Here is a 71,606-nt window from a genome sequence, read left to right as displayed (position 1 = left end):
TGAGTTCTTCCAGGTAACTCTGTTTTTGTTTTGAATTTCCAGCATCTGCAGTTTTTTGTTTTTATTTAAGAGAGCTCGAGCCCCGGGTTTGCTCGGAGTTGCGGGAGAAAGGCCTGAGTTCACGGCCGTCATCTTTATAGTGGCAATGTCGTCATGAGCGCATGCGTGACCGCCATCTTTATTGGGGTAATGTCATGATGGGCGCATGCGCGGCCGCCATCTTTGTAGAGGCAATGTCGTGATGGGTCCATGCGCGACCTCTATCGCTTTTGGAGTAACAGAGAGAAGGAAGGAGGGGAACACTGGGAGGTTTGGACACAAGGTTAACATCTGCTATTCTGTAAGGTCGGTCAGCGGGTTTCAGGTTAATGAAGTGGATGGTCAACCATATTGTTATCTCCAGTTGTACAAATTTGTTAAAAATATCCGGAAAAAATTGCACAAAACTCTGTTTGGATTTCAGCACAGGGAGGAGGGAGTGTGGGATGGGGATTTGCAGCTTTGTTGGAACAAGAGAGTAAGAAATGTTCCAGAGAAACTAGGATTATTTATTCTGAATTTCTACCCTGTACGGACCGTACTGACTTTTGTAAACTCCTTTTACAGGGTATTGGAAGGGGAGGACTTGCAGACGGGGAACTTAAACCAAACATCACATCAAGGTCTGACTCACTCGATTCATCAGGACCTGAATATCATCGGCCTTTGAATGTGGAAGGAGAAATGTTTTTTAGTTCTGTCTGTGGGAAAAGATTTCAACCATCAGAGTGACTAGGAAAGCACCGAGACACACACACGCACACCTGAATGAGAGTTTTCCAGTGCACTAACTGTGGAAAGGGCTTTAACCAGTTACACAGCCTGCAATAACATTGCACCATTCACAGCGGGGAGAAATTGTACACATGTTCTCTGTGTGGACTAGGCTTCAACTGATCATCCAATCTGGAGAGACACAGGGATACCCACACCATGGAGAAACCGTGGAAATGTGAGAATGGATTAAATTACCCAACTCAGCTACAAAAGCATCAATGCTGTCACACTGGGGAGAGGCCGTTCACCTGCTCCAAGTGTGGTAAGGGTTTCACTCAGCCAACCTACGAGCACACCCGTGTATTCACACAGGAGAGAGACCATTCACCTGCTCTGAATGTGGGACGGGATTCACTAAGTCATTTGACCAGCTGAGACACTGGCGGGTTCACACTGAAGAGAGGCCATTCACCTGCTTTGAGTGTGGGAAGGGTTTCACTCAGTCATCTGACCTGCTGAGACACCAGCGAGTGCACAGTGGGGAGAGGCCGTTCACTTGCTCGGTGTGGGAAGGGATTCACTCAGTTATCCCACCTGCTGGTGCACCAGCTTTGTCACACTGGAGAGAGGCCATTCACCTGCTCAGAGTGTGGGAAGGGATTCACTCAGTCATCCCATCTGCGAACACACCAAAAATTCACACTGGGGAGAGGCTGTTCACCTGCTCCAAGTGTGGGAAGGGATTCACTCAGTCATCCGACCTATGGAGACACCAGCGAGTTCACACTGGGGAGATGCCGTTCACTTGCTCCGAGTGTGGGAAGGGATTCACTCAGTCATCTGACCTGCTGATACACCAGCAGATTCACACTGGGGAGACCGTTCACCTGTCCTGTATGTGGGAAAGCATTCACTGTGTCCTCTGCACTGCTGAAGCACCAGCAAATTCACACTGAGGAGAGGCCATTCAGCTGTACTTCCTGTGGAAAGAGATTCAGGTCTTCAGCCCAGCTCAAAGCACACCAGCGAGTTCACACTGGGGAGAGGCCGTTCACCTGCTCTAAGTGTGGGAAAAAATTCACTCACTCATCCCAACTGCAGAGACACAAGCGAGTTCATAGGTGACTGTAGGGGTTGGATTCTGCTGTTATTGCTGCTGTTAATCACATCCAGGACTGAACCATCTTCATTCTGATAGTTGGGGTTTGTTTCTGCTGATGTTAATAATCCCTGTAACTGGGTTGAAATTTAATATTCTGGATCTATTGCTGATTGTGTTTTCAGGGCTAATTTCCCCATCCTCAATGATGGAGGAGCCCAGCACATCAGCATGAATCATTCGCAGCAATAATCAGCCAGAAATACCTGGTCGATGATCCATCTCGGCCTCATCCAGTGGTCCCCAGGATCACAGATGCCACTTTTCAACTCGATTCGATTCACTCCACGTGATATCGAAAATCAATTGAAGGCACTAGATACTGCAAAGGCCAAGGACCCTGACAATATTCTGCAATTGTACTGAAGATTTGTGCTCCATGCCATGCCCCTAGCCAAGCTGCTCCAGCACAGCTACAACACAGGCATCTACTCATCAATGTGGAAAATTGCCCAGCTATGTGCTGCACACAAAAGCAGGGTAAGTCCAACCAGGCCAATTACCATCCCATCAATCTACTCTCGATCATTAGTAAAGTGATGGAAGGGGTCATCAACAGTGCTATCAAGTGACACTTGCTTAGCAATAACCTGCACATTGATGCCCAGTTGGGTTTTACCAGGGCCACTCAGCTCCTGACATCATTAATGCCTTGATTCAAATATGGACAAAAGAGCTGAATTCCCGTGGTGAGGTGAGAGTGACGGCCCTTAACATCAAGGCAGCATTTGATCAAGTGCGGCATCAAGGAGCCCTAGCAAAACTGGAGTCAATGGGAATCGGGTGGGGGGGGGGTGCAAAACTCTCTGCTGGTTGCAGTCATACCGAGCACAAAGCAAGATGATTGTGGTTGTTGGAAGTCAATCATCTCAGCTCCATGACAACACTGCAGGAGTTCCTCAGGGTAGTGTCCTAGGCCCAACCATCTTCAGCTGCTTCATCGTAAGGCCAGAAGTGGGGATGTTCACTGATGATTTGCACAATGTTCAGCACCATTCGCAACTCCTCAGATACTCAAGCAGTCCATGTCCAAATGCAGGAAGACATGGACAATATCCAGTCTCGGGCTGACAAGTGGCAAATAATATTTGTGCCACACAAGTGCCAGACAATGACAAATTCCATCAAGAGAGAACCTAACTACCGTCCCTTAACATTCAATGGCATCTCCAAATCCTGCACTATCAACTTTCTTGGGGGTTACCATTGACTGGAAACTGAACTGGACTAGCCATATAAATACTGTGGCTACAAGAGCTGGTCAGAGCCTAGTAATCCTGCAATGAGTACTCACCTCCTGACTCCACAAAGTCTGTCCACCATCTACAAAGTACAAATCAGGAGTGTGATGGAATACTCTCCACTTAGCTGGATGAGTGCAGCTCCAACAACACTCAAGAAGCTTGACACCATCCAGGACAAAGCAGCCAGCTTGATTGGCACCTCTTCCACAAACGGTCACTCCCTCTACCACCGACGAACAGTGGCATCAGTATGTACCATCTGCAAGATGCACTGAAGAAACTCAGCAAGGCTCCTTAGCAGCACCTTCCAAACCCATGATGACTACCATCTAGACAGACAAGGGCAGCAGATAGATGGGAACACCACCACCTGGAAGTTCCCCTCCAAGCCACTCACCATCTTGACTTGGAAATATATCGTTGTTCCTTCACTGTCACTGGGTCAAAATCCTGGAGCTCCCCCCACCCCAACAGACTGTGGGTGTACCTACACCACAGGAACTGAAGCGGTTCATGAAGGCAGCTCACTCAAGGGCATTTAGGGATAAGCAGTAAGTGCTAGCCTGGGCAGCGACACCCACATCCTGTAAATAAATTCATATATACATATATAATATATACACACCGAAAGTGACAGAGGCCTAAGGAGAGACAAATACCAGAATGAAATAATATCACCAACTTGGCTCAGTTTTTATTCCATTTCCGACTGGAAATTTGCGGAAGGCTGAGAAATGAACGGAAATAAGAGAACACGGATGTGTTTGGATGGCTTTCCCTCTATTTAAACGATAATTAGTTCCATCAGCCCTCGGTTAAAATTAGAAACAACGAGAATCTTAGTTGGCTGAATTCAAACCTACTTGGGGAGATCCCAATGGATTTCTAATCCATCGCCTTAACCACTTGGCCACAACTACAGACCTTGCGAGTATATTAATATTATTTGCATGAAATCATAGAATGGTCACAGCAGGGAAAGAGGGCCGTCTGCCCTTTCTGTCCCTGACATTATCCAACCTTTTCCCCTGTCACTGAAATTTATACTGTCTCTCCTCATTCTTCCTCCCAAACGAGGAATGAGGGAGTGGGAATGAAAGAGGAAGAGAAGTGACGGGTTTTGTAGATCCCAGGGGAAAGAGACTCCAGGATCAGTTCATTGTGACAGTTCACACAGCAACAAGGAAACAACATTCCCTGATGAGGGCCAAACCTGGGTGGCAGGAGTGGGAGCGCCGAATAATAGCATGTTTAGTTCAAACACAGAAGACTTGTTCAGCCAATAACAGCATCGAGTGTGTTAGACATGAACATGAAGTGAATGGTGAGGTGAAATAGTGCCACAAGCTGCGGATGTACAACTTTCAATTTCCAAAACCCACCAACCTCATCAATACGGCTCCTCTGAAACTTTCAAGGCAAATTTTGACCGTTTATAAGGTGCTGCTCCCAAAAATATACCCAGTCTTCAGTGTGATCCAACCAGGGCTTTGGATCGCTGGAGCAAACCTCTCCCTCTTTTTAATAACGTCAATCCACTCATGTAGTCCACGTCCAAATTCAGCAGACCTGGACAACATCCAGGATTGGGCTGACAAGTGCAAAGTAACTTTCGTGCCAAACAAGTGTCAGGAAATGACCATCTCTGACAAGATAGAATCTAACTATTGCCCCTTGATATTCAATGGTATTACCATCATTGAATCCCCCAAAATCAACATCCTGGGGGTCACCATTGACCAGAAACTGAAGTGGACTAGCCAAATACTGTGCCTGCAAGAGCAGGTCAGACGTTAGGAATCACGAAGTGAGTAACTCACCCCCTGTCCAAAGCCTATCCATCATCTACAAGGCACAACTCAGGAGTGTCATGGAATACTCCCCACTTGCCTGGATGAGTGCAGCTCCAACAACACTCAAGAAGCTTCACACCATCAAGGACAAAGTATCCCGCTTGATTGGAGCCCCATCCACAAACATTCACTCAGACCACCACTTATGAACAGTAGCAGCAGTGTGTACCGTCTACTTGATGCACTGCAGGAACTCACCAGGGGTCCTCAGACAGCACCTTCCAAACCCATGGCCTCTACCATCTAGAAAGACAAGGACAGCAGATATATGGGAACACCACCACCTGCAAGTTCCCCTCCAAGCCACTCACTATTGTGACTTGGAAATATCTCTCCATTCCTTCACTGTTGCTGGGTCAAAATTCTGGAACTCTCTCCCTAACAGCACTGTGGGTGCACCTACACCACAGGGACTCTAGCGGTTCAAGAAGACACATCACCACCACCTTTTTACTGGCAATTAAGGATGGACAATAAATGCTGGCCTTGCTAGCGATGCCCACATTCTATGAATGAATTTTTAAAGGCCTCTGTAACAGTTTATAAAGCAAGGGTAATTAGATTGTATACATCAAGTGAGACAAATGAGGAGATACTTGATCAAAATAAAATTCTTCTGAAAATTCAATTTGAAATCAATAGTTTAGTACATAGTTTCTTTGTTTAAAATGGTATATGATTCACCAGCCGAACTCTTCATGTGATTGGGTCCGGAAAACTTTGCTAATTTTCACACACGTTCATGGACACTACAGAAATTCCTGCACCTCTTTCAATATTGTTTTTCTTAACTCGAGTTTTCAAAAGGGAATTTGACAATGATTTGAGAAGGAGAAAAGCAGTGTTTTGGGGAAAGAGAAGGAAACAAGGATGAATTGGAAAGATCGTTGTAAAAAGCTGAAGCATAGACACGATGAGTGGATGGCCTTCTTACTGTGCTGTGCCATTTGATGATGACATTGTTGATCAGTCTGTCTCCAGCATTCCTAATGAGAACAGCCGAATTCCATTTCTTCAAAACAAAGACCCAAAATGCTGCTGCAGGACATCACAGTTTAACATTCTAGCCAGGTGCCTTTGCAGTATGGAGGATGCAAGAAACATCCCAGAAATAGCGGTAAATGAGGAAATGGAAGGGAGGGAGGAACTCAAGAAAATTGCAATCACCAGGGAAGTGGTACTGAGAAAATTATAGGAGCTGCAGACTGACAAGTCCCTGGTTTCCTGATGGACTTCATCCTTGGGCCTTAACAGAAGTGATTAGTGAGATAGTTGGTGCATTGGTTTAATTTTCCAAAATTCCCTAGATTCAGGGAAGGTTCCATTAGATTGCAAAATAGTGAATGTAACTCCCTTAATTCAAAAAGATGTGGGGGTGGGAGAAAATGACAGAAAGCTACAGGGAAGGTGGCTAGAGGCTAGTTAGTTTAACATCTGTCACAAAAGTTAGATGCTCTTATTAATGAGGCTATAGTAAGGCACTTAGCAAAAGTAAAGGTAATCAGTCAGAGTCAACATGGCTTTATGAAAGGGAAATCATGTTTAACCAAATCATTAGAGTTCTTTGAAGAAGTAACATGTGCCATGGATGAAGGAGAACTGGTAGATGTACTGTACTTAGATTTGTCAAAGACATTTGATAAGGTGTCACATCACAGGTTATTGTGGAAAATAAAAGCTCTTGGTGTAGGGGGTACCTTAATGACATGGATAGAAGATTGGCTAGCTAACAGGAAACAATGAACAGGTATAAGTTGGTCATTCTCTGGTTGACAAGATGTGACAAATGTTGTGCCACAGGAATCAGTTTTTGCCGCCTCAACATTTTTTACAATTTGTATAACTGACTTAAATTGCAAGTGGATTTGAATAGAAAAGTAGGGAGGTTATGCTTCACTTGTAAAGGGCATCGGTGAGACTACATCAGGAGTACTGTGCATAGTATTGGGTCTCCTTATTTAAGGAAGGATGTAAATGTTTGGAAGCAGCTCAGAGAAAGTTTATCAGATGAATACCTGGAATGGGTGTGTTGTCTAACGAGGAAACGTTAGACAGGCTAGGCTTGTATCCGCTGGAGTTTAGAAGAGTAAGGGGAGACTTGGTTGAAACATATAAGGTCCTGAGGGGTCTTGACAGGGTGGATGTGAAGAGGATGTTTCCTCTTGTGGGAGAATCTAGAACTAGGGGTCATGGTTTAAAAATAAGGGGCCACCTATTCAAGACAGAGATGACAAGATTTTCTTTTCTTTCAGAGGGTAATGAGTCTTTGGAACTTTCTTCCTCAAAAGGCAGTGGAAGCAGAGTCTATGAAGATTTTTATGGCGGTGGTAGTGAGATTCTTGGTTAACAAAGGAGTGAAAGGTTATCGGGTAGGCAGGAAAGTGGGGTTGAAGTTACAATCGGATCAGATATGATCTTATTGAATGGAAAAGCAGGCTCGAAGGGGTGAGTGGCCTTTTCCTGCTCCTAATTCGCATGTAACTTGTGTTGGAAATGTTAAAAGACACCGTGTGTTTAACAAGAAGCTAATTTATTTCACTCTCATCACAATATCAACCCCTATAACTGGGCTGGAGTTTAGTCACATCAGCAGGAACAGATCCCAATGTAAGTGGTTGTGTCCTGGATGTGATTAACACTAATCCAATCAGTCTGGTTACTTGACCTTTGTCAGCAGCTGGGACAAATGAGTGAATTTCTTCCCACACTTGAATCAGGTAATGGTCTCCCCCCCAGTGTGAACTGTTCGGTGCGTCAGCAGTTTGGATGAACTAATGAATCCCTTCCCACACTCGGAGCAGGTGAATGGTCTCTCCCAGTGTGAGTGTGCTGATGTTTAGTGAGGTCAGATGATTGCCTGAACCCAGTCCCACAGTGAGAGCACCTGAACAGTCTCTCTTCCATGTGAATTTTTTGATGGGACCTGAGGTTCCCAGAGCTTTTAAAACACTTCCCACAGTTTGGACATTTAAAAGGTCTCTCCCCAGTGTGAACTCGCTGGTGTCTCAGCAAGGTGGATGAATCAGTGAATCCCTTCCCACATTCAGAGCAGGTGAACGGCCTCTCCCCAGTATGAATTCGCTGGTGTTTAGTGAGGTCAGATGACCACCTGAATCCAGTCCCACAGTGAGAGCATCTGAACGGTTTCTCGTCAGTGTGAATACGTTGATGCACCATCAGACTCTCGGAACTTTTATAGCACTTTCCGCAGTCTGGACATTGAAAAAGCCTCTCCTCGGTATGTACTTGCTGATGTCTCAGCAGGTGGAATGAGGTAGTGAATTCCTTCCCACACTCGGAGCAGGTGAATGGCCTCTCCCCAGTGTGAATTTGCTGGTGTATCACCAGGGTGCATGACTGAGTGAATCCCTTCCCACACATGGAGCAGGTGAACGGTCTCTCGCCAGTGTGACAGCGACGATGTCTCTCCAGGTCCGATGGATAATTGAATCCTTTCCCACAATCACCACATTTCCATGGTTTCTCCACATTGTAACTGCATTTATGTTCTGACAGGGCAGATGATTGGCTGAAGTCTTGTCCATACGCATGACACGTGTACGGTTTCTCCCCACTGTGAACGGTGCTTTTTCTTTCCATGTTCAAAATCCGATGATATTCAGGTTTCGATAAATTAGGCAACTCTGTCAGATCCTGATGTGGTTTGGTTTCACTCAAATACTCCCCTTCTGATACCCTGTGGAATTGATTTAAAACAGATAAAAGGGAGTGAAAGAGAACTCATAAAAACACAAAGGCAGGTTGTGAAATTGAGCTGAATGAATCTGGGAATTTGTGGGGCCGGCACGAGGAAAAAGTGACCATGAAAACTGCTGGATTGTCATAAACACTCAACTGGTTCACTTCCTTCAGGGAAGGGAACCTGCCGCCCAGTCTGGGCCTATATAAGACTCTGGTCTCGCGAGGAAGAGAGGACAGGAGAAGTAGAAATAGATGGTAGGAGAGGCAACGGATGAAGGGCAAGGATTTTATATGCCTTAAACCTGACCAGACCTTTGACAGAATCTCCAAAATTGTCAAACTCCAACTCCTAGAAGGACCAGGGTAGCAGGTGTATGTGAACACCATCACCTCCAAGTTCCCCTCCAAGTCACTCACCGTCCTGACTTGTCTGACATCCAGCACTGAATGAACAGAAATTTCCTCCATTGTCTTTAAACCCCTGCTACAAACCCCATTCCCTAGTCACTGATGTTGATATTGGAATCCTGTCACAATGAAGGGCAGGACCTAGTTGTAAGTGAGAGCAGCTGTTACAGACAAACAATTGAAGATAAAAATTCGAAACAGGAAGTAGGTGACTCGGCCCCTCAAGCCTGCTCCGCCATTCAATAAAATCATGGCTGATCTGATTGAAATATTAGCTCCACAATCCCAACTACCTCTGACAACGTTACTAATTGGGGAATAGTAAGGGCATCATTCTAAAGTATATAAGAATCGGTTTCCAACTGTGAAGGGATTCTGTGCCTGTGTTCTCTAAGTGATTTGAATTAACCTATGTGAAGGAAAAACTGGCTCCAGATTTCTCCTTTACTCAGTAAACGAGCAGCAAATTATAATAGCAACTCCATTCCTCTCCCTGATAAAGGTCTGATACTGAATCAGACTGTTGACAACCATGGTGAAATATTTGACCCCAAGATGAGCTTCCAACCACATATCCACATCATCATCAAGACCACCTATTTCCACCTCAGTAACATCGCCTGACTCCACTCCAGTCTCAACTCATCTGCTGCTGAAACTCTCATCCATTCCTTTGTTCCCTCTGGACTTAACTATCCTAACGCACTCCTGGCCGGCCTCCCACATCCAACCTCCCTGTAATCCTCAGGTCAACCAAAACTCTGCTGTGTGCTGACTCGCACCAAGTCTTGTTCACCCATCACCCCTGTGCTCACCGACGAATTAAAGTTCCCGATTAAGAAGCACCCAATTTTTAAAATTCTCATCCTTGTTTTTCTCCATGGTTGTGATCATCTCTATCTCTGCAATCTCCTCCAGCCACATACCCCTCTGAGATCTCTGCACTCATCTAATTCCAGCCTTTTGAGCATTCCTGATTTTAATCACTCCACCATTGGTGACCGTTCTTTCATCTGCGTAGGCCACAAGCTCTGGAATTTTCTCTTTAAACCTTTCCACTCACTTTCCTCCTTTAAGATTCTCCTTAATACCTACCTCTTTGACCAAGCTTTTGGTCACCTGCCTGAATATCTCCTTATGTGACTCAGTATCAAGTGTTACTTTGTGACATTACTGTGAAATGACTTGCAAAGTTTTATTATGTTAGAGGCACAAGATAAATACAAATTATTGTCACTGACTTGGACATATGTCGCTGTTCTGCCTCATCAAGAAGACATTGTAACTCAAAACGTGAAGCAGTTTGATGGACAAGTTGTTCCCATTGTGGCATCATTGAAAAGATTCCAAAGACATTGCCCCCTACAAAGATGGCGGCCACGCATGCGCCCCGCTGCACATTGCCCTCAATAAAGATGGCGGCCGTTAACCTGTGTCTGTAACTGCGAGAAATCTGCGGCCTCGCTTGGTGCAAACGGGGGGACGGTCCCCTGGGTTTGCGGTTTGCACAACTTGTTTACGTAGCCTCTCCGAATCCATCGCTTCGTCCGCCCCGCCATTGACACACTCACCGATTGAGCCTCAGAGAAAGATCCATCTCTCCATCGCCATTACTCACACTGCGCATGCTTCACTCCCAGCTCGGTCCCGCCCCTCATTCTCTCCGATTGGTTGGAGGACCAGCCGTTCCCACTCGGTCCTCCGGGCACGTCCCCTCTTTTTATTGGTCCAGAGCTGCCGTCAATCAGCCGGGCATTGTGACGGTTTCAGATGGTGAGAGCGGTCACAGACTGAGCCTGACTTGCTGATTCTTGGCAGCATTTTCTGTTTGGGAATTAGAGCTAGAGATGGATGGTCAGTTCCCCTCTGTCCGGGGGGGATTCACACTCATTTCCCTAGTGCACTGATTATCACTTTCACTTTACATGAGAAAGTCCCCGGTTCAATCCCGGCTGGAAACTTTGTGATAAAAGCAAAGAACTGCGGATGCTGGAAATCCAAAACAGAAACAATTACCTGGAAAAGCTCAGCAGGTCTGGCAGCATCGGCGGAGAAGAAAAGAGTTGACGTTTCGAGTTCTCATAACCCGAGTCTCATGTGACGACTCATGTCCTCATGGTCATGAGGACTCGAAACGTCAACTGGGTTCTTTTCCGCCGATGCTGCCGGACCTGCTGAGTTTTTCAGGTAATTCTGTTTTTGTTTTTGTTTTGGAAACTTTGTGTTTACAATTGTTACTGAGGAGGAATTAACAGTGAGTTTAATTTCAAGTCGAACAGGGGGACAGTTATTGTCTCATTCTGTAAAAGCTCCTTCTTCACCTGTAAACAGGGAACGGTAATTCAGCGAAAACTGATCCACTGTGAACCCAAAAATAAGATACTGCAGATGCTGGAAATCCGACCTCAAAACAGAAAATGTTGGAAACACTCAGCAGGTCAAACAGCTTCTGTGGAGAGGGAAACAGAGTGAATGTTTCAAGTTGGTGACCTCTTAACCAAACCGGAAGAATTTAGAGATTTAATAGTTTACAAACTAATACAGAGTCAGTAAAAACAGAGAGCGAGAAGGGGAAAGCACAAACGGTCTTGTGATAGGATGGAAGGCTGCTGCGATTAAATGACAAACGGGATGATGGTGCAAGACAACATTGGAGACAAGGAAATCGACTAATGGGACAAGAGGAGAAACAAAAAATAGGCCCAGAGGAAGTACAGCAGAACCATCACCAGCACCTACTGTATGAAAAAAATAGGAGTGGTAGTCATGATCTGAAATTGTTGAAATGAATGTTCAGTCTGGAAGGTTGTAAAGTGTCTAATCAAAGATGTGCTGCTTTTCCTCCAGCTTCCATTGATATTCATTGGAACTGTGCAGGAGGCCGAGGACAGAGAGGGAGTGAGTGGAGAATTAAACTGGTAAATGGCTCAAAGCTCAGGATCATGACTGCAACCCGAATGGTGATGATCCATAGAGCAGTCACCCATTCGGTATTTAGTCTCCTCAGTGTAGAGGAGATCACATCATGAGCAGCGAATACACATCACTAGATACCAAGGAGTACAAGAAAATCACTTTGCCACCCGGAAAGTGTGTTTGGGGACGTGGAATGTTGGAAGGGAGGAGGTAAAAGGGTGGGTGCTGAATTGGCTGTGCTTGAATGGAAATGATTCACAGTGTTGTTCAAAAGTACACAAGAAATAAAAGCAAGGGTAGACAGTACATCCCCTTGAGCCTGCTCCATCATTGATCACATCCTTCCTGTAATGTGCTGACTAGAACTGGACTCAGTATTCTAGCTGTGATCTAACTAGTGTTTCTTATAGCCCTTGGATAACCACACTCTCACCTTCCATTGATGTCAATGTGATGGAAACTGACAGCTGGAATCTGTCAGCATTTTAAAGATATTTATAAATGGTTGAAGGGTTCTTACAGTTGGGATCTTTCTCTGTTCTGTCCACTCAAGGTGTTAGATAACAGACTTCCTCCTGTGAATATCGATCTGGAGTTTTGGGCCATGATTTATTTCCTTGTTCATCTTGTTGACTCTAAATGGTGAATCTTGTGGATTCAGACACCAGATAATCAAGCTCACATTAACAGATTGTCTCACAATGACTTTATTAACAGCACCGCAATAATACAGAGAACATGGATAATGTTGGGATAGACTCCTCATTGTTCGTGTGTCCAAACTGTAAATGATTTAATCATTTTCTGTGGGTCCAATCCTTACTGAAGAGTTGGGTGCGGGATCAGCATGGACATCCACAGAACTGGCCATTCATATTGTTGTTAATGGTGGGGCTTGGGTTAACTTCTGCAGCTGTGCCACCTCTGACCTTCCTCTGGGCATGTCGGATGTTGAGTATGGTGTAAATGGTCCTGGAAACACGTTGAACCAAATTTCAGTGCTTGCCTCCACTTTTTGACTCATAGACGTTTAGAGCACAGAAGAAGGCCATTCAGCCCATTGTGTCCACACTGCTCGCAAAGATCTGACTACAATAATCCCACTTTCCAGCACTTGGCCCAAAGCCCTGGAGGCTAAGGCAATGCAAGTGAATATCTAAATACTTCTTAAACATTACAAGAGTTTCTGGCTCAACCACCCTTTCAGGCAGTGAGTTCCAGACTTTCACCACCCTCTGGGTGAAAAAAAAATCCCAACTCCCTTCTTAGCCTTCTACCTCTTACTTTAAATCTATGCCCCCTGGTTATTGACCTCCCTACTAATGGAAAAAGTGCCTTCTTATCCACCCTATCTACGCCTCTCATAATCTTATACACCTCTATCAGGTCCCCTTCGCTGCTCTAGGGAAAACAACCCCAGCCTATCCAATATTTCCTCATAGCTCAGACCCTCCAGCCCGGACAGTATCCTGGTAAATCTCCTCTGCACCCTCTCCAGTGCACTCACATCCTTCCTATAATGTAGTGACCAGAACTCGGCCGGCCGACTGCAGTGTTTTCCCAGGAGAGGTGGTCTGCAATGCAGGAGTTTGTGAGGCTCTTTTTTAGGGTGTCCTTGTATCGGCTGTACTGACCACCTTGATGCTGTTTGTCCTGAGACAGTTCCCCATGGAAGATCAGCTTGGGAATTCTGTGATTGTCCATGTGGGAAACCTGGCCTGGCCATCGGAGCTGAATTGTCTGGAGGGTGGTCTCCAAGCTGTCGAACCCAGCGTGATGGAGAACCTCGTTATTTGTGATCTTTGTCCTGCCACCTAATTCTCAGGATGGACCTCGGGTGTCTTTGCTGGAAGTGTTCCACAGCTTTAATGTGGCTGCAAGAGCAGACCCAGGATTCTGCTCCATACAGCAGGGTGCTCAGGACAATGGCCTGGTAAAGTTTGATTTTAGTTTTCAGTTTAATGCCATGCCGATTCCAGACAGAATTAATACCGCTGATTTAGAGCTAGATTACTTGGGGATATACATCACAGAATCAGGCCATTCAGCCCAGCTACTCCTGGTGTTTTTGCTCCACTCGAGCCTCCCCCCATCTTTTCACATCTAAATCTACCAATGTAACCATCTATTCCTTTCTTCCTCATAGATCTGTCTACTTTCCCCTGAAATGCATCTATTTTATTCACTTCCTGATGCGACTTTCATGCAATTCACTCCCGCCCCTCCCCAATTTCAGATTGGAAACAGGTTGAAAGTGGTGATCCACAAGGATCAGTGCTGGGTCCACTGTTAGCCATAATGTACATTAATGATTCGGACTTGGGAACAGGTTACTCAACATGAATTTTTAGCTGATAACAAACTGGAGGCTGTATATCTAACACTGAGGAAGGCTGAACATATTACAAAACAACATTAGAAAACCTGCAGACTGGGCAGTCGAGTGGTAAATAAACATTAACATGGATAATGTGCAATGATGTACTTTGGCATGAAAAGTACAAACATCTCCTACACCTTAGAGAAAAAGAAAGTGAATGGGGTAGAAAAGCAAGGCAATCTCAGGATATAGTGAACAAATAATTTTCAAAATGATGGCAAATCAACAATTCAGCTACAAATACTCAAAGGACTGGGATTTATTACAAGTACCGAATTCAGAAATAGTGAAATTATGTTCAATGTGTATAGGAGTCAGTGCGCAGCTCTGGACTCCCTATAATCACTGGCGAAAGAGCAATAAACTTTGCAATGATGATGTACATGATGCAAGGATACATAATAGACAAGGATGATATCAGAAATGAGAGATTACAGTTATTGAGAAAGATTGAATTGGTTGGGGCTTTTCTCTTTCGAAAAGAGAAGACTTAGAGGTGACACGATAGAGACCTTTTCAATGATGAATGGAATGGAAATGGTAGATGTGGAGTCAATGTTTCCACTTGTGGGGGATTCAAAAACTAGGGCCATAAGTACAGGATAGTTGCTACTAAATCCAAAAGGGAAACGAGGGGAAGTGACTTAACTCAGAGTAAATGTGAAATGCACTGCCACAGGAAGTGGGTGAGGTGAAATAGCTTCGATGTTTTCAAAATGAAACGAGATGAGTGAATGAGAGAAAAGGGATGAGGAAGAGAAGCTGAAAGGCTGGGAGGAGGCAGATGGAATGGAAGGAAACGTGTGTGAAATATAAACACCAGCACAAACTCGTTGAACAAAATGGTCTTATTCCGGACTTTCTATTCTCTCTAATTCAATGTAATCTTCTACTGGCTCCTGATCTTTATGTTCCACATCCACGAAAACCTATATCTTCCTTTTGTTTCTCTTGAATCTCCCTCCTGCCCTCTCAGGGCTCATCTTGTCCAAGAGACCCAACTCCTGCTCCATCCACCCTATTCCTACTCAACGCTGACCATCAAACTTTCCCATATCCGCTGAATTTGCTAAAAGAACCATCCCCCTATCTCAATGAAGAGTGGGGTCAAATGAGGCTGCATCATCGCACCAATCCTCTACTCCATTTTCCTCTCTGCAATCCTGCTCATCTCCCCACTGCACATGCTCAGAGGACAACCTGGTGCTGCACATGCTCACTGGGCTCCTGTGGTCATTGACAGGGCACATTCTGTCTCGTGGAAAATTATCATCATTGAAAGTCCAATTGGTGAACAGAAATTTTCATGAACACATTGAGATTGAATTGAATGGCTGTTTCTGTAATGTAATCCTTTACGGCAGAGGTGAATTTATGCTGAGGTCCATACAACTACAGTCAAGGAGATGGATTAATGCTCCAGCTCACAAATCTCCCCATCATAAACACTGTTTCTTTTATCACTGACTCCACCCCTCTCCCTGGCCACGGTCTGTGGCTAATCCAGACCAACTGCAACCTTAGTTTCCTATTTGACCCTAAACCGAGGGCTGAGTTGCTGACTACACATTCTCTCCATCAGGGAGATCACCTCTTTCCACCTCTGGAATATCAGTTCTCCCCAACACCCTTTCGTGCATTTCCTGCTGAAATCCTCATCCATGCCTCTCTTATCTCCAGAGCCAACTATTCCGATGCTCTTCTGGCTGGTTCCCTATCTTCCACCCTTCATAAACGTTCATAAAACATTCTCCTCACTGCTAGCAGTTTATTGGAAATAAGGTCAATAGAGCAGGAGTTGGGTCTCATGGACAAGGTGAGCACTGAGAAGACACGGGGTGTGATGGAGAAAAACCTAAAGGAAGGTGTGAGTTCATGGCGAGAGGGCAGAACTCTAGAGATGGTTTGTCCCGGTGGGTTAGTGGGAGGGAGAGAGGCAGCTGATCGGATTGTCTCAATCTTAGTGACAAAGAAGCTCCATGAGCTCCTCACACGTTGTTGGAGGTGAGGATGGTGGAGACAGGGGAAAGGGAGAGCCCTTCGAAGGAAACTAACTTGTATCAGGGATACTAAAAAGACTCAATATGCTGTTTAACACAAAATGCTTCAATAACATAAATTACCCCCTATAACTGGACTGGGGTTTATTAAGATCAACAGAAATTGACCTAATGAACATGGCTCAGTCCTGGATGTGATTAAGAGAAAAGCCCAATCACTATAGTTACTTGTGAACACGTTGGTGTCTCAGCACATTGGATGTCTGGGTGAATCCCTTCCCACACTTGTAGCAGGTGAACGGCTTCTCCCCAGTGTGAATTCGCTGGTGTTTAGTGAGGTCGGATGACCACCTGAACCCAGTCCCGCAGTGAGAGCACCTGAACGGTCTCTCGTCAGTGTGAACACGTTCATGGGACATCAGGTACCTGGAACATTTAAAGCACTTCCCACAATCTGGGCATCTAAAAGGTTTCTCCCCGGTGTGAACTCGCTGGTGCGTCAGCAGGTTGGATAATTGAGTGAATCCCTTCCCACACTTGGAGCAGGTGAACGGCCTTTCCCCAGTGTGAGTGTGTTGGTGTGTCAGCAGGTTAGATACACTAATGAATCCCTTCCCACACTCAGAGCAGTTGAATGGCCTCTCCCCAGTGTGAATTTGCTGATGTCTCAGGAGGTGGTGAATCTGAGTGAAGCCCTTTTCACACTTGGAGCAGGTGAATGGCCTCTCCCCCGTGTGAATTTGCTTATGTCTCAGGAGGTGGTGAAACTGGGTGAATCCCTTCCCACACTCTGAGCAGGTGAACGGTCTCTCTGCGGTGTGAACTCGCTCGTGTCTCAGGAGTTGGTGTAACTGAGTGAATCCCTTCCCACACTCAGAGCAGGTGAAAGGTCTCTCCCCAGTGTGAGTGCGTCGATGAGTTTCCAGGTGAGACGGGGATTCAAAACCCTTCCCACAGTCTCCACATTTCCACGGTTTCTCCCCGTTGTGACTGCATTTATGTTTTGACAGACCAGATGATCGGCTGAAGCTTCGTCCGCATACAGAACACGTGTATGGTTTCTCCCCACTGTGAACGGTGCTTTTTCCTTCCATGTTCAAAATCTGAAGATATTCAGTTTAAGATAAATTGAGTATCTCCACCAGATGATTGGTTTCAGTTTCAGATTTCAGTTTCCTGACTGCAAATCATCCCCTTCTCATGCCCTGTGAAATTGATTTAAAACAGATAAAAGAGAGTGAGAGAGAATCCACAAAAACACAAAGGCAAAGGCTGTGAAATTGAGCTGAATGAATCCTGTAATTTATGGGGCCGGCACTAGGATAGAGCGACCATGAAAACTGCTAGATTTTCATTAAAAAAAAACAAGTGGTTCATTAATGTCCTTCAGGAAAGGGAACCTGCCACCTGGTCTGGGCCTGCAGGAGACTCTGGACTCTATGGAGAGAGAGAGAGAAGTGGGGCGGGTGGGGTAGGGGGTGGGAAGTGCAGGAGACGAAGGAGGGGGATTATTTTCATTTAAAACTGAACCAGGACTTTGACAGAATCTGCCATGTTTTTGATTTTGAATTCAATAACAAAATCTGGAATTAAAAGTCTGATGATGACCATGAAACCATTGGAGATTGTTGCAAAAACCCATCTGGGTCACTAATGTCCTTTAGGGAGGGAAACCTGCTGTCCTTACCTGGGGATGGGTAATAAATGCTGCTCCAGGCAGCGCTGCCCACATCGCATGAATGAACAAATAAAAACACAAAATCAGAAATGGTTATTTGCGGCCTGAGGCCTGCAGTCGGTGTTTATGGAGCCTCCCCGCTCAATCCCCGGCTCCGATTCGCCCTCACCCACCCGCTGGCTGCATGCATTCCTCCCGCATCCGACACCGCAAGCATGATCCTCCCAGCACCGGAACTGCGCATGCTCCACTCAGAGCCCAGAGTGCGCATGCGCCCATTACAACAAGGCAGTACGCATGCGCCACCTACAGCTTGACACTGCGCCTGAGCGATGATCCCTCGTCATGAGGAGACAGTGTATTCTGCTTCTCACAACAAAAACAGAATTACCTGGAAAAACTCAGCAGGTCTGGCAGCATCGGCGGAGAAGAAAAGAGTTGACGTTTCGAGTCCTCATGACCCTTCAACAGAACTTGGTGAATCCAAGAAAGGGTTGAAATATAAGCTGGTTTAAGGTGTGGGGGGTGGGGGGTTGGGTGGGGGGGGGGGGAGTGGTTGTAGGGACAAGCAAGCAGTGATAGGAGCAGATCATCAAAAGATGTCACGGACAAAAGAACACAGAGGTGTTGAAGTTGATGATATTATCTAAACGAATGTGCTAATTAAGAATGGATGGTCGGGCACTCAAGGTACAGCTCTAGTGGGGGTGGGGGTGAAATAAGACTAAAAGGGCATACAAGGTATAGATTTAAAAATAATGGAAATAGGTGGGAAAAGAAAAATCTATATAAATTATTGGAATAAACAAAGGGGAGGGGGAAGAAACAGAAAGGGGGTGGGGGTGGAGGAGGGAGTTCAAGATCTAAAGTTGTTGAACTCAGTATTCAGTCCGGAAGGCTGTAAAGTGCCTAGTCGGAAGATGAGGTGCTGTTCCTCCAGTTTGGGTTGAGCTTCACTGGAACAATGCAGCAGGCCAAGGACAGACATGTGGGCATGAGAGCAGGGTGGAGTGTTAACATGGCAGGCGACAGGGAGGTCTGGGTCATTCTTGCAGACAGACCAAAGGTGTTCTACAAAGCGGTCGTCCAGTCTGCGTTTGGTCTCTCCAATGTAGAAGAGACTGCATTGGGAGCAACAAATACAGTAGACTGAGTTGGGGGAAATGCAAGTGAAATGCTACTTCACTTGAAAGGAGTGTTTGGGCCCTTGGATGGTGAGGAGAGAGAAAATGAGGGGGCAGATGTTGCATATTTTGCGTATGCATGGGGAGGTGCTGTAGGTGGGGGTTGAGTAGTAGTGGGTGATGGAGTGGACCAGGGTGTCACGGATGGAACGATCCCTACGGAATGCCACCGGGGGGGTGAAGGGAAGATGTGTTTGGTGGTGGCATCATGCTGGAGTTGGCGGAAATGGCGGAGGATGATCCTTTGAATGCGGAGGCTGGTGGGTTGATAAGTGAGGACAAAGGGGACCCTATCATGTTTCTGGGAGGGAGGAGAAGGCGTGAGGGCGGATGGGCCGGACATGGTTGAGGGCCCTGTCAACAACCATGGGTGGAAAAGCTTGGTTAAAGAAGAAGGAGAACATGTCAGAGGAACTGTTTCTGAAGGTAGCATCATCAGAACAGATGCAACGGAGGCGAAGGAACTGAGAGAATGGGATGGAGTCCTTACAGGAAGCCGGGTGTGAGGAGCTGCAGTCGAGGTAGCCTTGTGGGAGTCGGTAGCCTTGTAATGGATATTGTTGGACAGTCTATCACCAGAAATTGAGACAGAGAGGTCAAGGAAGGGAAGGGAAATGTCAGAGATGGACCATGTGAAAATGATGGAGGGGTGGAGATTGGAAGCAAAATTAATAACTTTTTCCATGTCCCGACGAGAGCATGAAGCAGCACCGAAGTAATCATTGATGTACCGGAGAAAGAGTTGTGGGAGGGGGCCGGAGTAGGACTGGAACAAGGAATGTTCCACATACCGCATAAAGAGACAGGCATAGCTAGGCCCCATGCGGGTAGCCATAGCCACACCTTTTATTTGGAGGAAGTGAGAGGAGTTAAAGGAGAAATTATTCAGTGTGAGAACAAGTTCAGCCAGACGGAGGAGAGTATTGGTGGATGGGGATTGTTCGGCCCTCTGTTCAAGGAAGAAGCTGAGAGCCCTCAGACCATCCTGGTGGGGGATGGAGGTGTAGAGGGATTGGCCGTCCATGCTGAAGAGGAGGCGATTGGGGCCAGGGAACTGGAGATTGTTAATGTGACGTAAGGTGTCAGAGGAATCACGGATGTGGGTGGGAAGGGACTGGACAAGGGGAGAGAGAAGGGAGTCAAGATAACGAGAAATGAGTTCCGTGGGGCAGGAGCAAGCTGAGACGATCGGTCTGCCGGGACAGTCCTGTTTGTGGATTTTGGGTAGGATGTAGAAACGGACCGTCCGAGGTTGGGTGACTATCAGGTTGGAAGCTGTGGGAGGAAGATTTCCAGAGGAGATGAGGTCAGTGACAGTCCTGGAAACAATGGCTTGATGTTCAGTGGTGGGGTCATGGTCCAGGGAGAGGTAGGAGGAAGTGTCTGCGAGTTGACGCTCAGCCTCTGCGAGGTAGAGGTCAGTGCGCCAGACAACAACAGCACCACCCTTGTCAGCGGGTTTGACGACAAGGTTAGGGTTGAACCTGAGAGAACGGAGTGCAGTAAGTTCAGAGAGAGACAGATTAGAATGGGTGAGAGGAGCAGAGAAATTGAGATGACTAATGTCACATCGACAGTTCTCAATGAAAAGATCAAAAGAAGGTAAGAATCCAGAGGGAGGGTCCAGATGGAGGGAGAATATTGGAGCTGGGTAAAAGGATCCGTTGAACGGGGAAAGGACTCCTGCCCAAAGAAGTGAGCCCGGAGACAAAGGCGGCGGAAGAAGAGTTCAGCATCGTGCCGAGCCCAAAATTCATTGAGATGAGGGTGTAAGGGTATGAAACTAAGTCCTTTGCTGAGCACTGAACGTTCAGCGTCGGAGAGGGGAAGGTCAGGGGGTATAGTGAATACACGGCCGGGGTTGGGATTGGAAGATGGGGTGGGGACAGAGGGACAGGCAGGGGTGGAGGGTCCTAGATGGGTGTTGGTGTCGATGAGTTGTTGTAGCTTGCGTTCCTTAGCACTTGAGAGAAAGAGAAAAAGTTTCTTGTTGAGGCGTTGGATGAGACGAAGAATAAAATGAAACTGGGGGCACGCGCAGCTTTGAAAAAGGGTACGGCGGTGCTGCTGGAGGGAGAGGTTGAGTGTGTTCATATGGCGGCGCATGGCACTGAGTGTGGTTCTCAGAATGTGACGAGAACAGCAGTCCGAGAAACGTTTTATGTCCCGGAGATACCTGTGAGGGGTGGAATTTCAGTTGAAATCCACGTGGGGTAAGTCGGAGACGGAGACATTCACTGAGAAAGGAGATAAGGCTATGAAAGCGGGTTTTAGTAAACACCTTGTCAAACACCAGGAGAGAAATGGAAAGCAATGAAGGTGAACAAGGCAAAAGAGAGATACGGAAATCCTGTCGGAGAGAAGAGCAATACTTCTTCAGGGAAGGCATTTCTTAAAGAGAAGTGGCAGTCAATTAAACACAGAGATAAAAACAAAAAACTGCGGATGCTGGAAATCCAAAACAAAAACAGAATTATCTGGAAAAACTCAACAGGTCTGGCAGCATCGGCGAAGAAGAACAAAGTTGACGTTTCGAGTCCCATCTTCCAATCCCAGCCCCGGCCGTGTATTCACTATACCCCCTGACCTTCCCCTCTCCGACGCTGAACGTTCAGTGCTCAGCAAAGGACTTAGTTTCATACCCTTACGCCCTCATCTCAATGAATTTCGGGCTCGGCACGATGCTGAACTCTTCTTCCGCCATCTTCGTTTCCAGGCTCACTTCTTTGGGCAGGAGTCCTCTCCCCGTTCAACGGATCCTTTTACCCATCTCCAATATTCTCCCTCCACCTGGACCCCTCCCTCTGGATTCTTACCTTCTCTTGATCTTTTCATTGAGAACTGTCAGCGTGACATTAGTCGTCTCAATTTCTCTGCTCCTCTCACCCATTCTAACCTGTCTCTCTCTGAACTTACTGCACTCCATTCTCTCAGGTCCAACCCTAACATTGTCATCAAACCCGCTGACAAAGGTGGTGCTGTTGTTGTCTGGCGCACTGACCTCTACCTCGCAGAGGCTGAGTGTCAACTCGCAGACACTTCCTCCTACCTCTCCCTCGACCATGACCCCACCACTGAACATCAAGCCATTTTTTCCAGGACTTTCACTGACCTCATCTCCTCTGGAGATCTTCCTCCCACAGCTTCCAACCTGATAGTCGCCCAACCTCGGACGGCCCGCTTCTACCTCCTACCCAAAATCCACAAACAGGACTGTCCCGGTAGACCGATCATGTCAGCCTGTTCCTGCCCCACGGAACTCATTTCTTGTTATTTTGACTCCCTTCTCTCTCCCCTTGTCCAGTCCCTTCCCACCTACATCCGTGATTCCTCTGACACCTTACGTCACATCAACAATCTCCAGTTCCCTGGCCCCAACAACCTCCTCTTCACCATGGACGTCCAATCCCTCTACACCTCCATCCCCCACCAGGATAGTCTGAGGGTTCTCAGCTTCTTCCTCGAACAGAGGCCCGAACAAGCCCCATCCACCACTACTCTCCTCCGAGTGGCTGAACATGTTCTCACACTGAACAATTTCTCCTTTAACTCCTCTCACTTCCTCCAAATAAAAGGTGTGGCTATGGGTACCCGCATGGGCCCCAACTATGCCTGTCTCTTTATGGGGTATGTGGAACATTCCTTGTTCCAGTCCTACTCCGGTCCCCGCCCACAACTCTTTCTCCGGTACATCGATGATTACTTCAGTGCTGCTTCATGCTCTCGTCGGGACCTGGAAAAAGTTATTAATTTTGCTTCCAATCTCCACCCCTCCATCATTTTCACATGGTCCATCTCTGACACTTCCCTTCCCTTCCTTGACCTCTCTGTCTCAATTTCTAGTGATAGACTGTCCAACAATATCCATTACAAGGCTACCGACTCCCACAGCTACCTCGACTACAGCTCTTCATAACCCGCTTCCTTTAGGGAATCCATCCCATTCTCTCAGTTCCTTCGCCTCCGTCGTATCTGTTCTGATGATGCTACCTTCAAAAACTGGTCCTCTGACATGTCCTCCTTCTTCCCTAACCGAGGTTTTCCACCCATGGTTGTTGACAGGGCCCTCAACCGTGTCCGGCCCATCTCCCACGCATCCGCCCTCACGCCTTCTCCCTCCCAGAAACATGATAGGGACCCCCTTGTCCTCACTTATCACCCCACCAGCCTCCGCATTCAAAGGATCATCCTCCGCCATTTCCGCCAACTCCAGCATGATGCCACCACCAAACACATCTTCCCTTCACACCCCCGGCGGCATTCTGTCGGGACCGTTCCCTCCGTGACACCCTGGTCCACTCCTCCATCACCCACTACTCCTCAACCCCCACCTACGGCACCTCCCCATGCATATGCAAAATATGCAACACCTGCCCCTTCACTTCCTCTCTCCTCACCGTCCAAGGGCCCAAACACTCCTTTCAAGTGAAGCAGCATTTCACTTGCATTTCCCCCAACTTAGTCTACTGCATTTGTTGCTCCCAATGCGGTCTGCTCTACATTGGAGAGACCAAATGCAGACTGGGCGACTGCTTTGCAGAACACCTTCGGTCTATCCGCAAGAATGACCCAGACCTCCCTGTCGCCTGCCAATTTAATACTCCACCCTGCTCTCTTGCCCACATGTCTGTCCTTGGCCTGCTGCATTGTTCCAGTGAAGCTCAACGCAAACTGGAGGAACAGCACCTCATCTTCAGACTAGGCACTTTACAGCCTTCCGGACTGAATATAGAGTTCAACAACTTTAGATCTTGAACTCCCATCTCCATCCCCACCCCTTTTTCCGTTTCTTCCCCCTCTCTTTTGTTTTTTCCAATAATTTATATAGATTTTACTTTTCCCACCTATTTCCATTATTTTTAAATCTATACCTTTTATGCCCTTTCACCCCATCCTCACTAGAGCTATTTGTACCTTGCGTGTCCTGCCATCCATTCTTAATTAGCACATTCGTTTAGATAATATCACCACCTTCAACACCTTTTTGTTCTTTTGTTTGTGACATCTTTTGATTATCTGCTCCTATCACTGCTTGCTTGTCCCTACAACCACCCCCCCACCTCACTTCTCCCCCCACCCCCCCACCTTAAACCAGCTCATAATTCACCCCTCTCCTATTTTTACTTAGTTCTGCTGAAGGGTCATGAGGACTCGAAACGTCAACTTTGTTCTTCTCCGCCGATGCTACCAGACCTGCTGAGTTTTTCCAGGTAATTCTGTTTTTGTTTTGGATTTCCAGCATCCGTAGTTTTTTGTTTTTACATTCTGCCTCTCACTGAATGCTGGGTAACCAGAGCGCCATTGAGGAGCGATAACGTTGAATACAAAATGACTTTCAAGCATCCGATTATGATTGGAGCCTAACGTATGATATTATCACGTCAATTGATACTGCCAGCAGGGGAACCTGCCATCTGGTCTCTGTCCCTACATGAGGAGAGAGAGAGAGAGGGAAATGGGACAGGGTGAAAATGAAGGATTTTACACATTAGCAAGAGAATCAAAATTCTGACAGTCTCCACTGAGATCGTAACACTTCAGCTTAGGGGTACAGGGCACAGAGTCAAAGTTTTCAGTTGGCTCCAAACTTTCTCTCCCTCTCTCTCTCTCTATCTGTCCCTTTCTTCTATCACTCTGTTCTTCCGTGGAAGCTGTGGATCTGCAATATGCCCACAGCTAACCAAGGGCTCTCTGTGACCAATTTTACTTCCTGTACAGACACACCCTGACCTGTCACCATTTCTTCCTCTCTGACAAGTCACATTGCTATTCAGTTACAGACCCTCCCAGGGAACTCATATTACTCTTCACTAACAGACCATCCTTGAACCGTCCCAATTCACCTCCATTTACAGATGCTCCCTGACCAGTTCCAATTTCTTCTCCATTTACAGCCATTCCATAATCAGTCAGAAATTTTCTTTGATGTTTGTGCATGAGTACAGTTTAATAGGAGTAGCAGGTCAGAACACTGAAGCAGCAGGTGATTCCAGCCTTAGTAGATCAGTCGGCCTGACAGTCCAGTGTCAGCAATTTAAATACCTTTTTCAGAAATACAAGCTAATCAGATTCTGTCCTCTACCGTATAGTCATTGAGTTTGACAGCACAGGAAGTGGCCCTTGGGTCATCGTGTCTGTGCCAGTCATCAAGCCCCTATCTACACTAATCCCATTTTCCAGCACTTGGCCCACAGCCTTGTTTGCTATGTCGTTTCAAGTGTTCATTTAAATACTTCTTAAATATTGTGTGTTCCCACCTCTACCTGCTTTTCAGGCAGTGAATTCCAGATAACCCTCACCCTCTGGAGAAAAAAAAATCTCAAATCCCCTCTGAGCCTCCTGCCCCTTTCCTTAAACGTATGCCCCCTGGTTATTGACCCCTCCACTATTGATGTGATGTGGGCTTCGCTGGGTAGCCCAGTATTTATTACCCTTCCCTAATTGCTCTTGAGAAGGTAACGGTGAGCAGGCTTCTTAAACCGCTGCAGTCCATTACCCACCATTGTTCTTGAATAATATACCAACAACCCACATTCACCAGAACATTCAGCCTGGAACTGGGGATGGGAAATCCAGGAAGAATGAGGAGAACCAATATAATCTAATACTCGCAACAACCTCCAATCCACCTCCATTCCAGGGATAGTAAGACAGAATTTAGAAACACTCACCAGCACAACCCCAGTGAAACATCCACGAGGAAAAGGGGGAGCAGTGACTGTGCCTCCACTGATATAGCCCCAGACCTGTCAGCTCAACCTACCAGCTTGCATATTCCTGCACCTTGACCCCGCCCTGCCCAGGTGTGGGATAGTCCAAGGTGAGTCGTTTGCATAACCAGGGGAGTGGGGGAGGGTTGACCTCCCGCCCTGTGCTGTGTCCCAAATAGTTCTATTCTCCCCTCCCCCAGAGCCCTCTAAACGCTGCATGAAGATGGCTGATGGGCCTTGAGGATACTCACTGACCTGCACAGGTACATTATCCTGCACCCCATCCCGATTCACTGTGTGAAGAAGTTGTTTTTCTTTTTGCTGTTACCCCTTCCCATAAACATCTTCTTTTATACAATTCTTAGTTAAGACTTGCTTAATCTTGCCACGCTGCTCCAACACTGCTACCACATCAGTGTTGCCATCTACAACACTGGCATCTACCTGTCTATGTGGAAAATTGACCGGGTATGTCCTGTACACAAAAAGCAGAGCAAGTACAACCTGGCCAATTGCTGCCCCATCAGTATACTCTAGATCATCAGAAAAGTAATGGAAGGGTTCATCAATAGTGCTATCGAGCTGCTCTTGCCTAGCAATAGCTCACTCACTGACACCTGTTTGGGTTCCGCCAGGGTCATTCAGCTCCTGACCTCATTACAGCCTTGGTTCAAACATAGACAAAAGAGTGGACCTCCTGAGGTGAGAGTGACTGCCCTTGACATCAAGGGCACTTATGACTGAGTGTACCATCAGGAAGCTGTAGCAAAACTGGAGCAAATGGGAAACGGGAGAAAACTCTCCATTTGTTTGGAGTCATACCTCGCACACAGGAATATGGTTATGGTTGTGGGAGGTCAGTCATCTCAACTCAAGGATATGACTGCAGGAGTTCCTCAGGGTGGTGTCCTCGGCCCAACCATCTTCAACTGCTTCATCAATGAACATCCTTCCATCATAATGACAGAAGTAGGGATGTTCGCTGATGATTGCACAATGTTCAGCATCATTCACAACTGCTCAGGTCCTGAAGCAGTCCATGTCTAAATGCAGCAAGACCCGGACAATATCTAGGCATTCCAGAGCTCTTACCCTTGTCCTGCTATTATCACATTCTGCTTTCTGACCTCAATGCCATCATCAGCACCTCCTTTAGCCAGTACTACTACCATTAACACTTCTTTGTCCTTTTGTTCATGACATCTTTGGCAATCTCTCTTCTGCCTCCACCTATCTCTGGTCTTCCATCCAGCTTCACCTGCTCCGCCCCCCTTAAACAGTATAAATGTAATCACATTTTTACTTCTATTTAGCTCTGAAGAAGAGTCACACAGACTTGAAACGTTTGCACTGTTTTTCTCTCCACAGATGCTGTTAGACCTGCTGAGTTTTTCCAGCATTTTCTGTTTTTGTTACAAATATCCACACTTGAGCTGACAAGTGGCAAATAACAATTGCGACACTCAATGGTCAGACAAGCACCATCTCCAACAAGAGAGAATCCAACCTTGGCCCCTTGATTTTCAATGGCATTATCATCGCTGAATTTCCCACCACCAACATCCTGGGGATTGCCATTGACCAGAAACTGAACTAGACTAGCCATATGCATACTTTGGCTACAACATCAGGTCAGGCTAGGAATTGTGCGACAAATAACTTGCTTCCTGCTTCCCCAAAGCCTGTCCACCACCTACAAGGCACAAGTCAGGAGTGAGATGGAATACTATCCACTTGCCTGGATGAGTGCAGCTCACACAACATTCAAGGAGCTTGACACCATCCAGGACAAAGCAGCGTGCTTAATTGGCACCCCTTCCGCAAACATTCACTCCCTCCATCATCGATACACAGCAACAGCAGTGTGTACCATTTACAAGATGTACTACAGGAATTAACCAAGTCTCTGTGGACAGCGCCTTTCAAATGCACGACCACTACCATCTAGAAAGATAAGGGCAGTGGATAGATGGGAACACTACCACCGGGATGTTACCCCCCAAATCACTCACCATACTGAATAGGAAATATATCTCCGTTCCTTCACTATTGCACAGTTAAAATCCTGGAATTCCCTCCCTAACAGCACTGTGGGTGTACTTGCACCACAGCAGTTCAATAAGGCAACTCACCACCACCTTCTCAAGGGCAATTAGAGATGGGTAATGAATGCTGGCCCAGCCAGCAAAGCCCACATCCTGTGAATGAATTTAAAAAAAAATGCAGGGCTACAGGACAAAGGCAGGGAGTGGCACTAGGTAAATTTTTCATTTGGGGGCCAACACAGACAGGATGGGCCGAATGGCCTTCTGTGCTGTAACCATTCTATGATTCTCAGATGTGTCTTTATCCGCAGCTCCATTCCCAGTGATTCCCTCCTTCTGCTTATTGTCACTGGCTCCCAAGTAATTCCTCCCCTTTCCCCTGCTCATCGTGTACTGTGTGCGTCAGTGTGTGTCAGACTTCCTCCAGACACCTCTCTCTGACCACCAGCCCGACCCCTTTATGCATCAGCAGCTTCCTGCTTGCCTGGTTTTAATTTAAATTTACAGAATTGCAGGATTTAGCTTCAAACTTACCTTCACTGACGCCATCAACGCCATCGCTCCTCAATGGCGCTCTGGTTACCCAGTATTCAATGAGAGGCAGAATGTGCTCTGTCCTCATTGCAAGAGATCATCACGCAGGCGCAGTGTCAAGCTGTAGGTGGAGCATGCACAGTGCCTAGCTGTAATTGGCGTATGTGCACTCTGGGCTCTGATGGAGCATGCGCAGTTCCGGTGCTGGGAGGATGGTCGCGGTGTCGGATGCGAGAGGAATGGAGCCAGCGGGTGGGTGAGGGCGAATCAGAGCCGGGGATTGAGCGGGGAGGCTCCATAAACACGGACTGCAGGCCTCAGGCCACGAATAACCATTTCTGATTTTGTGTTTTTATTTGTTCATTCATGGGATGTGGGCATCACTGCCTGGACCAGCATTTATTACCCATCCCCAGGTAAGGACGGCAGATTTCCTTCCCTAAAGGACAAATCATTGAAGATGGCAGGGCAGGTTGAAAAAGCAGTTAATAAAGCGTGTAGGATTCTGGGCTTTATAAAAGATGACATACATCAAGTACAAAATCAAGGATGTTACAATAAACCTGAATAAAACACTGGTTTGGTCCTAACTCCAGTATTGTGTCTGATTCTGAACACCTCACTTTTGAAAGAATGTGAGGCATCAGAGAGAGTGTAAAATAGATTCACGAGAATGGTTCCCGAGATAAGGAACTTCAATTTGGTGGTTAGATTTGTGAAGTTGGATTTGTTTTCCTTGGAAGGGGAACCTTTCTCTTGCATTTTTTTCTGGACCCTCTGATTTTCCTTCCTTCCGAAATTGTAGCCATTCAGTGGCGGGGGTGTTAACCAGCATTTCCGAGGAAAACCTTATCCCCGGCAAACAATTTATATCCTTAAAAAACATTCTGGCAAGAGTTTAATATTTTTCACTATTTTGGTTTCGTGGAGCTTCTATAATGAGTTTCAGACAGTTCCATGCCAAGTGGACGAGGTGCTAAAAGATAATTCGTTTCCCTCCTTTGCCTGTCGATGTTCGTTAAAGGCAGAGAGTGATTTCCCCCTCATTAAGTCTCTATTTATGGTACTTAAATAGATAATCCCCACTCCCCTTCTTTCTGGTGGATCATGGAGGGTCTGCACATTTAGGTTTGTGTATAATTTTATTGATTGGCCCACAGCCCTAATCTCCACATCATAGCATAAAAAAGATTATTTACTAACTGGACATACATCATATAATGGCGGAGCTTTTACCCAGCATTCCCCGTAGTTATGAATGTCCCCTATCCACACCTCTGGAGAGCTGCGCAGGCGCAGTGCCGGAATGATTGGAACATGCGCAGTGTAGGTGATGTTGACGGGTAGAGACGCTCTTCATTCACATCTGCAGCCGGTGAGGATGTGGAAACGCGGAGGGAGCGATGGAGCCGGTGGCTCTGCGGGGAGAGTTTCTAAGCACCTGGTGAAGACCTGAAACCCCGAATAAAAACTTGCAGGTCCCGCGTTTGCAGATCCGGGTCTTTTTTCCGGGACCAGGCCAGGTTAACGGCCGCCATCTTGTTTCAGCGGGGAGCAGGGCGAATGAGCGGACATCTTGGTGACGCAACCCAGACCCAGAGTGGGCGGGGTTTAAGCGTAACCATTCCCAACCGGGTCCTAGTGCGCGTGAGATGCATAAGCGAGGAACCGGTTTTTAAGCAGCTTCGCCCACTCCCAGCCCCTATGGGGCTGATCCTCAACCGCTGGTGACACTTCACTCCTAATCTTTGGCTTCGCAGTGTGGAGTAAGTCAGGGAGGGAATCTTCTCCTGTAACTGTTCACGGGCCTGGTTAAAACAGAAATTTGCAGATCCAGGTTGGGTGACACATATGGGGGTTTTCACAGTGGCTGCCAACCTCTTCTGTGATCTTGTCGGTGCCCAGCTGGTCCTGGAGAGGGAACATGCGGTGTCCACTGGTATACTTGATACCTCCCACAACCAGTAGGCATCTCAGGGTACAGAGTGCCTGATAGACACAGGAAACAACATTCTGGTTAGTTAGCAAGGTTCCCTTTGCTTTTTTGGAAAAACTCTGCTGAGTCCAAACAAAAAGCAAAATACTGAAGATGCTGGAAATCTAAAACAAAAATTGCTGGAAAAACTCTGCTGAGTTTTTCCAGCGATTTTTGTTTTTGTTTTAGATTTCCAGCATCTTTAGTATTTTGCTTTTATCCCTTTGCTTTTGTTTGGATTTTGTTGTTGATTTTGGCTTCCTTTAGTTTGATTGGACCAGATGTATGAGGAAACGAGAGGGGAAGAAATGTCCCACAGCAACTCGAATTGTCTGTTTTGAATTTCTCTCCTATACATACTGTGATGGTTTTTGTAAACTCCTTTTACAGGGTACAAGAAGGAAATGATTTACAGATGGGAAACTCAAACCAAACATCCCAACAAGATCTGACAGGTCGCTCGATTCATCAGGACTCGAATATCATTGATCTTTGAATGTGGAAGGAGATAAGATTTGAAACATCAGTGTGACTGGAAAAGCATTGAGACACACACCTGCACCCCCGAATGAGAGTGTTCCAGTGAACTGACTGGGAAGAGCTTTAACAGGTTACACAGTCTGAAAAATACATCACACCATTCAGAGTGAGGAGAGACTGTACACGTGTTCTCTGTGTGGATGAGGCTTCAGCTGATCATCAAACCTGGAGAGACACAGGGACACCTGCACCATGGAGAAACCGTGGAAATGTGAGGACTGTGGGAAGAGATTCAATTATCCAAACTTGCTGGAAAGGCATCGACACAGGCACACTGGGGAGAGACCATTCACCTGCTCTGTGTGTGGAAAAGGATTTGCTGGATCATCTACACTAGTATCACACCACCTAGTTCACACTGATGAGAGACCTTTAAAATGCTCTGACTGTGGGAAATGCTTTAAGAGCTCTAAGGGCCTAATTCAACATCAACGTGTTCACACTAGGGAGAAATCATTCACCTGCTCCACATGTGGGAAGGAATTCATTTGGGCATCCAGCCTAATATCACACAAGAACTTTCACCATGGGAAGAGAGTGTTTACATGCTCTGTGTGTGGGAAGGAATTCAGTTCACCATCCCGCCTAACATCACACAAGCGAGTTCACACTGGGGAGAGACCATTCATCTGCTCTCAGTGTGGGAAGGGATTCACTTTACCATCCAGCCTAACATCACACCAGCGAGTTCACACTGGAGAGAGACCATTTGTCTGCTCTCAGTGTGGGAAGGGATTCACTTCAACATCCAGCCTAACATCACACAAACGAATTCACACCGGAGAGAGACCGTTCGTCTGCTCTCAGTGTGGGAAGAAGTTCAAGCAGTCAGGCACCCTCACTGAACATCTGCGAGTTCACACTGGGGAGAGGCCATTCACCTGCGCTGAGTGTGGGAAGAGATTCACTTGTTCATCTGACCTCACTTATCACAAGCGTGTTCACACTGGAGAGAAACCGTTCATCTGCTCCGTGTGTGGGAAGGGCTTTATTAAATCATGCATCCTTCTTAGTCACCAGCGTGGTCACACTGGAGAGAGGCCGTTCATTTGTACTGAGTGTGGGAAGGGATTTACTCGGCCATCTCTACTCACTGAGCACCAGCGTATTCACACAGGAGAGAAACCGTTTGCCTGCTCCGTGTGTGGAAAGAGATTCATATCGTCATCCCATTTGTGGACACACAAGCTTCTTCACACTGATCAAAGGCCATTTAAATGTTCAGATTGTGAGAAGAGGTTTAAAAGAAGAAGCGATTTGATGAAACACCAGCGAATTCATTCTGGAGAGAAGCCATTCACCTGCCCCGTGTGTGGCAAAGGATTCAATCATCCATCTAGTCGCTTGTCACACCAGAGAGTTCACATGTGATTACAGGAGTTGGATTTTGCTGCCATTACACCCAGGACTCAACCGTGTTCATTCTGACAGTTGGGGTTTATTTCTATTGACGTTAAACTCCAGCCCAGTTAAAGAGACAAATAGTCTTGATATTAGCCTCATTAAATACACAGAGTTTATGTCCTTCATTTCTTAATGATAAGAGGGGACTGATTGATGTCCTGATGCTCACTGTTCCATTTTTGGGCCTTTTATTCCTTGATAATATGAGACTTGTATTTCTGTGGTGAAATCCACTATTTTAGAATCTCCTAAAGGGCTTTACAGCCTCGTCCGTTTTAACGTTTGAAATACGACAGCGAAATTGTGCACAACAGACCCCACAAACAGAGTAAGATGCTGAATATACTCAGCTGGTCAGGCAGCATCTGTAGAGAGAAAAACAGAGTTAAAAACGGAAATATGATTATGACCAGATGATCTGCTCGGTGATGATCATTGAGGGCGATTATCTTGAGTATGCACCTCAGAGAAATTCCCTGTTCTTCAAAATAAATGTCACAGGAACTTTTACATCCGCCTGCAAGAGCAGATGGGGCCAGAGCTGAAGGTCTGCTCTGAAAGATGGGATATCTGACAGGACAGTGTTCCCTCAGTACTGCATTGGGATATCAGCCAAGATTTTATGGTCAAGTTTCTGGAGGTGAATTTGAATCCATGATCTACAGACTCAAATGAGAATGCAACCACTGAACCATAATAGATCATCACTTCCCAACCAATCAGCAACCTGTTTTTGATGCAGGGTAAATTGTTGTTCCCTTTGAAATTTGGTATTCTTGTGTCTGTCCTGATGAGTGAAAGATGAAAAACTTTAACGGCTTGTCTCTTTTTTTCAACAATACTCAAGTTCTGTAAACCAAGTGACTACTTGAATCATAACACCTCATCATTACTGTAGATTATTTCAGCTCCCCCACCTTTGGTTATTCTCATGGCCATATTCACCCACTGGGCCCTTGGACAAAGCCAAGTGGATTCTTTGTGTTAAACAGGTGACGATGATTAATATGGCCACATGAATACTGATACCACAGAAAGAGATCCAGAAGGTTTTTAATGAATTCAAGGACTTATCTACAGATATCAAACATCACAACATGGTGACAATTTAGATGAAAGGCTTTGCCTTTCAAATACTTGGCCTTGACCATTCAGGCCATTATTTATCTTCCAAGACAAACTGCTTGAGAACGGAGGATATGGAAACTACCTCTAAGTTGATGCCAGGCACCTCTGTCTCTGATGTTGAAATACCATTTATAACCAGCAAGTCTGGACATAATTGTTCCTGAAATTGAAATTGATAAAATCAATTGATTTGAGTTGCTATTTCAAACATTCGAAGGGAAATTTATCTGAAGTTTAAGGGGATAATCACATTTTCAAAATAAGACTGATGAAAAGAAGGATTCTTTTGAGGGAAATAAATTGAACATTAAGAAAACCTGTCAGCAAAACAACATTGTTATTTGAATTTAGGGAAATTTAAAAAGATAAAAAAAAGTCAGGCACAATTTTGCAGGTTAATTTTAAGCAATAAAAGGCTATTTAAAATAAAGAACAAACAGGTCACGTCAATGTCTGGAATCAAATGGGAATGTTTGATTTTTGTTTTAAAGACATTATGAGTAGTCAACAGTAAAGTTTCTCCAAGACTCATGAATGAGAAAGGATGGCAACTAATGGGATGTAACATATGACAGGAAGGGATTGAGAGGAGGAGGTAGAGTTAAAGAACCACACCACCGAATGGGAACTGGAATAACTTACCTTTAGTGTAGATCAGTGGAATATATTAACCTGGTATCAATGTACACTTGAGTGAAAGGAAAGTGTGCATGAGACTAATAAATTGATAGCTTCTCCTAGTGACCTTATCTTAGGGGAGGCAGTGGCATAGTGGTATTATCACTGGCCTAGTGCTCAGATACCCAGGCTAATTCTCTTGGGACCTGGGTTTGAATCCCACCATGACATTTGAATTCAATGAAACACCTGGAATTAAAAGTCTAATGATGATTGTTGTAAAAACCCATTGTGTTCACTAATGTCCTTTAGGGAAGGAAATCTGCCATCCTTACCTGGCCTGTGACTTCAAACCCACAATAATGTGGTTGACTCTTAAATGCCCTCTGAAATGGCCTAGCAAGCCATTCAGTTCTCAAGGGCCATTAGGGTTGGGCAATAAATTCTGGCTCGGACGTGATGCCCGCATCCTATAAACAAATGTACAAAAAAAGATGTTCATATCCATGCCTATGAACTTTTAAAGAGAACTGCATTTGAAAGTCTGGCCATTACCCAATTCATCAAAGCCATACAGGGAAAATAAGCAAAGATCTTTAGACAGACATTTTTTGCGAAGATTACCTGCTATGATCATCTGATAAGATCATCTAAGAATGGTTTCTATAGGATGGAGTCCTTGTGGCATGATACTAGAATGCCAGTGTGAGTGTGCAGGTATGATTTGTTAAACATTAAATAATTAACATGCAGAAGTGTGTGATGAAATCCGCTGATGTATTGATCCCAGACATGCTCAGTTACTGGACAAACAGAACAACATGAAGTTGTTAATGTAGCCAGCAGAGTGAGAGAACATTTTTTAATCATCAACGCGTTAACACATACTGCATAGAGAAACTGACTTTACAACAATCAAGATAGAACTAAAGACACTGGCAATCGTTGGAGGGAGTAAAATTTAAGTGAAAGGGATTTGGGTGGGGACAACTGGAGGCAAAGAGAAATAATACTTAGTGAGTATTATGTAAGTACGGTTGAAGGGAGAGTTTCAAGTCCATGATTGGTCTGTTGCATTAATGTTATGAACTTATATTGTAAGTTTGCCAGGATGCTTAGATTTTAGTTTAACTTGATATTTTTTTTATATTGTATCCACTATAACAATGAACAAGGTCAAGAAAGCCATTCTGATACTAACGCATGTGTAAAGAAACCATTCTGTATTAACCATGTGTATTCATCAAATGACTGTATTAAGGTCGTAACCAGTAATGAAATAGATGGTCATACAAGTAATGAGCCTTGATTGAGTTATATTAAATGAGTCAATATGTTAGACAGACAGGGTTTTCCTTTAAAGCTCATTAAGCTCAATTATTGTCTCTGTTTGTGTGAGAAAGTGCAGCTTCAGGCAAACTGTTCCAACAATGAAACACTCTAGATCCCTGAGAAAGGTCCGTGGGCAAAGTCACATTACCTTACAGAGTCTGGTCCAGTGAATAGAGGAATTGTTTAAAACCAGATTAAGAGACAGTGTGAAACGACTCCATTGTATTCTCATCTGAGGTACTGAGGCCAGGTGGCCACTGTGACCAAGAACCAGCAACAGCTAGAGCCAGTTACTGAATTAGAGAAAGCAGGGGGAACTTAAAATGGACAATAGGAAAGCTAAAAGAGTGCATGAGAAAGCATTGATGGGTAGAATAAAGGAAAATAAAGAGCAAGAGAATAACGAGGGAAAACGTAGGGCCAATTCGGGACCAGAGAGGTAATGTGCCTGTGGACCCGGAAGATGTGGGTACAGTCCTCAATGAATACTTTGTGTCTGTCTTCACAATGGAAAAGGAAGACCCAGGGTGTAGGACTGTGAAATATTAGTGGAAATTAACATAGAGAGAGAGGAGGTACCAACGGTTTAGCAGCCTTGAAAGTGGACAAAACCACAGACCTGGATGGGATGTATCCCAGGCTGTTGAGGGAGGCAAAGGAAGAGGTATCAGGGGCCCTGGCAGTAATTTTCAAATCCTCTCTGGCCACAGATGAGGTGCTGGAGGACTACTAACGCTTTCCCATTATTTAAAAAGGGAGGAAGGGATAGGCTAGGAAATTACAGGCCAATCAATCTCATCTCAGTGGTGGGGAAGTTATAGAAAGAATTCTGAGAGAGAATATATCTACACTTGGAGAAACGTGGATTAACCAGGGATAGTCAGCATGGATTTGCTAAGGGAACGTCGTGATTGACAAATTTGATCGAATTTTTTGAGGATGTAACCAGGAGTGTTGATGAGGGTAATGCATTTGATGTGATCTACATGGACATTAGCAAGGCTTTTGATAAGGTCCCTCATGGCAGACTGGTCAAGGAAGTAAGGGCCCATGGGATCCAAGACAAAATGGCATGTTGGATCCAAAATTGGCTGAGAGCAGGAAGGAGAGGGTGATGTAGAGGGATGTTTCTGTGACTGGAAGTCTGTTTCCAATGGCGTTCCGCAGGACTCAGTGCTGGGGCTCTTGTTTGTGGTGTACATAAATGATTTGGACTTAAATGTAGGGGGTATGATCAGGAAATTCACGGATGACACAAAAATTGGTAGATTGGTAAATGGTGAGGAGGATAGCCATAAACTGCAGGAGGATATCAATGGACTGGTCATGTAGGCAGAACAGTGGCAAATGGAATTCAACCTGAAAAAGTGTGAGGTAATGCACTTGGGGAGGGCTAACAAGGCAAGGGATTACACTATGAATGGTAGGACCCTGCAAAGTACTGATGATCAGAGGGACCTTGATGTGTATATCCACAGATCCCTGTAGGTATTAGGACAGGTAGATAAGGTGATTAAGAAGGAAAATGGTATATTTGCCTTTATTAGCTGTGGCATAGAGTACAAGAGCAGGGAGATTATGCTAGAACTGTATAAAACACTGGTTAGGCCACAACTGGAGTCCTGTGTGCAGTTCTGGTCAGCACATTATAAGAAGGATATGATTGCATTGGAGAGGATGCAGAGATTCATCAGGATGCTGCCTGGGCTGGAATGCCTGATCTATGAGGAAAGATTGGAAAGGCTGGGGTTGTTTTCCTTGGTTCAGCGAAGGTTGAGAAGAGACCTGAAAGAGATGTATAAGATTATGAGGGGCATGGATGGGGTAGATAGGAAGGCACAATTTCTATTGGTACATGGGCCAATAACCAGGGGGCATAGATTTAAGGTAAGAGGTAGAAGGCTAAGAGGGACGTGAGAAACTTTTTCTCCCTGAGGGTGGTGGGGGTCTGGAACTCGCTGCCTGAAAGTTTGTTGAGTCAGAAACTCTTGTACCATTTAGGAAGTATTTTGATATTCATTTGTGTTGCCATAGCCTCCAGGGCGATGGGCTAAGTGCTGGAAATTTAGTATAGTCAGATCTGTGTTGTCCGGCACAGACACAATGGGCTGAATAGCCTCCTTCTGTGCTGTAAATGTCTATGAGTCAGAACAACTCCCTACAGTTAGATGTGAATTCACTGCAGCCTCAGTAGGCATTGTGAACAAGTGATTTTTCTTTCCATAAACAGAATATTTAAACTCTGTTGTCAGTAAGAATGTAAGGATTCAGCTGGTGGACAATTCTTTCACAGTGTGATTTTACTCATAAGTTTCCAGCTCAAACTGGGATCTCAAATCCTTATACCGAGTTCTACATTCTCAGCCATCTACAGTTATCGAAAAGTGGGTCCTATAAATCTTAAATAAAAAAGGAAAAGCTGGAATTTTCAGCAGGTCTGGTAGAGTCTGTGGAGGGACAAACATAGCGTCTGTACAGAGCAAAACATAGTTTAAATTACAGGGCTATGACTTTCCATCAGATCTGCACTGCATCAGTGCACAGACCTGAAACTTAACTCTGTTTCCCAATCTACAGATGTTCCCAGATGTGCTGAGTATTAGATGCATTCGTGACTAATTTATATTTACTTTCATCCATTCACAAGTGAAAATATCTTCCACTTGTCGACCCTGTCAAAACCTTTTCAAACTGTTCAATCTTAGTTGATTGATATAACTTTCCATTCTGTCACCATTCTAGCAAATCTTTTTTGCACGTACTCCAGTGCTTCTCGGTCCTTTTCATAATATGGAGACAGAGCTAAGCTGAGCATCAGCATCACTATTGCCCCAAATTCCTGTATGTTGGAAGGATCAGTATCTCAGTGTGAGAGGGGACTGTGGTTTCGAGCTGTTATTCACCAGCCTCTATTTCAGCATTTCTCCAATTAGCTTAAAATAAGATGAGGTGAAATGACAGATCCAATGAGCGGAGGGCGGTTTTCATTCTAAATCCACCACTTATACCATTAAGAATAGCTGTCAGGGAATGGCTAGATTTCAGCACCAGGCCAGTGTGAAGCTCAGTTAATATGATTTCCAAGAAGTGAGGGGGTGAATTTGCAATTCCTGTGTACCTTGTTTGTACATTTTCCATATTAAAACTTGAATTGAATCTATTGTTCTCCATCTCGAGTATATTCAAGATGGAAAGCTATCAATATGTGGACACTCGAGGACACTCATTGGATATTGGGATAGGGCGAGAAAATAGAGTGGAGATGGAAGATCATTTAATGGTGGAGCAGGCTGAAGTGGCAGTACGGTTTACCCCGCTCCTATTTCTTGTGTTCTTATGAGCATCACTGTGAATCATTCCCATTCAAGCACTGCAGATGCAGCACCCGCCAATTGCACAACTCCTTTGTGGAACATCAGCTTTCAGTCTGAGTGTAATCCTGAGCTCCCAGACATTACCAGTTTAATTCTCCGCCAAATCCCACTCTGACCTCTCTGTCCTTGGCCTCCTGCATTGATGGTGGGGGGGGGGGGGATTGAAATGGGTTAAAAGGTGGAGATTAAACAATAGATCGAAATAAATTTAAAAATAGGAGGGAAAAGAAAAAATATAGTGTGTAAAAAAAAACTAAGTTATTGGAAAAAGGGGGAACCCATCTCCATCCCCACCCCCTTTCCGATCCCCCTTTTTCCAATAATTTATAGTTTGTTTTTTTTACACACTATATTTTTTCTTTTCCCTCCTATTTTTAAATTTATTTCGGTCTATTGTTTCATCTCCACCTTTTAGCCCATTTTGATTTTCCCCTACCCCACCCGCACTAGGGCCATCTGCCACTCACTTGTCCTGTTTGCTACCCTTATTGTCCCCATTGGCACATCTTTTAGATAATACCACCATCATCAACACTCCTTTGTCCTTTTGTCTATGACATCTCTTCTTGGACTCCACCAATCACTGGCCCTCTATCCAGCTCTCCTGTCCCACCCCCTTCTAAAAACTTATTTCGGTATGTCTTAGTTCTGATGAAGCGTCATCCAGCCTCGAAACGTCAACTGTGTCCCTCTCCACAGATGCTGTCAGACCTGCTGAGTTTTTGCAGGTATTTTTGATTTTCTGTTTTGAGGTCGGATTCCCAGTATTCGCAGTGTCTTGTTTTGGGTTCACAGTGGATCAGTTTTCTCTGACTTATCATTTCCTGTTTACAGGTGAAGAAGGAGCTTTTACAGAATGAGACAATAACTGTCCCCCTGTTCGACATGAAACTAAACTCACTGTTAATTCCTCCTCAGTAACAATTGTAAACACAAATCTTCCAGCCGGGATTGAACCGGGGATTTTCTCATGTAAAGTAAAAGTGATAATCAGTGCACTAGGGAAATGAGTGTGAATCCCCCCCGGACAGAGGGGAACTGACCATCCATCTCTAGCTCTAATTCCCAAACAGAAAATGCTGTCAAGAATCAGCAAGTCAGGCTGAGTCTGTGGCCACTCTCACCATTTGAAATCGTCACAATGCCCGGCTGATTGACGGCAGCTCCGGACCAATAGCAAGAGGGGATGGGATTGGAGGACCGAGAGGGAGTTGCTGGTCCTCCAACCAATCGGAGAGGATGGGGGGCGGGGCCTGGCTGGGAGTGAAGCATGCGCAGTTTAAGTAATGGCGATGGAGAGATGCTTCTTTTTCGGATCCGGAATGGGTAAGGAAGTGAATGGCGGGGCGGAGGCAGTGATGGGTCCGGTGGGTGGGCGGGGTGGCTTCGTAAACATGTTGTGTAATCCGCAAACCCGGAAAAAGAACTCCCCGGCACCCAGGGGAACCGCCTCCCCGTTTGCACCGAGCGAGGCCGCTGCTTTCTCCCAGTTACAGACCCGGGGTAACGACCGCCATCTTTATTGGGGGCAAAGTGCAGCGAGGCGCATGCGCCGCCGCCATCTTTATAGGGGCAAGAAACAGAATGTTGGGAAACCTCAGCAGGTCTGACAGCAACTGTGGACAAAGGAGGACAGGGTCAACGTTTCGAGTCCGTATGACTCTTCTTCAGGGCTAAAGAGAAGTAGAAATATCATGGACTTCATACCGTATAAGAATGGTGGAGCAGGTGGAACCTGCTATTCAGGTCCCGATGAATCAGGTGACTGTCCAATCTTTGCTGTTTGTGGTATACATAAATGATTTGGAGGAAAATGTAACTGGGCTAATTAGTAAGTTTGCAGACGACACCAAGGTTGGAGGAGTTGCAGATAGTGAAGAGGATTGTCAAAGGATACAACGGGATATAGATCGGTTGGAGACTTGGGCGGAGACATGGCAGATGGAGTTTAAACCGGACAAATGCGAGGTAATGCATTTTGGAAGGTCTAATACAGGCAGGAATTACACAATAAATGGCAGAACCCTTAAGTGCATTGACGGGCAGAGGGATCTGGGTGTACAGGTCCACAGTCACTGAAAGTGGCAACGCAGGTGGATAAGCATATGGCATGCTTGCCTTCATTGGCAGGGGTATTGAGTATAAAGGCTGGGAAGTCATGCTGCAGCTGTATAGAACCTTGGTTAGGCCACACTTGGAATATTGCATGCAATTCTGGTCACCACATTACCAGAAGGATATGGAGGCGTTGGAGAGGGCGCAGAGGAGGTTTACCAGTATACTGCCTGGTCTGGAGGTTATTAGCTATGAGGAGAGGTTGGAGAAACTTGGATTGTTCTCACTAGAGTGACGGAGATTGAGGGGCGACTTGATAGAAGTTTACAAAATTATGAGTGGCATGGACAGAGTTTCCAGTCAGAAGCTTTTTCCCAGGGTGGAAGAGTCAATTACTAGGGGGCATAGATTTAATGTGAGAGGAGAAAACTATAAAGATGATGTGAGGGGCAAGTTTTTTACGCAGAGGGTAGTGAGTGTCTGGAACTCGCCAGAGGAGGTGGTGGAAGCAGGTACGATAGTGGGGTTTAAGAGGCAGCTTGACAAATACATGAATAGGATGGAAATAGAGGGATACGGACCTCGGAAGTGCAAAATGTTTTAGTTGATGGGCAATATGATCGGCGCAGGCTTGGAGGGGATTTCAACTTCTCCAATATTAACTGGGATAGACAAAGTGTGAAAGGCTTAGAGGGGGCTGAATTCTTAAAATGTACCCAGGAGCGATTTTTAAGCCAGCACGTAGGAAGTCCTACAAGAGAGGAAGCGGTGCGAAGCCGGGTAGGTGGTAGGAGTTTCTGTTGAGGAGCATTTCAGCGATAGTGACCATAACTCAGTAAGATTTAAGGTAGCCATGGAAAAGGCCAAAGACGTTCTGGAAATAAAGGTTCTGAATTGGGTGAAGGCTGATTTTAATAAAATAAGACAAGATCTGGACAAAGTGGACTGGAAGCAGCCACTTGTAGGGAAATCTACATCAGAGCGGTGGGTGTCATTCAAAAAGCAAATAGTGAGAGTGCGGGGCCTAAAATAAACCAAATTTCATGGGGAACAACAGTTTATACTGCATGAGAAAAGGTGCTGATTGGTTGGCCAGTCAGTTCTGATTGGTCATTGCCATGGAGAATGTACCAGGGAGCTATCTTCCCCTGTGCTTTTGTTTAATTCAAGAAAAGGTGTCATGTCTGGACTTGTTCCTTCTGCCTGAAGAGGACAGGTCCCTGTGTATGAATATATGTACCTTCCAGCAAGTGTAAGTGAGGCACATCACGAGCCTTTTGAAATTTGATGTTCTTATGTCTGTCCTGATGAGTAGAAGATAAAAATTTTGACAGAATGGCTCTTTTTTTAACAATATTCAAGTGTCTTAAAGGGGGAAAGTGTTGTAGACAGAGGGAGAGGTGTAGGGAGAGAATCTCAAAGCTTGGGGATAAGGGAACTGAAGGCACGGTCACTAATGGTGGAGCGATTAAAATAGGGAACGTACGAGGCCAGATTTAGAGCAGAGCAGATATCTCGAGGGTTGTGGGGCTGGAGGAGATTACAGAGATAGGGAGGGGTGAGGCATGGAGAGATTTCAAAACAAGGATGAGAATTTTAAAATCAATTTGCTGCTTGATTGGGAGCCAAGGCAGGTCAGGAAGCAGAGGGGTGTTTGAGGAATGGGCCTCGCCGCGAGTGAAGACATGGACATAAGACCTTTGTTTATGGAGGTTAACGTGGGCAACCAGCCAGCAGTGTATTGGAATAGTCGAGTCTGGAGGTAACAACGACAGCGATGAGGGTTTCAGCAGCAGATGCACTGAGATAGGGTGCGGTTGGGTGATGTTACAGAGGTGGGAACAGGCGATCAGAGTGATGGCACAGATATGAGGTCAGAAACTCATCTCAAGATCAATTTTAACACTGAGGTTGTGAACAGACTGGCTTAATCTTAGACTGTTCCCAGGGAGAGGGATGGAGTTGGTGTCTAGGGAATGGAGATTGGAGCAGGGACTGAAAACAATGTCTTCAGTCTTCTCAGTGTTTAATTGGAGTTAATTAGTCATCAGGAAGAGAAGCAGGAACCGGAATGGGCCTTAAGACTGATCTCAGAGAAGGATGGAAGGAAACCCTGGGAGGTTTGGAGAAACCACCTTCACTATCACTCATTAAGTCTCCACACAATAAGTTTTGGACACAAGGTTAACATCTGCTATTCTGTATGGTCAGTCAGGGGGTTTCAGATTAATGTTTTGTCACGAGTAATGACTGAAGTGAATGATCAAACATATTGTTATCTCCAGTTGTAGAAATCTGTTAAAAAGATACAGAAATAATTGTCCAAAACTCTGTTTGGAATTCAGCACAGGGAGGAGGGAGAGTGTGTGGGAAGGGGATTTGCAGCTTTGGGGGAACTAGCGATGCAGAACTGTTCCGCAGAAACTAGAGTTGTCTGTTCTGAATTTCTATCCCGTTCTTACAGAGAATTAGAAGGGGAGGCCTTGTAGACGGGGAACTCAAACCAAACATCAGATCAAGATCTGACACAGTCACTCGATTCATCAGGACCTGAATATCATCGGCCTTTGAATGTGGAAGGAGAAATGTTTGTCTGTTCTGTCTGTGGGAAAAGATTTCAAAATCAATGTGACTGGGAAAGCACCAAGACACACACGGACACCTGAACGAGAGTGTTCCGTTCCAGTGCACTGACTGTGGAAAGAGCATTAACCAGTTACACAACCTGAAATAACATTGCACCATTCACAGTGGGGAGAAACTGTACACGTGTTCTCTGTGTGGACGAGGCTTCAACTGATCATCCATCCTGGAGAGACACAGGGACACCTGCACCATGGAGAAACCATGGAAATGTGAGGACTGTGGGAAAGGATTCAATTATCCATCTCATCTGGAAACCCATCAACGCAGTCACACTGGGGAGAGACCGTTCACCTGCTCCATGTGTGGGAAGGGATTCACTCAGTTGTCGAACCTGCTAACACACCAACAGCTACACACTGCAGAGAGACCATTCACCTGCTCCAATTGTGGGAAGGGATACACTCGATTCTCCCACCTACTCACACATCAGCGAGTTCACAGTGGAGAGAGGCCATTCACCTGCTCTGTATGTGGGAAAGGATTCACTGGGTCCCCTGACCTGCTGAAGCACCAGCAAGTTCACACTGAGGTGAGGCCGTTCAGCTGTACTTCCTGTGGAAAGAGATTCAGGTCTTCATTCAACCTCAGTGTACACCAACGAGTTCACACTGGGGAGAGGCCATTCACCTGCTCCGAGTGTTGGAAGGGATTCACTCAGTTATCTAGCCTGCTGACACACCAGCGAGTTCACACTGGGGAGAGACCGTTCACCTGCTCCGAGTGTGGGAAGGGATTCACTCAGTTATCCAACCTGCTGACGCACAAACGAGTTCACACTGGGGAGAGACCGTTCACCTGCTCTGAGTGTGGGAAGAAATTCACTCAGTTATCCACACTGCTGACACACCAGCGAGTTCACTCTGCAGAGAGACAGTTCACCTGCTCTGTGTGTTTCAAAGGATTCACTGGGTCCTCTGAGCTGCTAAAACACCAGCGAATTCACACTGAGGAGAGGCCGTTCAGCTGTACTTCCTGTGGAAAGAGATTCAGGTCTTCATCCGACCTCAAAGTACACCAGCGAATTCACACTGGAGAGAGGCCGTTCACCTGCTCTGAGTGTGGGAAAGGATTCACTCAGTCATCCAGTCTGCTGAAACACCAGCGAATTCACACTGGGGAGAGACCGTTCACCTGCTCCGAGTGTGGGAAAGGATTCACCGGGTCCTCTGACCTGCTGAAGCACCAGCGAATTCACACTGGGGAGAGGCCGTTCAGCTGTACTTCCTGTGGAAAGAGATTCAGGTCTTCATTCAATCTCAGTGTACACCAACGAATTCACAATGGAGAGAGACCGTTCACCTGCTCCGACTGTGGGAAGGGATTCACTCAGTTATCCCACCTGCTGAAACACCAGCGAGTTCATAAGTGACTGCAGGGATTGGATACTGCTGTTAATCACATCCAGGAGGAAAAGTCTGACAACATTAGGCTTGTGTCTGCTGATGTTTGCAATCCCTGTAACTGGATCTATAGCTGATCGTATTCTCAGGGCTGCAATGTCCCTTTAAGAACCGCTATCTCTGATCTTTCCTCATAATTCAGGAACTCTCATCAGAAATTAGTTTACAACAAGATTCTGAACTTGTACTTCAATCTTAAATTTGGTATAAACTCTACGATTCAGTGTCTGAGAGGTTCCACTGATTAACATCTCCAATTAGAAAGTGCTGATTAATCCTTACTGACAATTCTTACTGACATGCACATTACTCACTATCCCTCCATTATCCATCAGAAAGAAGGGGAATGGGAATTGATGGAGAATCGAGAGTTCCCAAATGTTACCCCTCCCGCCTGGTACAGAAATCCCCTCGGCACAGGAATGGAGACAAGTTCAGTTCAAGTAACGGGCTGCAAGTAATCACTGTCTAATAACCCTATAAAAAAGTTAAAACTGGCTTTCGAGAGCAAAGAGATTTTGAGGTGATCCATACTGGCTTCAGCCCAACACCCAAACTCCCCACACCAGTTAACCGTTCAGAAGAGACTGCCACCACCAGCGATGGAGACCAGCACTCACTCTGTGTCCTCTGGGACCAGTAATCCATTCTAACCTGTTATGTGTCGTGTGTTTCTCGTGTTTATTTAGGTTCTGCATCATATTTAAACTGTCACTTCTCAATAAACTACTTTAAAATCAATTCTGTGCTCAACCCCCTTTTCAGGTAATCTGTGACTCCCGAACCTAAATCTTACAAAGTGGTGTTAGGAATGGGATCAGAGTGATCGAGACCATAGGCTTGAGAAGCAACACACTTACTTAAATGTGAATGGAGAAGTTCCTAAGTGAAGCCAGGAGTATACAATGGCGTTGAAACATCACAGGGAGCAACTGATAGTCTGACAGAGTAAACAGTGGGGCCGGGGGTGAGAGAGATCCTGGGGATTGGAGAAGAGTGTGACTGGTATTACGAGTATATTCTTGATAGTGTGTGTAAAGAGGGTCAGAAAGGACAAATTAAGTTGAAAAAGGTCCAGAATGAGTAAGAAAAAAACCACAAGGTGGATGCAGGAGAACAGAGAGCTGGAGAATTTTTAAAGTCCATGCATGAACCTTTGTTTGAACCAGATGTATTTACCACATGCCAATAATTTAGATGGTGTGAGATGATCGGCAGGTGGGGAGGATGAATCTTAAGACGATAGTTATCACATTTTAGTGGAAAAGTTTTGATATTTATTCTTGGTGGCAGCTCAATGGTTTGTGTTGCTGATTCTGATCATTCTAGTAGCTTTAGTATGTTATCTACAGTTTGTCATCAAGAAATTAGGAAAACAAACTCATAGCTTAGAAATAGTGAGGTTAGTCAGAAACCAGTTGTGAGAAATCAGTAAGGGTATTCCCTTCTCAAGCTGGGGAGATATGTGAGAAATCACTGTCTAATAACCTTATAAAATCTTCAGAAATTGAATAGCTCTTTCTCATGAAGAAAGCTTCCTGGGTTGAGAAACACAGGACAATGAGGCCGGTTTCTCTGCCAAGGACATGTCTCTGGCACAAACCCTGAAACAAGACGAGCTTGATAGTGTGGGGCGGGGATCTCATGACCCATATGTAAACCAACTGTCTGAGTAAAGAGTAAACAGGATGTCCCAGCAAGTGATGGGGCACAAAATGACTTCATGGACTTCCGATGGAAATAGGAGGGGTTACCTTGAATATCTGTCCCTTCCTAATGGACAATTGAATAAGTTATTGACATGAGACCCCAAGAAATGAGATATATAAACTGGCTTTCGAGAGAGAAAATATCATCAGACAGTGAAGAGCTTCTTGAAGTGATCCCTCATTCCATCCACAGATGCTCCTCTTCACTGGAAATGTGAGAGACAAGATTGTAGATGTGGCATAATGTACAATGAATGATCAGTTTAATAGTGGAAAGTTCTACTCCAGCCCCTGAACCAACAGACAGAGAGTCTGTTGCCATGGTCACTGAATGCGCTCTGCACATGTGCGAACCCCGAACTAGTGCAGAGCGATCAGTCCAAATCACTTTGGAAAGTTACTTGTGGATCTGCTTCCACCAGTCATTCAGACAATGTGTTCCAGATCATCAGAACTCACTGAGTAAAATAATCTCTCATCTCCATCCTGGATTCTTTGCCAATTATTTTAAAGCTGTGTTCTGTGGTTACCAACCATCTTGCCAATGAAAACAATTTTTCCCTGTGCAGATGAAAACTCCTCAAAAATCTCTGCACCTCTATTAAATCACCCTTTAACCTTCTCTGCTCGAAAGGGAACAATCCCAGCTTATCCAGTCTCTCCACAGAACTGAAACCCCTCATCCCTGATACTATTCTGGGACATTTACCTCACACCCTCTCCAAGGCCCTGACATCTTTCCTAAAGTGCGGTGCTCAAAATTGAACACAATGTTTCAGCTGAGGATTAATCAGTGACTTATAAAGATTCAGGATAACTGCCTTGCTTTTGTACTTCATGTCTCCATTAATAAACTGAATACCCGTTAGTTTTTTTATAAGCAATTTGATCAATTTGCCCTGTCACATTCAAAGATTTGTGTTCAGACACTCCCAGGTCACACTATTGCTGCATTCTGTTTAAAATTGTACCATTTAGTTTATTCTGCCTCTCCTCACTCTTCCTCCCAAAATACATCAAAGTGTGAATCACTTTGGGATGTTCTGAGGGTGTGAAAGATGCAGAAAGAAATCATGAATTTTCTTTCTTTTCTGCAGCTGATTTAAAGTTGTTGATTTTGTTCCAAAGATTAAATTGGGATTGATATTCAAAGTTAACTATTTAACTGCAACAACAACTTCAGCTGGGAGTCAGTGAATTAAGAGGAAAGATCCCAGACAGCGGTTCTTCAAGGTACACTGCAGGCCCGACAGCTCAATCAGCTCCACTCTCAGCTCAGGAGAGCCCAACAACTCCACTTCCTGTCCACAGGGGAGTTCTCCTGGTGCAGTGGGACCAACATTCGTGTTTTAATTAACAGCACCAAAAATAAATCTGGATTAATCAGTTAGTCTGATTGCTGTTTGTGGAATCTTACTGTGCACAAACTGGCTGTTGTGAAACAACAACTTGTATTTATAAAACACGTTTAATGTAATAAATTGTTCCAAAGTTCTTCAGAGGAGTTTCATAAAGAAAATTCTGACAGCGAGTCACATGGGGAGAGATTACGGTAAATGGACAGAACCTGGATTGGAGAGGCAGATTTTAACAAACATCTTTAATCAGGAGAAAGAGGTGGAGAGGTTTAGGGAGGAGAGTTAAGAGCATCATAGATAGGCACGACCACCAATGGTGGAGTAATTAAAAGCAGGGATGTTCCAGAGGCCAGGATGAGAAGAGTGCAAATATCTCAGAGGGTTGTGTAACTGGAGGTTACAGAGATAGGGAGTGATGAGACCATGGAGGGATTCGAAACAGGATTCCGAATTTTAAAATGGAGGCACTGCTGGACCAGGAGCCAATGTAGATCAGTGACCACAGGGGTGATGGGTGAAGGGGACTTGGCGTGAGAAAATACACGGTCAGCAGAGTTTTGGATGATCTCACGTTTGCGTGTGGGGGTGGGGTGAATGTGAGGGGCTGGCCAGGAATGTATTGGGATCATCAAGTCTAAAGGTAACGCAGACATGGATGAGGGTTTGAGCAGCAGATGAGCTGGGGATGGGGTGGAGACAGGCGACGTTATGGAGATTGAAATATCTGGTGTTAGTGATGGTGTGAATATGTGGTCAGAAACTCATCTTGGGGTCAAGTTTGTGAACAGTGTGGTTCAACCTCAGACAGTTCCCAGGGAGAGGGATGGACTGGGTATTGAGGGAACAGAATTTGTAGTGGTGACCGAAGACAATGGCTTTGGTCTTCCCAATTCTTAATTGAGGAAATTTCTGCTCATCCAGTACTGGGTGTGGGATAAGCAGTTTTATAATTTAGTAACAGTGGAGGAATGGAGAGGGAGAGTGGTGAGGTAGAGCTGGGTGTTGTCAGTGTACATGTGAAAACTAACACGATGCTTTTGGATGATGTCACCTAGTGGCAGCATGTAGATGAGAAATAGGAGGGGCCAAGGATAGATCCTTGGGGGACACCAAGTACAAGGACTTTAGAGAGGAAAGGGAGGTTGGAGCTGGGGCAGTTGTTTGCAAAGATGGTGGGGGGGTCACAGGTTTTTTTTTTAGGATGAGTGATGATGGTAGATTTAGAGGTGAGGGAGACAGTAACAGAAGAGAGAGAGAACAATGAACAACATCAGCAAACATGGAGAAGTTGAATGGTCAGTAATTTAGTGAGAATAGGGTTGATGGAGCAGGAGGTGGGCCTCATGGACAAGATGAGCACTGAGAGGGCATGAGGGGAGATGGGAGAGAAACTGGAGAAAGATGTGGGTTCAGGGCTCAGACACAGGGGAACTTTAGAGACAGTTTGTTCTAGTGGGCTGGTGGAAAGGAGGGAAGCCGCTGAGGCAGCTCATCAGATTGTCTCAATTTTAGTGACAAAGAAGCTCCATGAGCTCCTCACACTTGTTGGAGGTGAGGATGGAGGAGACGGGAGAGAGAGTCCTTCAAAAGGAACTAACTTGTGTTAGAGGCATTAAAAAGATTAAACACAATGTGCTCAACACAAAGCTGATTTATTTGACTTTATCCAGAATATTAACTGAGCTGGAGATTATTAACATCAGCAGAAACAGATCCCAATGAATATTCAAAACAAAAACAGAATTACCTGGAAAAACTCAGCAGGTCTGGCAGCATCGGCGGAGAAGAAAAGAGTTGACGTTTCGAGTCCTCATGACCCTTCGACAGAACTTGCGTTCGAGTCCAAGAAAGAGTTGAAATATAAGCTGGTTTAAGGTGTGTGTGTGGGGGGCGGAGAGATAGAGAGACAAAGAGGTGGGCGGGGGGGGTGTGGTTGTAGGGACAAACAAGCAGTGATAGAAGCAGATCATCAAAAGATGTCAACGACAATAGTACAATAGAACACATAGGTGTTAAAATTAAAGTTGGTGATATTATCTAAACGAATGTGCTAATTAAGAATGGATGGTAGGGCACTCAAGGTATAGCTCTAGTGGGTTTTTTTTTTTATATAATGGAAATAGGTGGGAAAAGGAAAATCTTTATAACTTATTGGAAAAAAAAGGGAAGGGGGAAACAGAAAGGGGGTGGGGATGGGGGAGGGAGCTTACGACCTAAAGTTGTTGAATTCAATATTCAGTCCGGAAGGCTGTAAAGTCCCTAGTCGGAAGATGAGGTGTTGTTCCTCCAGTTTGCGTTGGGCTTCACTGGAACAATGCAGCAAGCCAAGGACAGACATGTGGGCAAGAGAGCAGGGTGGAGTGTTGAAATGGCAAGCGACAGGGAGGTTTGGGTCATTCTTGCGGACAAACCGCAGGTGTTCTGCAAAGCGGTCGCCCAGTTTACGTTTGGTCTCTCCAATGTAGAGGAGACCACATTGGGAGCAACGAATGCAGTAGACTAAGTTGGGGGAAATGCAAGTGAAATGCTGCTTCACTTGAAAGGAGTGTTTGGGTCCTTGGACGGTGAGGAGAGAGGAAGTGAAGGGGCAGGTGTTGCATCTTTTGCGTGGGCATGGGGTGGTGCCATAGGAGGGGGTTGAGGAGTAGGGGGTGATGGAGGAGTGGACCAGGGTGTCCCGGAGGGAGCGATCCCTACGGAATGCCGATAAGGGGGGTGAAGGGAAGATGTGTTTGGTGGTGGCATCATGCTGGAGTTGGCGGAAATGGCGGAGGATGATCCTTTGAATGCGGAGGCTGGTGGGGTGATAAGTGAGGACAAGGGGGACCCTATCATGTTTCTGGGAGGGAGGAGAAGGCGTGAGGGCGGATGCGCGGGAGATGGGCCGGACACGGTTGAGGGCCCTGTCAACGACCGTGGGTGGAAAACCTCGGTTAAGGAAGAAGGAGGACATGTCAGAGGAAATGTTTTTGAATGTAGCATCATCGGAACAGATGCGACGGAGGCAAAGGAACTGAGAAAATGGGATGGAGTCCTTACAGGAAGCGGGGTGTGAGGAGCTGTAGTCGAGATAGCTGTGGGAGTCGGTGGGTTTGTAATGGATATTGGTAGACAGTCTATCACCAGAGATTGAGACAGAGAGGTCAAGGAAGGGAAGGGAAGTGTCAGAGATGGACCACGTGAAAATGATGGAGGGGTGGAGATTGGAAGCAAAATTAATAAATTTTTCCAAGTCCTGACGAGAGCATGAAGCGGCACCGAAGTAATCATCGATGTACCGGAGAAAGAGTTGTGGAAGGGGGCCGGAGTAGGACTGCAACAAGGAATGTTCCACATACCCCATAAAGAGACAGGCATAGCTGGGGCCCATGCGGGTACCCATAGCCACACCTTTTATTTGGAGGAAGTGAGAGGAGTTGAAGGAGAAATTGTTCAGTGTGAGAACAAGTTCAGCCAGACGGAGGAGAATAGTGGTGGATGGGGATTGTTCGGGCCTCTGTTCGAGGAAGAAGCTAAGGGCCCTCAGACCATCCTGGTGGGGGATGGAGGTGTAGAGGGATTGGACGTCCATGGTGAAGAGGAAGCGGTTGGGGCCAGGGAACTGGAAATTGTTGATGTGACGTAAGGTGTCAGAGGAATCACGGATGTAGGTGGGAAGGGACTGGACAAGGGGAGAGAGAAGGGAGTCAAGATAACGAGAAATGAGTTCTGTGGGGCAGGAACAAGCTGAGACGATCGGTCTACCGGGGCAGTTCTGTTTGTGGATTTTGGGTAGGAGATAGAAGCGGGCCGTCCGAGGTTGGGAGACTATCAGGTTGGAAGCTGTGGGAGGGAGATCCCCAGAGGAGATGAGGTCAGTGACAGTCCTGGAAACAATGGCTTGATGTTCAGTGGTGGGGTCATGGTCCAGGGAGAGGTAGGAGGAAGTGTCTGCGAGTTGACGCTCAGCCTCCGCGAGGTAGAGGTCAGTGCGCCAGACAACAACAGCACCACCCTTGTCAGCGGGTTTGATGACAATGTCAGGGTTGGACCTGAGAGAATGGAGTGCAGTAAGTTCAGAGAGAGACAGGTTAGAATGGGTGAGAGGAGCAGAGAAATTGAGACGACTAATGTCGCGCCGACAGTTCTCAATGAAAAGATCAAGAGAAGGTAAGAATCCAGAGGGAGGGGTCCAGGTGGAGGGAGAATATTGGAGATGGGTAAAAGGATCCGTTGAACTGGGAGAGGACTCCTGCCCAAAGAAGTGAGCCCGGAGACGAAGACGGCGGAAGAAGAGTTCAGCATCATGCCGAGCCCGAAATTCATTGAGGTGAGGGCGTAAGGGTATGAAACTAAGTCCTTTGCTGAGCACTGAACGTTCAGCATCGGAGAGGGGAAGGTCAGGGGGTATAGTGAATACACGGCTGGGGTTGGGATTGGAAGAAAGGGTGGGGACGGAGGAACAGGCAGGGGTGGAGGGTCCTAGATGGGTGTTGGTGTCAATGAGTTGTTGCAGCTTGCGTTCCTTAGCACTTGAGAGAAAGAGAAAAAGTTTCTTGTTGAGGCGTCGGATGAGCCGAAGGATAAAATGAAACTGGGGGCACGCGCAGCTTTGAAAAAGGGTACGGCGGTGCTGCTGGAGGGAGAGGTCGAGTGTGTTCATATGGCGGTGCATGGCACTGAGTGTGGATTTCAGAATGTGACGGGAACAGCAGTCCGAGAAACGTTTTATGTCCCGGAGATACCTACAATCCTGGGTGGGTTCGAAACATGAGGAGTGGAATTTCAGTTGAAATCCACGTGGGGTAAGTCGGAGACGGAGACAGTCACTGAGAAAGGAGATATGGCTGTGAAAGCGGGTTTTAGTAAACACCTTGTCAAACACTAGGAGGGAAATGGAAAGCAAGGAAGGTGAGCAAGACAACAGAGAGATACGGAAATCTTGTCGCAGAGAGGAACAGAACTTCTTCAAGGAGGTAGGCATTTCTTGAAGAGCAGTGGCAGTCAATTAAACACAGAGATAAAAACAAAAAAACTGCGGATGCTGGAAATCCAAAACAAAAACAGAATTACCTGGAAAAACTCAGCAGGTCTGGCAGCATCGGCGGAGAAGAAAAGAGTTGACGTTTCGAGTCCTCATGACCCTTCGACAGAACTTGCGTTCGAGTCCAAGAAAGAGTTGAAATATAAGCTGGTTTAAGGTGTGTGTGTGGGGGGCGGAGAGATAGAGAGACAAAGAGGTGGGGGGGGGGGTGTGGTTGTAGGGACAAACAAGCAGTGATAGAAGCAGATCATCAAAAGATGTCAACGACAATAGTACAATAGAACACATAGGTGTTAAAATTAAAGTTGGTGATATTATCTAAACGAATGTGCTAATTAAGAATGGATGGTAGGGCACTCAAGGTATAGCTCTAGTGGGTTTTTTTTTTATATAATGGAAATAGGTGGGAAAAGGAAAATCTTTATAACTTATTGGAAAAAAAAGGGAAGGGGGAAACAGACCCCACCCCCTTTCTGTTTCCCCCTTCCCTTTTTTTTCCAATAAGTTATAAAGATTTTCCTTTTCCCACCTATTTCCATTATATAAAAAAAAACCCACTAGAGCTATACCTTGAGTGCCCTACCATCCATTCTTAATTAGCACATTCGTTTAGATAATATCACCAACTTTAATTTTAACACCTATGTGTTCTATTGTACTATTGTCGTTGACATCTTTTGATGATCTGCTTCTATCACTGCTTGTTTGTCCCTACAACCACACCCCCCCCCCACCTCTTTGTCTCTCTATCTCTCCGCCCCCCACACACACACCTTAAACCAGCTTATATTTCAACTCTTTCTTGGACTCGAACGCAAGTTCTGTCGAAGGGTCATGAGGACTCGAAACGTCAACTCTTTTCTTCTCCGCCGATGCTGCCAGACCTGCTGAGTTTTTCCAGGTAATTCTGTTTTCCCAATGAATATTCTTTCATTCTGGATGTGACTAACAGAAAAAGCTACTCAGAAAAATCTACTGTTACGAGTTACTTGTGAACACGCTGGTGTATCAGCAGTGCAGATGACTGAGTGAATCTCTTCCCACACTTGGAGCAGGTGAATGGTTTCTCTCCAGTGTGAACTCGCTGGTGTTTCAGGTTGGGTGACCGAGTGAATCCCTTCCCACACTGGGGGCAGTTGAACGGTCTCTCCCCAGTGTGAAGTTGCTGGTGTTGATGCAGTCCTGATGATCAGGTGAATTCCTGCCCACACTTGGGGCAGGTGAGCGGTCTGTCTCCTGTGTGAATTCGCTGGTGTTCCAACAGCCCTGCTGATCGCGTAAATCCATTCCCACAAACGGGGCAGGTGAACAGCTTCTCCCCAGTGTGGACTCGCTGATGTCTCAGCAGGTGGGAAGAATGATTGAATCCCTTCCCACACTTCAAGCAGGTGAACGGCTTCTCCCCAGTGTGAATTCGCTGGTGCCTGAGCAGGTTGGACGAATGATTGAATCCCTTCCCACACTCGGAGCAGGTGACCGGTCTCTCCCCAGTGTGAACTTGCTGGTGTGTCAGCAGGTTGGATGATCGAGCGAATCCCTTCCCACACTCAGAGCAGGTGAATGGCCTCTCCCCAGTGTGAGTGCACCAATGAGTTTCCAGCTCAGACGGGTATCTGAATCCCATTCCACAATCCCCACATTTCCGCGGTGAATCCCCACTGTGAACGGTGCTTTGTCCGTCCATGTTCAATAGGGCGACTCCATCAGATCCTGATGTGATGTTTGGTTTCAGTTTCCCGACTGCAAATCCTCCCCTTCTAACACCCTGTGAAATTGATTTAAAACAGAAAAAAGGGAGTGAGAGAGAATCCACAAAAACACAAAGGCAGGTTGTGAAATTGAGCTGAATGAATCTGGAAATTTGTGGGGCCGGCACCAGGAGAAAGTAACCATGAAAACTGCTGGATTGTCATAAAAACCCAACTGGTTCACTAATGTCCTTCAGGGAAGGGAACCTGCCACCCAGTCTGGGCCAACGCAAGACTCTGGCCTCTATAAGAACTGAAGAAATAGGAACAAGAGAAGACCTAACACCCTTCCAGCCTGCTCCACCATTTAGTACAATCGTGGCTGATCTTGGGCTTCAACTCCACTTTCCTGCCCATTCCCCATATCCCTCAACTCCCTGAGACCAAACATCTCTCCATCTCAGCCTAAAATATATTCAATGATGGAGCATCCACAACCTGCTGGGTTAGATAATTCTATGTGACAGAGAAAGAAGGGGAGTGGGAGAAAGAGAGAGATGGGGAGTGGGAGAGGCAGATAGAGAAGGGGAATGGGAGAGAGAGAAAGAGAAGGGGAGTTGGAGAGAAAGAAGGGCAGTGGGAAAGACAGGGGGTGAGGGACAGGTTTTTATAAACCAACAACTAAACCAGAAGTTGGATTGAATCTCCTGAACCACTAACCTTCAGCCTCTGGAAAGACCAGGGTAGCAGGTGAATGTGAACACCATCACCTCCAAGTTCCCCTCCAAGTCACACACCATCCTGACTTGTCTGACATCCAATACTGGATGAGCAGAAATTTCCTCTGTTTAAATATTGGGAAGATTAAAGCCATTGTCTTCAGTCCCCGCTACAAACTCCATTCCCTAGACATCGACTCCATCTCTCTCCCTGACAACTGTCTGAGGCTGAACCAGACTGTTCACAACCATGGTGAAATATTTCACCCCAAGATGAGCTTCCAACCACATATCCACATCATCACCAAGACCGCCTATTTCCACCTCAGTAACATCGCCCGACTCCAGCCCAGTCTCAGCTCATCTGCTGCTGAAACTCTCATTCATTCCTTTGTTCCCTCTAGACTTAACTATCCTAACGCACTCCCGGCCGGCCTCCCACATTCAATCTTCCTGTAATCTTGAGGTCATCCAAAACTCTGCTGCTCATGTGCTAACTCACACCAAGTCTTGTTCACCCATCACCCCTGTGCTCACTGACCTACAAAGGCTTCCTGGTTAAGAAGCACCAAAATTTTAAAATTCCCACCCCTATTTTCCAATTCCTGTATGGCTGCTCCCTGTTGCTGGAATCTCCTCCAACATCACAACCCTCGGAGATATCTGCGCTCCTCTAATTTGGCCTACTGAGTGTTCCAGATTTTTATTCTTCCACATTTGTGCCTGTTCTGTCAGTTTCCAAGGCCCCAAGCACTGGAATTCACTCCCTGAACCTCTTTCTCTCTACCTCATTTAATTTACTCTGTAAAACCCACCTCTTTGACCAAACGTTTGGTCATCTGCCCTAATATCTCCTTATGTGGCTCAGTGTCAAACCTTGCTTTGCAACATTTCTGTTGGAACATTGTCTTACAGTAAAAGTGCTATATAAATTGTTGTTGTTGATATGGACATATATCACTGGTCCTTCATCATCACTGGGTGAATAACCTGTAACTCCTTACCTAACAGCATTGTGGGAGCACCTTCACCACACGGACTTCAGCGGTTCAAGAAGGTCAATCATCATCTTCTCCACAGGCAACTGAGGGTCACATTAGATGCTGGTATCTGTGGAGAGAGACAGAGTTGTGCAGAATGAATTTTTTTTTATTCAGGTGGATGTCACAGGCTAGGCCAGTGTTCAGAGAGCAGCTAAGAGTCAACCACTGCTGTGATCTGGAGTCACATGTCAGCAAGATTTCCTTCTCCAAAGGACTTCAGTGAACCAGATGGGTTTTTACAACAATCATTTGATGATTAATTCCAGTCTTTTTTTTAAAGAATTGAAATTCCACCATCTACCATGACGGGATTTGAACCAGAGTCCCCAGAATATTGCCCTAGGTCTCTAGATCACTAGTCCAGTGACAATACCACTACACCACCACCTCCCCTTAGGGAGTAAAAATGGTGCAGAATTTGATGGTCAGTATAAACTCATAAGTGGAAGAGAAATGGACTATAGCACAGGAAAACCAATTCCTGACTATGAAAGATACTGTGGGAAGATAAAGCTGGGAAGCCAGCAGCACATGCTCAGGGGATAGGCAGTGGTGGAAACCTCATTTAGACACAATCAACAGAAGTAACAGTAAAATACTAAACATAACTCAAAAAGATCAATTATTAGAGACAGGGGAAGTTAAAAATTGGCAGAGAGATGATCAAGGAGGGCAGAGGTGAAACAGGACAATGGATGGACATGGATTCAGATCCACAGTTAAGGAGCCACACCAGCCCCAGAGCTCTGGGGCCTCTCACAGATACAGAGCATAGAACTAAACACTCTAAATTGTAGGTGGATGGTGGAAAACAGTCAACTCTGAAACAGTTTCAGTTTTCAACTTTAAACTCTCCTGCTGGATCCCACAGCTGGAAAGATATCAGAAACACTGGAGTCAGAGAAAAATCTCCCAGTTGAAGAAATACCCGGGTAGCGGGATGATGTCACCGTGTAATTGTCGGTGTGTGATGATGTCACAGTGTAATTGTCAATGTGTGATGATGTCACAGACACGGACACAGAACATCTGGGTCTGTGCAAACCAGTGATCACCACACATTATGAAGGATGTAAGGGTCCTTGAGAGGGGGCAGAGGAGATTGACCAGAATGGTTCGAGGGATGAGGTGTTTTAATTGTAAGATTAGGTTTAAGAAACTGGGGTTGTTCTCCTCGGAGTAAAGGAGATTGAGGGAAGATTTGATAGAGGTGTACAGGATTATGGAAGGTAGTTAAATAAAAGCGGTTCCCATTAGCTGATTATGAAAGGATTAAGGGACAGAGTTTTAAGATCTTGGGCAAAATGCACAAGGGGGATGCCAGGAAGAGATTTTTTACCCAGCGACTGGTAATGACCTGGAACTCAATGCTTACATTCAAAGGCTGACGATATTCAGGTCCTGGTGAAACAAGTGACTTTCACATTTTGATGTGTTGTTTTGTTTGAGTTTCTCGTATCCCTCCTCTTCTACCATCCTGTAAATAGAGTTCACAAAATCCATCACTGTCAGTCCAGGACAGAAATTCAGAAAGAACAAACATTTCTCTTGGTCTGAGTTTGCTGTGTGTAAATTCTCCCCTTCTAACCCCCTGTAAAAGGAGTTTCCAAAATCCATCCCTGTCAGTCCGGGATAGAAATTCACAACATTCTCTCTTCCTGCTACCTGGACCATGATAATCGCGCATGCGCCCTGCTGCACATTGCCCCCTATAAAGATGGCGGCCGCTGCCCCAGGCCTGGCGAAGGGAAAAATCCAGACATTTTCAGCCCGTTCTCCGCAAACACAAGAGGTACCTTGTTATTTTAGGTTCTACGGCCTGCACTGTATCGTTATGAAGCCTCCCTGCCCACTCCGCCGGCTCCATTCCTCCTCACACACTCACTAACTTTGTTAGTTCGCTCCACTCGACATTATCTCACCCGCTCTGAAGCAGCTTCAGTCACAGACTAGCACTGCGCATGCTCATGGTACAGACTACAAAGCGCTTGCCCCAGCGCACAAAGCAATGCGCATGCGCACAGCGCTGTTGCTGTGCGGATAGGGCATACTCTATCTAGCAGCGAATGCTGGGTGGCGCCTCCGCCATTGAAAGACCATATTGTAGAACAGAAACCCATGTCGTGTAATCAGAATACAATGCATGTCATGGGGTCAAGACATAAAATTGTTGAATCAATTGCATGCAGCGGCCAAATTGCTCCAGACTTCACCACAATTCTCCCCAGGTTGTAATGAACAACAGAACAAACCCCTACAGTTAGATCTGATCTCAGTGGAGTCTCAGCAGATGGGGTGAGCTAGTGACTTTTCCCCCGATACATGGAACATTTAAACCGTGTCATGCCAGTATCAATGCTCTGATTGTGGATCAAATCCTTTGAACTTTTAAAGTTGGAGTGTTAACGTGTAGACAAACTGAATAAAGCCCTTTGCAAACGTGAAGTATCTGAATGGTCTCCCACCAGCGAGACTGTGTTGCTATATCAGTAAGTGGGATGAGAGTGAATCACTTTCCAATTCCAGCTGGTGAACAATCTGTTTACAGTGTGAGATTACATACACATTTTCAGCTCAGACATGGATCTCAAAATCTACAGGTAACAGGTTCCACATTCTTAGCACTACATAAGAACAAGCAGCAGGGGTAGGTCATTCATCCCCTGAAGCCTGCTCCATCATTTAATAAGATCATGGCTGATCTGATAGTCATCTGAAATCTGTACCCCACCTATCTCTGATAATCTAGCACCCCCTTGCTTGCTAAGAATATACCCACCTCTGCCTTAAAAATGTTCAAAAACTCTGCTTCCACAGCCTTTTCAGCAAGGGAGTTCATAAGTTTCACGACCCATTGAGAGAAAAAAATTCACCTCATCTCCGTTTTAAATGGGTGACCCCTTATTTTTAAACAGCCATCCCGAGTTCTAGACTCTCCCACAAGAGGTAACATCCCCTTCAAATCTGCCCTGTCAAGTACTCTCATGATCTTATATGTTTCACTAATCAGGAAAGGAAAAGCAAAGTACTGCTGATGCTGGTTATCTGAAATAAAAACAGAAAATGCTGGAATTCTCAGCAGATCTGGTAGCGTCAGTGGAGAGAGAGACATCATTTTCATTTCAAGTCTGTAGCCTTTCATCAGAACTGCACTGCACCTGAAATGTTAATTATGCCTCTCAATCCAAAGATGCTGCCAGGTGTGTTAAGGGAACTCAAGAAAATTAAAATCCCCTTTGAGGAATGGAATCCGAGGAGAATGAGAGGTGAACTGCCCGAGTGACTAGAGACAGTCAAGGCACCTTTCCCTTCTTTAAGACGCTGGAATGGTGACTCTGATGTTCTCAGTGAAATTAATTGATTTGAGACATTGAAAGGATTCTCATTACTGCACATCAGGAATTGAAACCTAATATCGGCTTCAGGACAAGCAGAATGCTTGGTAACAGACAAGACAGCGAGAGGCTCGAGTGGAGATGGCACCGGTTGTAGGAAAGCTGGTTCCCAGTGACATGGATGTGTCTGCACTGGGTGGGATCAGATTGTTCCATGCATCCACAATGAATGTCTCACCCTTTATTTTGGAAGAGTAAAACTGATAGAGTGGGATAGCCATCTGGGTAGTGGAAATCTGAACATTAGACTCACTGACACCCTGGTTGGGATATCTTGTCAGTTAAGGCTTGTGTAAGTGCCTGTGGCACAATTGGTAAGTGTGTTTGCCTGTTAACTGAAAGATTTGTGATTCAAGACAACTCAGTGGGGTGAAGGTTTTTATTGTTTCTCCCCCTCATCACCAATCATTGTCACACAGTCCCAGATCCCGGATTGTCATTGGGTACTTGGGCTGCAAGATAACATCCTCAAAATGGTGGCAGTTCTTTTGTTGTCCAGTGACCTCCCACAAAAACAGCTTCTTTTTAAAATTACTTTTTCTGTCAAAGACAATGAGAAAAGATTTGGACCCACTATGTACCTTCATCTAACCCATTAGAAATCCATGAAATTATTGGAATCAAACGAACCCATCAATTATTCTCTCTTCCTCAGCTCCACAGTGAGTGAGACAGGGAAAAGCAGAAAAGCAGCAATATTCCGGCCCACACTCTCCAATCACCCACTGCCAGCAGAAAGCGACGACTGCAGCTTCAATCAGTGGGTTACTGCCCATCCCTGGGACACAAGATACTCCAGCCCGGGCCAAACCTCTCAATACGCTGAGCACAGACTCAGGAAAGCACAGGTACATTTTATCCCGGTCACTAAACCTCCGAGCAGCATTTACAGAATATCCGAGTGAGTGAGTCACAAATAAAAGTCACACCAACTTTCTAATTCTTTTCACTGTAAAATTAATTCATTTTATTGAAAAGCTGACTGTTGTGAATCTGAAAATGAGCACCATGGGATTTGTGTTACCGAGTGACTTGTTTTCCATTGTGTGTCCATCAGGCTTGTAAGTCAATTTGTGTTGGATAATGAAGTGAACCTGATTTCAAAATGAGGACACAAAGCAGCTAAAAATTAAATGCAGGAGAAAATCCTGAGGAAAATGGATCACAGTATTTGGAAGGAGGTGCAGCTAAGAAGTGGAAGATGTGAATGATATTATTGATGATTGAGAGGAATGCATTACAACCTTGGGGCTTTTGTAGGCCGATTACATCCCACACTTTAAAAATTCCGACCAGCTGAATATCAGGTGGAAAGCAACAGGTTTATCCATGTATGTTGGGATATGAAACAATTTTTCACGTTCCTGGCTAGCTCAGTTGGTAAAGCATGAGACCCATAATGTCAGGGTCGTGGGTTTGAGCCCCACGTTGGGTGCTTAGTAGTTTAAAAATCTGATTAAGAGTCCTACAGTCTAGAAGCATTGATTCTGTTTTTCCAGCATTTTCTGCGTTTGTTGCTGATTTCCATCATTCACAGTAATTTGCTTTTATCTTTTTACTTTTAAATCTTGTTGCTTTTAAAAAAACACCAACTAATCACTGCGGCTCCTGTGAAACTTACAAGGCAGACATTCACCACTGAAAGCAACTGAAATGCATCAAATTCAAAGCACTTTATTGTCGCATCTCTTCATGCTTCTGTCCCTGTCTCGCCCCCAGCTCCCTCTTGTCCATCCAGCTCCCAGGTAAATTAGCTGCTCGATGCAGACACAGTCAGTTCGTGGGAATGGGTAAAACTCGTGGGTAAAGACACACCTGGATTTCATCTTCCTTGTTCTCCCAGATATTGATTACAGGAATGTGCCCAGTGCCGATTATCCACAGTCACTGTCCTCCCAGTTGTTCAGCCTTCAAATTGATTTTCACACTGGGTTTCGATGTGAAGAAAGCAGAGTTGTGATAAGCTTATATTGTTCAGCAGATTAGTGCAAGAAGGTATATAACGGGCTGATGGTAACAGTGCTCTTTGGACGCGGTGAGCTCCAGTGAAAGATTGGCACCATTAATGTGTCGCTCAATTAGTCTCGTGACAAATCTCGTGCTGGAAATGACAAGAAAACTCGCTGAATTTGCTCTGTGTTTAGGTTTCAAAAGAGCCGAAAACAAGGTAAGAAAGTATATCTCGCTCGAGTGGGTTATAAAATGTTAGAATGATGCGTGCTGTTGGGAACATAAAATTATAGAAAGTTACAGCATAGAAAGAGGCCATTTGGCCGGGCGTGCTGCTTTCAAAGAGCAATAGTGATTAGTTGATCCATCAGGAGTGATATTTTTGCCGGTGCAAACAGTAGGCAACAAAAATTTGTTCTTCTCCCACCCATGTTTTGCCTTACACCAACATTTCTACAGTCAGTGCTTTGCAACCAGCCCTTCTCTTCTCCTTTTCGTCATTCCCTCACTCCACTTGACCCAAGTGTGATGTTTTCCAGCTCCTGAGGTTCCCTTAAACTCTCACTCCTCTGATTCTGGTGGAGCTTTTAAACGTTTCCAATCAATGAATAATCAACACTCGTTCCAAAAAACCTCAATAACTCAACATTTCCTGACCGGAAATTGAACCAGGGCTGCGGCAGTGAGAGTGCCAAATCCTGACCATTAAACCACCAGGGAAGTTGAGCCAAAATTTTTCGATTTGGCTTATCTACGCTACTTTAGCCTATTGTTTTTCAGTTTAGATCTCTCACCTCAAAACTGCCTTTTTTGGTTCAAGATAAACGACTTCTTCAGCCAATGAAAACAACGGTTGCTGTGAGCTGGAACATGAAACCAACAGTGAGGTGAAATAGTCCCAAAAGCTGCACATGCGCAACTTTCAATTTCCAAAACTCTCCACCCTATTCGCTGTTGGTCCAATGGAAGCGCCAATCCCGTGTCACTGGACATCAGGGAAGTTACCAATACGGCTTGATATTTGGATTATGGAGGCAACGTTTGACATTTTTTTTCATTCCTGACCTCCTCCAGAGACAATGTTCTCCGACTAAATGGTCTGTTTAGGTGAACACAAGCGACTTCTTCACCAATGAGAAGAACCATTGCTGTTAGCTGGAACATGAAATAGTTCCTTTCCTCCCTTAAGACAGTTCTTAAAGCCTCCCCCTTTTAGTCATCTGACCGAATACGAGGCTCGGTGTCACACTTTGTAATATAATGATCCTGGGGAACGCCTTGTGACGTTTCATTAGGTTAAGGTGCTTTATAAATATAAGTTGTTGTTGTTGTAGGATATATATAGAAAGGGCCAATCTCCTGTTTTATCTTTCACGCTGATATCTTTCTCTGCGACATTTTAACATGAATTCACACAACTAATGTGAATCAAGTTTGTGACGTTAAAAATGTTTTAACCCCCTCAGGGAACTGAACCACATTGACAATCATAGAGGAACAGACACAGAGATGTACACCGAGAGTGACAGAGGCCTAAGGAGAGACACACCCAGAAAGCAAGGGCGTTATCAACTTGGCTCAGTGTTTGTTCCATTTCCAAAAGCAAATTTCCTGAATGCTGACAAATGAATGGAAATCAGAAAATACGGTTGTATTTGGATGGGTTTCCTTCTAATTAACTGATAATTAATTTGGTTAAAATCAATAATGGTGAAACCTTTAGTCGGCAGGATTCCAACCCTTGTGTTCATAATCACAACAAACGTTAATTATCGAACTTTCACTCACTTAAATAAACAAGCTTGGATAATGCTCGTGTCAGGTTTCAAACTGCAGCTCCATCGTTTGTGAAGCGAATATGACCCCATTCGCCTCTATAAACCCTGTGCTGTAAAGATCCCAATGGAGCTGTCTGGAATGTTAAACGGTAACGTCATGCAGCAGCACTTTGGGTCTTTGTTTTGAAGAAATGGAATTCGGCTGTTCTCATTAGGAATGCTGGAGACAGACTGATCAACAATGTCATCATCAAATGGCACAGCGCAGTAAGAGGACCTTCCACCCATCGTGTCTGTGTCAGTTTTGTACAAAAAGCTTTATAATTTATGACAATTTCCTTCTCTTTCTCCTTAGCCCTGCACAATTCCCATTTGAAAACTCGTTGTTAAGAAAACCAATATTGAAAGCTTCAGCTCATTCCTCACCTAAGCCAATACATCAGACTTGCTCCAGGCACTGATGTTTGCAGTGAAGGAGAACAAAGCAATATAATTTGCAGGCTAACCTGGATTTTTTTTATTCATTCACGGGATGTGAGATTCGCTGTCTAGGCCAGCATTTGTTGCCCATCCCTAATTGCCCTTGGGAAGGTGATCTGCCTTCTTGAACCGCTGCAGTCCATGTTGTGTAGGTACTTCCACTGTGCTGTTAGGAAGGGAGTTCCAGGAGTTTGACACAGCGATAGTGAAGGAACGGCAATATATTTCCAAGTCAAGATGGTGAGTTACTTGAAGGGGAACTTCCAGGTGGTGGTGTTCCCATGTGTCTGCTGCCCTTGTCCATCTGGCTGGTAATGGTCGTGGGTTTGGACACTGGTGTCTCAGGAGCCATGGTGAATCCCTGCAGTGCATCTTGTAGATGGCACACACTGTCGCTACTGTGCGTCAGTGGTGAAGGAAGTGAATGTGGATGTGGTGTCAGTCAAGTGGACTGCTTTGCCCTGGGCACTGCCCAGCCTCTTCAGCGTTGTGTGGGCTGCCCTCATCCAGGCAAGTGGGGAGAATTCCATCACACTCCTGACTTGTGCCTTGCAGATGGTGGACAGGCTTTGAGGAGTCAGGAGGTGAGTTACTCGTCGCATAATTCCTTGTGTCTGACCTGCTCTTTTAGTCACAGTGTTTATATGGCCCGTCCAGTTCAGGTCCTGGTCAATGGTAACCCCCAGGATATTGATAGTGGGGGATTCAGATATGGTAACGCCATTGAACACTAAGAGCAATGGTTGGATTCTCTCATGTTGGAGATGGCCATTGCCTGACACTTGTATGGTGCAAATGTTACTTGCCACTTGTCAGCCCAAGCCTGGATAATGTCCAGGTCTTGCTGAATTTGGACATGGACTGCTGCAGTATCTGAGGATTGTGGCATGGCTGAAAATTGTGCAATCATCGGCAAACTTCCCCACTGATTGACCTTCAACAACAACAATAATCTTCCTTTGTGCTAGGTATGACTCCAACAAGCGGAGAATTTCCCCTGATTCCCATTGACCCCAGTTTTGCTAGGGCTCCTTGATGCCATACTTGGTCAAATGCTGCCTCGATGTTAAGGGCAGTCACTCTCACCCCATTTCTGGAGTTCCGCTCTTTTGTCTATGTTTGAACCAAAGCTTTAATGAGGTCAGGAGCTGAGTGGGCCTTACGGAACCCAAAAGGGGCATCAGTGAGCAGGTTATTGCTAATTCAGTGCCGCTTGATAGCACTGTTGATGACCCCTTCCATTACTTTACTGGTGATGGAGAGTAGACTGATGGGGCGGTTATAGGCCAGGGTGGATCATTCTCACTCTTTCATTCCCAGTTTGGTCAGAAGAACGAGGAGAGACAGGATAAATTGCAGGGTTTCAGGGAAAAGGTTGACAAGACAGGCAGAAAGACCACTTTCGCTGCTGTAACCATTGTATGAGTTCATATAAATAATGCAATAATTGGCGCAGCTTCTGTAGTCGTGGCCGAGTGGTTAACGTGATGGATTAAAAATCCATTGGGGTTATCCCGCACAGGTTCAAATCCTGCCAACTACGTTTTCCATTATTTCTGGTTTTAACCGTGCGCAGACAGAATTAATAATCATTTGAATCGAGGAAAAGAGATCCAAACACATCCATGGTCTCTTATTTCCATTCATTTGTCGGCCTGCAAATCTCCAGTCGGAACTGGAAAAAAAAATAGCCAATTTGGTGACGATTTCATTCTGGCATTTGTCTCACCTTAGGCCTCTGTCAATCTCAGTGTATATCTCTGTGTGTGTTCCTCTGTGTGTGTGTGTGTCAACGTGGTTCAGTTCCCTGAGGAGGTGAGCACATTTTTACGAGCACAAACTGTATTCACATTAGTTGTGCAACTTCACATTACAATGTTACAGTGAAAAATATCAGGATGAAAGGGGCAAGAGGGGTTTGTCTCTTTCTATGTATGGACTACAACAACAACTTATATTTATAAAGCTCCTTTTATCTAATGAAACGTCACAAGGAGTTCCCCAGGAGCATTATATAACAAAGTGTGGACACTGAGCCACATATTCGGTCAGATGACTAAAAGCTGGGTCAATGGGGCAGCTTTAAGAACTGTCATAAAGCAGGAAAATATTGATTTCATGTTCCAGCTCACAGCAATGGTTCTTCTCATTGGCTGACGACATCACTTGTGTTCATCCGACACTGACCATTTGGCCAAAGAAACTTGCCTCTGGTGAAAGAGATCTAGAATGAAAAAATGCCATAAGCAGCCTGCATGTGCCAAACTGCTGTGTTAATGGTGAAAATGGGGCAATTTTATCGGTACAGCCTGCAATCGATTCCTGGTTAGGGAGTTGAAGCTTATTCCTCCTGGGCGAGCTGTTCAAATCAATGTGATTGATTTGCTGGGTGAAAATAACACGGTTTAGCTCTGCTAGAATTGGTGGAGTGAGAGTGGAAGTTTCACATCAAAGCTGGAAATGTCACAAGGGCAAAACTTGGGAATAAATCCAGAGTCGGAGTGAGGGGGTGAAAATAAAAGAGAAGAGCTGTGTTAGGTTACAAAGCACTGACTATAGGGCTGGTGGTGCAAGGCAGAATATTATTCCTGAATTACCCATGTCATTTGCAGCTCTAATTCCCTGATTTATCCCATGCCCAACATTCCCACTACAGTTTGGTAGCCTATAAACAACTCCCGCCAATGTTTGCTGCCTCTTGCTGTTTCTCAGCTCCACCCAAACTGATTCTACATCTTGATCCTTCAATCTAAGATCCTCTTTCACTAATGTACCGATCTCGTTCCTTATTAACAGCATGACCCTGCCTCGTTTTCCTTTTTGCCCATTCTTCCTAAATGACAAATATCTTTGAATATTCAGATCAACCAATCACACTGTTCTTTGAAAGTAGCACACAGGACCGAATGGCCTCTGTCTTTGCTGTAACTTTCTGTCATTTTATGTTTCCTAACACCACGGTTAAGATGAACTTTCTTATCTTCCATGTGATGCTTTGAATTCAAGACAATAAGCAAATTCACGAATTTTCTTATAATTTTTAGCACAAAATCTGGAACGGGACTCGTTGAACGACATTTAAATGGTCTCAATTGTAAGATGCAGCTCACTGAGTCCCAACAAGCACTGTGAACATCAGCCTGTTATGTACCTTCTTGCTGTACATCTTCTGAGCTATAAGCTGATCACAACTCCGCTTTCTGCACATTGAAAGACAGTGTGAAAAGACTCACAATTTCAAATCTTAACACATGCATATTTGTGATTTTCTGTGTGTGTCAATGTGGTTCAGTTTCCCATTTTTATCACCCAAACACTATCCATGTTCATTCTGTGGCTTCATATTATATGAGAAAAAGCAAAAAGAACCATCAGTTATAAAAGGTGCAAGAGGACATTTCTCTCTTTTCTTTGAATGGAGACTATTCAGTAACTAAATGTCCGGCTGTTACAAAGTGGATGATGATTGAAGTTTTCACATGATTTTATTAAGTAGCTGAGGATACCCGAGGGGCCGAATGGCCAATTCCTGATCAGAATTTTTTACATTCTAATTCAGTGTCAATGTTGGTGAAGATAATGTTTGTGTCTAATCTGAATGTGGTAGTGAGGCCGAGCGGGCTCAGCCTTTGGTTCAGGTTTCGATCTCTCTGGTGATTTGGGCTTCAGTCCCACCGTTGCCAAACTTTCTGGTGCTTTGTTATTTGAGGCGCTTCCAAAAAATTCTCCATGCGGTGAAGGAGCAGCTGAGCTGTGTAGTGTTGTATTTCAGTTGGGAGAATGAGGAGAGACAGTGTAAATTCCAGGGGGACTGGGAAAAGGTGGGGCAATGGCACATACTGGAAGAGTTTCTTTCACTGGAATTCCTGTATTCATTGTATTATTTTAAACAAACAACATGCAGCCTTTACCCAGTTGTCCTGGCCAAGTGGTTAAGACGTTTTTCCACGTGGTTCCAATCCTGCCAACTCCCCTTCTTCTCGTAAGATAAAAGCAAAAAAACTGCAGAAGCTGGAAATCCAAAACAAAAACAAAAATACCTGGAAAAACTCAGCAGGTCTGGCAGCATCTGCGGAGAGGAGCACAGATAACATTTCGAGTCCGTATGACCCTTCAAGAATATTAACTGTGTTCCTCTCCGCAGATGCTGCCAGATCTGCTGAGTTTTTCCAGGTATTTTTGTTTGTGTTCCCCTGCTTCTCATTCCTGATTGACACAAACTGTCTGCAGAATAAATTATCAGTTAAATGAAAAAGAAAACCACCCAAACACCCCCGTGTTTCTTACTTCTGTTCATCTGCAAACATTCACTACATTTGGACCCTAAAATGGAACAATAATTGGCCAAGTTGGTGACATCCTTGCTTTCTGGGTGTCTGTCTCCCCTTTGGCCCCTGTCATGCTCGGTGTATGTGTCTGTGTGTGTTCCTCTGTACGTGTCAATGTAGTTCAGTTCCCCGAGGGGATGAAGACATATTCACTTCATAAACTTGATTCACCTTAATTCTGCAGCTTCTTATTAAAATGTCAAAGGGAAAACTATCAGGATGAACGATGCAAGTGGAGTTTGCAATGTTTGGAAGGAGGTGCAGCTAAGAAGTGGAAGATGTGAATGATGTTATTGATGATTGAGAGGAATGCATTACAACCTTGGGGCTTTGTAGGTCGATTACCTTCCACAGTTTGAAATTCAGAACAAGCTGAGGCTCCAGGGAGGAAGCAACATTGATCGCCCTGAATTTTCGCATAGGAAACATAGTACATGCGTGCCTGGCTAGCTCAGTCAGTAGAGTATGAGACTCTTAATTTCAGGTTGTGCTTTCGAGCCCCACACTGGGTGTCACCTCTTTTTAAAGCTTTGCTGCTTTCATGGATGATCCCCAGCTCTCCATTCCTCCGGCAGTGTCACCACTCAAACTGAGTCTTTCTTCATTTTGCTTTGTTAGTATCATAGCTGCTGGTTTCTGAGTGAAAACTACCCTCCCCTTTACTGGAAGTCAGAGAGTCTTGTGCTTCAGATTTGGTGCTTTGCCTGCCGCAGCCTAGGCTCAACTCCTGATCAGGGGAAAACTTCTTTTCTTACCGCTGTGTGAGCTGTCACAATGCACAGGAATTCCTCATGTAAGCTGTTAAAACAAACCTGAAATTTAATGTATGGAAGTGTGAAGTGATTCATGTTGGTCGGAAGAATGAGAAGAAGCAACATCACATAAACTGTACAATTCTAAAGGGGTTTCTCTGTTACACAGCAAGTGGTTAGGATCTGGAATGCACTACCTGAGAGTGTGGAGGAGGCAGATTCAATCACAGATTTCAAAAGAGAATTGGGCAAAAGATGCAGGTCTCCGGGGGAAAGGCAGGGGACCATAACATTCTAACATGAAGTTGCACAACTAATGTGAATGAAGATTGTGATGGTAAAAATGTGTTCACTCCCTCAGGGAACTGAACCACATTGACACACACAGACATATACACCGAGAGTGACAGAGACCTAAGGAGCCACACACAGACAGAAATAAGGATGTCACCAGCTTGTCCAATTATTGTTCCAATTCAAATTGCAGATTTGGTGAATGCTTGCAAAAATGAACGGAAAAGAGGAAACGTGGAACTGAAGCAGGAGAAACACATGGGAGTGTTTGGAAAGTTTTTATTCCATTTCACCAATAATTAATTTTAATTCTGGATTCACCTAAAGTAAGGAGCAGTAGACAGCGAGATCGACAGTGTTCAAACCTACAGTGGGAGAGTCGAATAGTTTTCAAATCTATTGTCTTAACCACTCATCCAAGATTACAGATTTGCATCAATTTTAATATTGTTTGTATGAAATCACAGGTTTATAACAGGGAAAGAGGGCATTCGCCCCACATATTCCCAGTCACCCTGCAAATCATACTGTGTCTCCTTGTTCTTCCTGCCAAGAGGAAGATCTTAATACATTGACGGCTGCGAGCCATCAGGTGAAGTGACTGAAAGAACAAATCAACTGAAACTTTGATTCGAACCCACGAAGAGATCAGAGCCCAAATAAAACACCTTAACCCAGCCGGCCACACTGTCACTATCAAAGGTAAACTAACCATTGCCTTGGGTGGTAACGGCTCCAAATTAGAACATAACAAACAGGAGCAGGAGTTGACCATTTTGCACCTCGTGTCAGAGAATCAGAGTTAAGGCTACACACAGATGGAGGCCATTCGGCCCTGGTCATAGGAACAAAAGACTCAGGGGCAGGAGTAGGCCATTCAGCCCCTTGACCCTGCTTCACAATTCATTGAGGTCATGGCTGATCTGGTTGTGGTCTCAACTCCACCTTCCTCCCTGCCCCCCATAACCTTTGACTCCCTTGTCTGTCAAAAAAGTGTATCATTCTGCCTTGAGACAATTCAATGACCAAACCTCTGATGAAAATAAGTCCACAGGCTAATGACCCTCTGAGAGGAAAAAATCTCCTTAACTCTGTCTGAAAAGGGAGATCTCTTACTCTTCTGGAAACTAACAGACCTGGTCCCACTCCTCCGCCTTTTCCCCAGAGACCTGCATCTTTTGTCCAATTCTCCTTTGAAATCCGTGATTGAATCTGCCTCCCTCACACTCTCAGGTGATGCATTCCAGATCCTAACCACTCGCTGTGTAACAGAGAAACCCCTTTAGAATTATTGGCTTCGGGACAATCAGAACACTTGGTAACAGACAAGACAGCAAGAGGCTTGAAGGGAGATGGCACTGGTTGTAGGAGAACTGGTTCCCAGTGACATGGATGTGTCTGCAGTGGGTGGGATCACACTGCTTCCATGTATCCACAATGAATATCCCACCCTTTATTTAGGAAGAGTAAAACTGATAGGGAATAATTGTCATTGCAGTTGCGGCAATCTGAAGCTTTCTCTCACTGAGCCATTGGTTTAGGACATCTTACAGAGTACAGGTACTTTAATTAAGCTCTGTGGCGCAAATGGTCAACACGTTCAGCTGTTAACCGAAAGGTTGGTGGTTTGCGACCATCCAGGGACAAAGCTGTCACTGTTTTCTCCCCATCATCACTAATTAAGGCTCTGGTTGGTTCTGGGGCCCTGAAATCACAAAAAAATCCCCCACCCCCACATTGAAAACTCGGCTGTCACCCACTGAGTTCCCACACCAAGCTCTGTTTATGGATATTCAATTCAGATATAACAAAGTATATGAACGATCATGTACCCCCATCTAAATCAATAGAGATCTAGGAGGCTATTGGATTGAAACAAACCCATCAATTAATCGCATCTTCCTCAACTCCACAGTGAGTGAGACAGTAAAAAGTAACAATATTCCAGCCTCGCACTCTCCAATCAGCCGCTGCCAGTGGAAACATCTTCTTATTTTGCTGAATGTTATCTTCAGAAATGGCGAAAAGTGAATCTAATGTGGCTGCAA

At 45.3% G+C, this 71,606-nt stretch overlaps 3 protein-coding genes, 1 non-coding gene and 1 pseudogene across 9 annotated transcripts; 3 read left to right on the top strand and 2 right to left on the bottom strand.

The window, feature by feature from the left end:
• Window positions 1-7,525: 7,525 nt before the first annotated feature.
• LOC121273854 (gastrula zinc finger protein XlCGF17.1-like) lies at window positions 7,526-10,749 on the bottom strand. Its single transcript, XM_041180992.1, has 2 exons — window positions 10,694-10,749; window positions 7,526-8,709 (listed from the first exon to the last, which is right to left on the bottom strand). Exons 1-2 carry the CDS (start codon window positions 10,747-10,749, stop codon window positions 7,767-7,769), a joined length of 999 nt encoding a protein of 332 aa, XP_041036926.1. The 3' UTR covers window positions 7,526-7,766.
• A 4,910-nt stretch (window positions 10,750-15,659) lies between these two features.
• On the bottom strand, window positions 15,660-54,815 carry LOC121273853 (annotated as a pseudogene).
• LOC121273859 (gastrula zinc finger protein XlCGF17.1-like) lies at window positions 29,883-34,478 on the top strand. Of its 5 annotated transcripts, none has more exons than XM_041180999.1 (2): window positions 29,883-29,944; window positions 30,935-34,478. In XM_041180999.1, the coding sequence occupies exon 2, from the start codon at window positions 31,277-31,279 to the stop codon at window positions 32,453-32,455; it is 1,179 nt and encodes a 392-aa protein (XP_041036933.1). In that variant the 5' UTR covers window positions 29,883-29,944; window positions 30,935-31,276; the 3' UTR covers window positions 32,456-34,478. The 5 variants fall into 5 exon arrangements, with proteins under 5 accessions (XP_041036933.1, XP_041036932.1, XP_041036935.1 ...); XM_041180998.1 differs by having other exon boundaries at window positions 29,893-30,013; XM_041181001.1 differs by lacking the exon at window positions 29,883-29,944 and adding an exon at window positions 29,952-30,047.
• Window positions 40,214-45,782, top strand: LOC121273858 (zinc finger protein 229-like). Of its 2 annotated transcripts, none has more exons than XM_041180997.1 (2): window positions 40,214-40,266; window positions 43,460-45,782. In XM_041180997.1, the coding sequence occupies exon 2, from the start codon at window positions 43,832-43,834 to the stop codon at window positions 45,008-45,010; it is 1,179 nt and encodes a 392-aa protein (XP_041036931.1). In that variant the 5' UTR covers window positions 40,214-40,266; window positions 43,460-43,831; the 3' UTR covers window positions 45,011-45,782. The 2 variants fall into 2 exon arrangements, with proteins under 2 accessions (XP_041036931.1, XP_041036930.1); XM_041180996.1 differs by lacking the exon at window positions 40,214-40,266 and adding an exon at window positions 40,276-40,701.
• Window positions 54,816-65,645: 10,830 nt separating the features above from the next.
• Window positions 65,646-65,727, top strand: trnaf-aaa. Its single transcript has one exon. It is a non-coding gene; the product is annotated as a tRNA-Phe (tRNA).
• Window positions 65,728-71,606: the final 5,879 nt, after the last annotated feature.

This window comes from Carcharodon carcharias, assembly GCF_017639515.1.
Source record: "Carcharodon carcharias isolate sCarCar2 chromosome 27 unlocalized genomic scaffold, sCarCar2.pri SUPER_27_unloc_2, whole genome shotgun sequence".
Taxonomy (NCBI): domain Eukaryota; kingdom Metazoa; phylum Chordata; class Chondrichthyes; order Lamniformes; family Lamnidae; genus Carcharodon; species Carcharodon carcharias.
The sequence above is the reverse complement of the archived record's forward strand: the minus strand, read 5'-3'. Positions and strand labels throughout refer to the sequence as shown.

Coding starts and splice junctions, on each gene's coding strand:
- LOC121273858 (XM_041180997.1), top strand. CDS start 43,832: ATGGAGAAACCATGGAAATGTGAGGACTGTGGGAAAGGATTCAATTAT.
- LOC121273859 (XM_041180999.1), top strand. CDS start 31,277: ATGGAGAAACCGTGGAAATGTGAGGACTGTGGGAAGAGATTCAATTAT.
- LOC121273854 (XM_041180992.1), bottom strand. CDS start 10,749: ATGCGCAGTGTGAGTAATGGCGATGGAGAGATGGATCTTTCTCTGAGG. Junction 8,710..10,693: donor CTTTCTCTGAGGCTCAATCG/GTGAGTGTGTCA, acceptor TCAATTCCACAG/GGTATCAGAAGGGGAGTATT.